Source organism: Mercurialis annua, linkage group LG6 (genome assembly GCF_937616625.2).
Source record: "Mercurialis annua linkage group LG6, ddMerAnnu1.2, whole genome shotgun sequence".
NCBI lineage: Eukaryota > Viridiplantae > Streptophyta > Magnoliopsida > Malpighiales > Euphorbiaceae > Mercurialis > Mercurialis annua.
Genome location: NC_065575.1, coordinates 6,436,308 through 6,507,776, shown reverse-complemented (window position 1 = coordinate 6,507,776; position 71,469 = coordinate 6,436,308). Strand labels below are relative to the sequence as shown.

At 32.3% G+C, this 71,469-nt stretch overlaps 9 protein-coding genes across 9 annotated transcripts; 2 read left to right on the top strand and 7 right to left on the bottom strand.

Annotated features, from left to right (window-relative positions):
- Positions 1–1,115: 1,115 nt before the first annotated feature.
- LOC126686759 (subtilisin-like protease SBT5.4) lies at positions 1,116–5,167 on the bottom strand. Its single transcript, XM_050380986.2, has 11 exons — positions 5,013–5,167; positions 4,688–4,809; positions 4,466–4,560; positions 4,215–4,379; positions 3,959–4,061; positions 3,353–3,875; positions 3,161–3,258; positions 2,552–2,797; positions 2,332–2,446; positions 2,030–2,243; positions 1,116–1,908 (listed from the first exon to the last, which is right to left on the bottom strand). The coding sequence occupies exons 1-11, from the start codon at positions 5,121–5,123 to the stop codon at positions 1,373–1,375; spliced, it is 2,328 nt and encodes a 775-aa protein (XP_050236943.1). The 5' UTR covers positions 5,124–5,167; the 3' UTR covers positions 1,116–1,372.
- Positions 5,168–10,316: 5,149 nt separating this feature from the next.
- On the bottom strand, positions 10,317–17,279 carry LOC126687489 (subtilisin-like protease SBT5.3). The gene is made up of 12 exons (XM_056106316.1): positions 17,196–17,279; positions 16,235–16,347; positions 15,991–16,088; positions 15,649–15,798; positions 15,114–15,224; positions 14,619–14,721; positions 13,414–13,963; positions 12,804–12,901; positions 12,379–12,624; positions 11,885–12,002; positions 11,348–11,561; positions 10,317–10,956 (listed from the first exon to the last, which is right to left on the bottom strand). The coding sequence occupies exons 1-12, from the start codon at positions 17,277–17,279 to the stop codon at positions 10,412–10,414; spliced, it is 2,430 nt and encodes an 809-aa protein (XP_055962291.1). The 3' UTR covers positions 10,317–10,411.
- Positions 17,280–18,871: 1,592 nt separating this feature from the next.
- On the bottom strand, positions 18,872–25,453 carry LOC126653773 (subtilisin-like protease SBT5.4). Its single transcript, XM_050347706.2, has 11 exons — positions 25,188–25,453; positions 25,023–25,117; positions 24,857–24,954; positions 24,607–24,771; positions 23,742–23,847; positions 23,077–23,614; positions 22,625–22,722; positions 22,309–22,554; positions 21,556–21,670; positions 21,270–21,483; positions 18,872–19,574 (listed from the first exon to the last, which is right to left on the bottom strand). The coding sequence occupies exons 1-11, from the start codon at positions 25,257–25,259 to the stop codon at positions 19,033–19,035; spliced, it is 2,289 nt and encodes a 762-aa protein (XP_050203663.1). The 5' UTR covers positions 25,260–25,453; the 3' UTR covers positions 18,872–19,032.
- A 3,540-nt stretch (positions 25,454–28,993) lies between these two features.
- Positions 28,994–31,609, bottom strand: LOC126687275 (BTB/POZ domain-containing protein At1g55760). The gene is made up of 4 exons (XM_050381772.2): positions 30,925–31,609; positions 30,347–30,492; positions 29,982–30,100; positions 28,994–29,849 (listed from the first exon to the last, which is right to left on the bottom strand). Exons 1-4 carry the CDS (start codon positions 31,047–31,049, stop codon positions 29,247–29,249), a joined length of 993 nt encoding a protein of 330 aa, XP_050237729.1. The 5' UTR covers positions 31,050–31,609; the 3' UTR covers positions 28,994–29,246.
- A 10,215-nt stretch (positions 31,610–41,824) lies between these two features.
- On the bottom strand, positions 41,825–45,388 carry LOC126686025 (uncharacterized). Its single transcript, XM_050380035.2, has 3 exons — positions 45,150–45,388; positions 44,038–44,236; positions 41,825–43,280 (listed from the first exon to the last, which is right to left on the bottom strand). Exons 1-3 carry the CDS (start codon positions 45,295–45,297, stop codon positions 42,131–42,133), a joined length of 1,497 nt encoding a protein of 498 aa, XP_050235992.1. The 5' UTR covers positions 45,298–45,388; the 3' UTR covers positions 41,825–42,130.
- Positions 45,389–53,200: 7,812 nt separating this feature from the next.
- Positions 53,201–55,779, top strand: LOC126653622 (uncharacterized). Its single transcript, XM_050347557.2, has 2 exons — positions 53,201–53,435; positions 54,150–55,779. The coding sequence occupies exons 1-2, from the start codon at positions 53,305–53,307 to the stop codon at positions 54,619–54,621; spliced, it is 603 nt and encodes a 200-aa protein (XP_050203514.1). The 5' UTR covers positions 53,201–53,304; the 3' UTR covers positions 54,622–55,779.
- Positions 55,780–58,263: 2,484 nt separating this feature from the next.
- LOC126686145 (uncharacterized) lies at positions 58,264–59,331 on the top strand. Its single transcript, XM_050380177.2, has one exon. It carries the CDS (start codon positions 58,456–58,458, stop codon positions 59,191–59,193), a length of 738 nt encoding a protein of 245 aa, XP_050236134.1. The 5' UTR covers positions 58,264–58,455; the 3' UTR covers positions 59,194–59,331.
- A 2,779-nt stretch (positions 59,332–62,110) lies between these two features.
- Positions 62,111–63,506, bottom strand: LOC126653739 (sufE-like protein 1, chloroplastic/mitochondrial). Its single transcript, XM_050347672.2, has one exon. The coding sequence runs from the start codon at positions 63,426–63,428 to the stop codon at positions 62,268–62,270; it is 1,161 nt and encodes a 386-aa protein (XP_050203629.1). The 5' UTR covers positions 63,429–63,506; the 3' UTR covers positions 62,111–62,267.
- Positions 63,507–64,102: 596 nt separating this feature from the next.
- On the bottom strand, positions 64,103–65,294 carry LOC126687487 (heavy metal-associated isoprenylated plant protein 41-like; the record flags this gene model as incomplete). The annotated part of the gene is made up of 2 exons (XM_050382049.1): positions 64,103–64,370; positions 65,122–65,294. Coding segments are annotated over 2 exons (441 nt in total), but the record flags the coding sequence as incomplete, so codon positions are not given.
- Between the last annotated feature and the right edge of the window lie 6,175 nt (positions 65,295–71,469).

Below are 71,469 nucleotides of genomic sequence, written 5' to 3'. Positions count from 1 at the left end.
CATTCAATGAATCTACACGATTCATTAACAAATGAATGGTGTAAATAATAATAAAAAAATCAGTTTTAGTTAAATGAATCTGCACCATCTATTTCATTACAGTGTAGATATAGGACATATTACCCTCAAGTAAAAGTGAACTTGAGAGAATTCTAATCCTTAAAGGGTACATCGCTGATGAAGACACTAGTTTGCTTATAAACTATAGCGTGGAAGAGGAAGTTAAAAGAACAAGAGACCTTTTTTTTGCGGAAAGATTAAAATCGTCATTTATAATTCGACTATAAAAATCTCAAATCTAATCACATCAATTGTGCTAGATATTACACCAACATTTTAAGGTCTTTTCAGCTACTAAGAGCCACCTAACAAACTCAATAGACAATAAATCTAATAATAAATTTAGTCAAATGAGTATAAAATTAAAACTCTAAATGATTACAACAATCAAAGTCATATATATAAAAGTTTAAAAAACTAAAATTAATTGCAAATATTTGAATCTATCAATATAATCTTCCGAATGGCCGGAATATATCAAAAATATTGTGGAGGACGCCAATAGGTTACAGACTAGAGATAAACTGATGAAGTGGGGAGTGATTCAAAATGGTGACTGTTGCTTCTGTAATTCTCACACAGAAACAGTAGATCGTCTTTTCTTTGCTTGCAGCTTTTCAAAAGCTATTTGGAAAGAAATTCTGAGGATAATAGGTTTCACCAGAGATGTTCTAGAATGGAGAAGAGAGATCAGTTTTATGACCAGGAGAACTAAAGGCAAGTCTGAAAGATGCAGAAGCAGGAAAGTAGCTTTCAATGCTACTGTTTATCAAATTTGGATAGCTAGAAATGATTTGATCTTTAATAAGACAGAGTCATGTGGGATGTTGTAGTGCAGAGAATCAGGTTGTAGTGCAGAGAATCAGGTCTGATATCCATTATAGGAGTATGTAGTTCTCCTGATGGTGCTGTTGAAGCCTTTTGGCTTAGTTGTTAGCTTGTTCTGTTTTTCCTGGTTTATCAGGTTTCTGGCAAATCAATAAAATTTGCTGCTTTGGTTGATTGACCAAAAAAAAAAATTACAGAAACTTATAAAACAATTTGATATACAACTGTAGAAATAAAAAATAAATTAATATTAGCTCAAGAATTACATCAACCCAAAAAAATCTTATATAGATTTATTGCAAAAATCAACCAATCTATAAACATAAAAAAATCCATAAAAAAATGTGTCTAAAGAGGCTTCTAATATTCGCTTCCCATGGATTTGAACAATGACCATGTATAATACATGAAAATTATTTAACTTGAATTAGCTAATTATTTTGCAAAATTAGATATAAATATATATCCACAGGGTACCCTAACCCTAAGCATGCTTCATTACAAGAGGACTCTGTACAGTATGTTTGCCATCTGACCATTTAAGCTGCCCAAACACATAGTCCTTAGGAGCACCAGTGCCTGTTGGCTTGAATGTAACCTTAAACGCCAGCTCTTGTCCAATTTTAGTAAAGGTCAGTTTCGTCGGCTCGACAACGACAGAAACCTCTGCTGGCGCAACGACAGTCGCGGTGTAGGTTCCAGGAGTTCCGACATTCTTAAGTTTACGAGTGGCAACGACTGGGCCAGCTAGATCTGGGACTGCGAATGAAGGGTAGTTAAAGTCGTTGAGAGTGTAATTCGGTGGACATACATAAGGAAAACCTGCGAATCCTTTGATAATTGAGGCGTTGTAGCCGATTGCACATAGAGAGTTCAAGTAATCACTTGGTGTTAAGTCGTAAACAAGTCCGGGATCTGTTGCGATGTTGGGTTGTACGTGTCCAGCACCGTATGAAAATGGCGTTGCGAATTTACCGTCTGCATCGAGAATTTCTTTGCCATCGCTGGCTTGTGTTTTAGCTGCAATATTAGAAATAATTTCATTGTATAAATGCTGTTAAATTGCAGCTAGAGAATGTCTGATTGTAAAAATTGTGAAAATCTATATTAGAACTAATCTTAGACAAGAAAATAGACTTACAGGTAGTCATAATGGCGGATTTGATAGCCGCAGGACTCCAATCTGGGTGGATTGATTTGATAAGACCAACAATACCAGCAACATGAGGGCAAGACATGGAAGTTCCAGACAACACATTGTAAGGAATTCTACGTTTGTCGATGTCCAATTCGCTCGGAGATGCTGCTCCGGAGAAAGCAGCAAGTATGTTAACTCCTGGGGCAGTAATATCAGGCTGGCAGCAATAAATAAAACAAAATATGATCAGATAATAACCAAATAATTATAGAAAGATAAACCAAATGAACTATTTCTGAAAAAACCTTAAGAAGTCCTGGAAAAAGTGGATTAGGCCCTCTTGATGAGAAAGCTGCCATTTGTGGAGATGGTTTAACTCCTAATGCTGATGTTACTGGAAAAAGTGATGCGGTAGGATTTCTGCCAGTGAATATGCACCGAAAACGACATGATTTAGCTAGTTTTTCACAGTTTTGAATTCTGAAATGATCAATTTATGAGCCAAACAAGAAAATTATTAATTACTTGGTAGCCTTGATGTACTCGTAAATGGCTTGACCATCGGCGTAAGTGACATGAATAGCTGGAAGGAAATGAGGATCTGAAAAAAGGTCACTTCCACTTATTGGGTCGTTGGCTAGAACCATACCAGCTGCTCCTAAACCTGCAACCACCATTCCCTTCTCTAATCTTCCTGAATCTCCTCTAAGACATACAATAAGCTTCCCTGCTACCTTTGCTTTGTCTAGAGATCCATTTTTGCATAATATACTGCATAACACACCACGAAAATACTCGTATATCACTAAATTTTCAATTTATTAGATACGTAATAAATAACAATTTCATTCTTTTTTCTCTTTTGATCATCTAGAGAGGGGGGAGCGACTTTCGCGATTTGTGGGAGAAATTACTCTCAAGACCACGGCCTTATCAGAATGTTGCTTAGCGCACACACCGTTTGAACTATAGCTCACAAGTACAATTTCATTAAATATAAGATTTTCTAATCTACTTTTGTTCCATGTGTTAATTTGAGTTGGGATATTCAGAATATTTTTACCCCGAGCAATTTGAAAGATCATTATCGATTTTAAAATCAAATAAATCCAATCATTTCTTCTTAGTACTTACGCGTCTTGGACGACTGCATTTGCAGATTTTGCATCGGCTGCATTGATCAAAGGATAAACCTTTCCAGCCGGCAAACCTGAGGATGAAAGGCTGGATCCCTGAAATTCAAAAAATAGGATCAGTAATCATCAACTAAGGATCCAAATTACTAGCTGAATAAATCATATAAAAGAACTTCAAAAACATTATTACATTTATATGCTTCTGATCGCCAAGAACAAGAAAATTCGAGAAGCTACGGTCCATTGTACTAGCTCCAGTTGTAAAAAGCCATGGACATACATTATTTATAGTCTCTGGCCCCGGTCCTTCATTACCAGCTGAGGCAACTACTGGAATTCCTTTTTTCATTGCATTAAACGATCCGATCGAAGTAGCGTCTTGGAAAAGATCGCTAACGCCGCTTCCAATGGACATGGATAGAACATCAACACCATCTTTGATTGCAGCATCCAATGCAGCCAAAATATCAGCTCCGTAGCAACCACCAGACCAGCAAATTTTATAAGAAGCGACGCGAGCTTTTGGCGCTCCTCCCTTTGCGGTTCCATTGCCATAACCGAATATGTTAGCCCCGGGAACAAAACTACCGCCGGCTGTTGATAATGTGTGCGAGCCATGGCCTTGGTAGTCGCGTGCGCTGTGTATCGCCTTGTTGATTACGAGTCCAGCTGCTTCGGCCCCTTTGGAGAACACTTTTGCTCCTATAAGCTTTCTGAACAGCAATAGCCAGCAACATTCAAATTTTAGCGTTCATTTTATGTGTTCAATTCTTTAACAAAAAGATGTGTAACGCACTTGTTGCAGCGTATTCCACTCTCCGCCGAACAACCCCCTCGCCATCTTGCCGGAACAGGCCCCATTCCGTCGTCTTTAAAACTTGCTGATTCTGGCCAAACACCTGACATTGAATTGAATTTATTGATTACATCTTACGTTACATGTATTCATATTTAATGGAACTAACGAGCACGATAGCACATGCATTTCATTCGATCAACGTTTGTTTTTAATATGAGAAACTGATAACGGACGATCACTATGCGAAACTAACCGGTGTCGAGATTAGCAATAATAATATCTTGGCCGTACTTAGCCGTGTTCCAAAGGGAGGCAGGAGCAGCAACGCCACCGTCTGCTAATTGAAGATAATCCCATGAATGTGTTGTGTGTAATTCATATCTTTTGTTTGGGAATACTGCTCTTACATTAGGTTGATCTGCATTTATTCAAAACATAAACAATTAACAGTAAATAAACCCACTAATTTATTGCTAAATACAATTTAATTATAGAGTTTCTTACTCTTAAGCATTTGTACTTGAGAATCATCAAGAACTGCAGCAAATCCATCCATGGATTTTGTGTATGAGTAAAGTATTTTACCCTCTGGTTTTGCACTGCATGCATTAAATTAATTATTTTGATTAAAATACATAGTAACATATACTACTATATAGTAATATTTTTAGGTTAAATAAAATGAATTTGGAAAATGTAAATTAAACATTCAAGAGAAATTTAAACCTGTCAGTTTGAATGAGTGATGACACCATGTCAAAGTGTGATTGGCTCACTTTTTCATCACTGAAAACGTCTCTGGCTTCACCAGTGGGTGGGGATTGGTCTCCCAGGTACACAATATAAGACTGCAATATCAAACACAAGAAAATTAGATTAAATAAATTTAAGTTGAAATAAAATAATTTAAAACTTAAATCTATTTGATTTTAATAGATAAAATTGAACTTAATTAAACCCGCCATATAAATTTAAGGACTATAACGACCTTTTACTCACAACAAAACTAATTATTATATATTTTTATAGATATTATGATCAATGAACTTGCCTGCGGTGCCTGTGGTGCAGCATAATTAGAAGGAATAGACAAGAAGAAAGAAAGAAGAGTAGAAAAAACCAAAGGTGAAATTATTGCGAGTCTTATTTGTTTATTCAACATTTTTTTTTTGTTTTTTTGTTTTTTTGTTTATCTTTGTGACATGAAAATTTAAAAGAACTATTGAATTGTTTTTATATGTTATATTTTGCTAATTTTAGTTTAAATTATATTCGGATTTTGTGGTGTTGTTGTGTCATGTAAAAAAATTAAAAATTGATGGAGTAGCGTAATTTTAGTTATTGAACTTCAAAATGCATGGATAATTTTGTATTTAATTATTTGCTGGATGTTTTGAAGTATGAATTAGTCAATTATTTGAAATATTTCTCTAATTATTGAATTTGGTGTTTGCTTTTTGAGGTCCGGTTCACTTTATCTATTTTTTTAGTTGACATAATAGATAAAAATAATAATTTAGAAACTTTTTTTGGATTGATGTAGTTATTTTATTTATCTAAACTCCTTTCTATAAACCTTATTCTTAATTTAAACTTTTATACTATTTACTCTATTTGTTTACAAATTTAAAATTTTCATCAATAGTATTCAGATATAAACAAACAAATTATTAGATTTTTCTGAATGAATTGCTATATTTAATATAAAGATCCCCTAAAACAGGAAATAGTATAAAATTTATGCGTGCACCAAAATTTTACAATTGCCAATCTAGTACACATATAATATTATAAATTGGGTGGTGGGTGTAGTCTTCACTAAAATTTATTAATTTAAATAATTCATCTACAATATATAAATATAAACAATTAAGAGTTAAATTTCAGTAAGGATGTATGAAATATTATACAAATACCAAAGGAATTATATTTTTATAAAATGAATTAACTAAAAGCTCAAACAACATAGTCTTTATCAAGATTTATTTATTTAAATATTTTATAAATATCAAAAAAAAATTGAAAGTGTAAGAAATTAAATTTTGACAAGGAAGTATTAATTAATTAAGATTTTAATTTTAACAAAAATATAAAATATTACTCCATCCCTTCTAATATCTATATATATTTTTTTTGTTTTATTTTTACCTTTGTCGCAAATACTTGCCTATTTTTAGTCGATTACAATTTTTAAAATTCATTTTTATATTATCTTTATTTATAATTCACTATCCATTGTAATGAATCCAAAAAAGTAAATTAACCATAGTATTTAATAAGAATATAATAGATGATGAATATAATTTTATAAAAATTACAATTAATTACATTTTTTTTGTCAATCACTAAAAAGAGAAATTATATTGCTTTGAGAGAAGGATTACAAGCCAAACAGGCCAAGCAAAGCTAATACACAGCTAACTGCCAACCAAAACACAGAAATAACTATAAGGATATTAAACTCCCTAAGTCACTGAGTTATTCCAATATTACAAAAAAGGTACTAAGTTTCAAATCGTTAAAAAATGGTCACTAAGTTATCAAATTATTTCACGGGATGTCACTCGAAGTAAAACGCACCACACTTTTTGCGTTTTATCCTACTTAGCATGCCATAATTATAAAAAAAATGTATCATTCAGTATTATTTTTTAACAAATTAGTATAATTCAGTACCTGTTTTGTAATTTGCGATAAATTTAATGACATTTTTTAAGACGGTGACTTCCATGAGAAATAATTCGATAACTTAGTGACCAGTTTTTAACGATTTAAAATTTAGTACCCTTTTTGTAATATTAAAATAACTCAGTGACCTAAAAAATTTAATATCCCAACTATAACCAACTAAACTAACACCAACAGCCTAAACAAGGAAGCTCATAACGCATAGTGCACAGCAAGTCTTATATTCTTGTATACTTGATACTCAGTGATCTGGTTCTGATTGAAAATCATTTCTTGCTTTCCAGATGTGATAAATGGCAGCACAGAAGATGGATTTCCTGAAAGTTGCTAACACCATCTCTATTAATATTCATGTCTACAAGAAGTCTTCTCCAGATATCTTTTGAGTAATCACAATCAAAAAAACAAATGACTAATTGACTTAGTAGCTGTATTGCAGAAACAACGTCTATCTTTTATATGTATAAAATACGTGTTTGGTTCAAATGAACTTTCATAATTTAAATTTGTATTTACATTAGAAATACAATATTGAATTTATTTTATTTTATTTATAATTAAATTCATATTTAAAATTCGTAAAACCGAACACAAAATTTCATTTTCAAATTATTTTTAAGTAAAATTCATTTACAAATGAAATGAAATAAAGTGAATTCTATATTAAAATTGATCCAAACAGATCCTTAAAGTTTTCTGATAATCCGGTTACACATGAATTGTTGCATTATGGTTCTTATAGGAGGTATAACTTAAAAAAAGTCCATGTGACAAATGGTAGACAGGTGGTTGAGAAGTTCCAATCCGATTAGGGTTTGTAGATGATGAAGATGATAATGAAGTGGAGAATTTTAATGAAAGGATAGTAAAAAATCTGACAAACTGGCCGGTTGGATTATTGTACTTTAATTTATATTAAAATTTAACTAAAAGAATTACATCAAAACAAACTGAATGTAATATAAATTTTTATAGAAAATTGAACCAAAATGAATTTTTAAAATGGGGGGGAAACACGGAATGACGATGAAATTAAAACTCTAAAAGATCAAAAGAAAGGAAAAGAAGAAGAACAAGACGAAGAACAAGAAGAACAGAAGAAATAAAATGAAAACTGAAAAACTACCAAGAAATTAAATTAGAGAAAAGGTAAAATACCTCGCAAGCAAATACGCAGGATCAAAAGAAAGATAAGGAGCAACTTGAAAACGAGGAATCTTGACAGCAGAAGAAGAAAACCCACAGAAAGCTTGAAGAAATCGAAAGTTTAAGCAGTTGCAGAGAAAGCAAAGGTTAAAGAAGAAAGAAAATTGAAGAAAATGAACAATTATATAGCCTAAACCAAAGAAACCGAAAAGACGAGATCCCATAATTACAAATAAGGACCAACTAATAGCGCACGAAGACACTTGTCCTTCATCCAGTCATAACCCTCTACTGATGGACAACACGTGGCAACGCAGAATCTTACTAAAGATGAAACGTCGCCCACAAACATATGAAACGACTCGCCCGGAATACAAAACGACTCGCCCGTATAAAAGAACTCAGCTCCAAAAGAGCTAAAATCCACTAAGGCATAAATGCCAAACTACTTCAGCTCACTTGCGGGGGGGCTAATGATGGATACCGAATCCTACTGAAAGTATAATGGAGCCGAGTTACAGGAGATCCACTCTCCGGCGACACCGGACTCCCCCTGAAGACCGAAAGATATGAAGGAGATGCCGAATCTCTAAGATTCGGTAACACACTAATAAAGACCGAATCCCACATGATCCGCCGAGAGCGCGTCAGGTCCGGGATTCGGGTAAACGACTAAGTATGGAAATATTGTCCTATTAGGACACAAACACTACATATGGAAGGATAAGCTCTACTTTAGGAAGATAAGACTATTTAGGAAGACGTTCCTAAATAGGACTCTTATCAGATTAAGGTAGATCCCGACAAATCAGGAGAATCTCTACGATACGGCCGAATCCCTACAAAGTAGGATTCACCTGCCTAATACAACTCTACTAGGTATATTCGACTACTATGAAAGGAGCACGAGGTATGCCTAGAATCACAATTACATTCATATACTAAAAACGCTGCTCAAAGCTCTAGACTGACTTTAGCATCGGAGAGTTAATCGGACAACCACCGTCCGGTTAGCTTTTACCCTGTTTTGCAGGTTCACTCACCGGTTCAGAAGGCAGACTCCATCAGTAAATGATACTTGGGATAGTAAAATCTGGGGTCACCCACCTTTATCTAAGTTGTAAAATGATTATTGAATTATTATTTTTTCCAAAATGGTTAGCGAAGTTATTGTTTCTTAAACTCCGACGGTCCCTAAATGAATTCTGACGATTTCGTCCTACATGACTTGTCGGATGCTGAGTCACGCCTTCCCTTCGCCGTGCCATTGTCCACGTCGCTCCTAAGACTCCACGTCATCGTCTTCTTCCCTAATTTTTTTAATTTTTTCCATTAAACATCAAAAATGATAAAAATTCTATTAAATATCATTTTATTTACGAAATCAATTTTTACGAAATCAATTTTTATGGAACCAATTTTTATAGAATTAATGTTTTTCATAATTTTTTGCAATGAATACCAAATTAAAATAGTAAAAACAACATTAAAAATCAAAAAATTCAAAATTTGTTTTCTTAACTCTTCGAACCTAGATGAAAAACTCGCTTGAGTCTTTCGTGTGGGTTTGAACCTATATGAAGAACTTGTTTGGGTATGAACCCTAGCGAAGGATCTCTTTGTCTTTTTAGTTTGGGTTCAGACCTAGACGGAGATCGTCTGGGTATGAACCCAAACAGAGATCTCGTCTGGGTATGAGCCCAGACAAAGATCTCTTCGTGTGGGTTTATACTCGGACACCAAAACGATGGTTAATAAAATTTTCTCTAAAAATTGAGGTTTGATGGATTTTTTTAGATTTGATGTTTAGTGAAAAATGTTAAAAGAAGTTAAGGAAGAAGATGATGACATGGATGATAATGTGAAGTCTAATTTGTAAGATGACATGGCGAAGAGGGAAGGCGTGACTCAGCATCTGCAGCCACGTAGGAAAATGTCGTCGCAATTCATTTAGAAATCACCGGAAGTTCACTTTTGTGTAGTAAAATAACCATTTTATAACGTTTTAAAATTGGATAACCATTTTGCAACATAGGAAAAGTTGAGTGATCCCCATATTATTTTTTTTATGAATAAAATATATATAAAAGCCACAAGATGTGGCAAATTAATTCTGCTATTTTAAACTTACGTACAAAAAGTGACGCACATTAAGTGGCACATTAGAGGTTTTGGCAAAATACACGAACAAAAAAAAATCAAATGTTCGGATATAAAATACTGCAAGAATTCCTATAAAAATCCCCATAATCTATTACCCTTATATTATATTCTAAAGTTCAATAACAATTTCATGTTACGATTACTAAATTGTAAAAATTTAACGAAATGTCATCACTTGAAATAATAATTAAACTTTTAGTATCATTTTAATATATATTAAAGTTTTAGTACCAAATTTAAAATAAAACAAAAATGTGATACCACTCACTTAAAACTCCAACAAAATACAATTAGTCAATATATTTTAAAAGAATTAGGGATGCAAATAATGCTCGTCATTAAAAATTAGCCCCCCGATGGGATTCGAATCGAGATCTCTCATACACGGAGACATTGATATTCAAAAAATAAAAATAAATGAAATATTTATTTTTAAGCCGTACAAAATTATATCTAAGCATGTTTGACAACAAGCGGACTAGAAACATTATGTGTACCATCAGACCATGTCAACCGTCCAAACACAAAATCTTTAGGCAATCCTCTAACAATAGGCTTGAAAGAAACGGTAAATGTTTGCTCTTCGCCAATCCCAGAAAATATAAGAGTTTCAGGTTCAACCGTAACTGCAATTCCGGGCGGTGCCTCGACTCGAGCAGTATAAGTGGCCGGAGTTCCGACATTCTTAACTTTGCGAGTAACCGTACTTACTACATTAACATTAGGAACTGAGATCGAAGGGTAATTGAAGTTTGCGACACTAAATGAATGCATTCCGCATGGTGGCAATGGAATTTTACTTGACGTTGTTCTTGTTATAAGTGGATACGAGCCGCGATTACAGAAAAAATCTTGGTAATCTAAAGGAGTCAGATCGTAAACTAGGCCGGGATCTACTGCAAGATCCGCTCGGACATGTCCGGAGCCATATGCAAATGGTGTTGCTGGTAAGCCTGTTGAATCAAGTATTGGCATGTTGTTGTTCCCTTGTGTTGTTGCTGTAAAAAATAAATATTATTGCTTTAGTACTTCACACATTATACCTATAGAATTTGTGTTTATATTGATCAAAATTCCAAGAATCAACTCGTTATTGCACTTAAAAGTTGAGTGATACTAAATTCGTATAAAAATGATATAAAAGAATCATATTTAAAACGGAAATATATGTTATTTTTTATATGATATTATAATATGATGAAGCATATTCTTGAAATATGATGTTATTGGTTGCCATATGACGTTGCAGCTTAAATAATTATATTTTTAGAGAAGATGTCATAATTTGTCACATCAATCTGTTTTGATATGAAATTTTTTAAATATTTTATCTTTGAAATAAAAGTAATAATCATATTATTATTTTAAAACAAATTAAATTTTTCGTACCAGTAGTCATGATTGCAGATTTTATGGCAGCGGGGCTCCAATTAGGGTGGACTGCTTTGATGAGGGCAGCAATTGCAGTAATATGAGGACATGACATTGAAGTTCCAGACATGACATTGAAATCAAACCGACGAGGATCCGATTCCAATTCAGACGGGGATAACGACTTAGGGTAAGCAGCAATTATATCGACTCCCGGTGCAGTGATGTCCGGCTGTAAAATACAATGTTCAAATTTAATCAATTTACGCTATGAGTCAATTCACTATTATTGATACGACGATGAAAGAAAATTTATTTTTTTAATATCATGTCACGTTGGCCACCATCTAACCGTGGCACTTTATATAGCAACATATAGTTAAATTTGCTGTCATCAACTGTTAAATGAATTGATTTTTATATAAAGAATTTAAAATATATGTTTCAACTTGTCATAGAAATTATAATTTTAATTCTACTAAATTCGAGTTAAAATTTTGTTACTAAATTTAAATATAAGATGAAAATTTGGTATCACGGAAACTTTAAACTAACCTTAAGAATTGCTAGTTCAAATGGATTAGGTCCTCTGGATGTGAAGCTCGCCATTTGTGGAGCTGGGTCTGTTCCATATTCTATCTTTAAAGGATTAATATATGCAATAGCATTATATCTGAAACAATTAAAGAATAGAAACATAAGAATATACTAAATAAAAAAAGCAAAAAAAAAAAAGGAATAATTGTAAAAACAAACTCCATCTTTTATTTTTATAGTGAATTAAGCACACCTTTTAAACGTGACACGAAAATGCTGATTTCATTTTTGGCAACTCTGGTCAGAAAAACATTATGTTTTCACCAAAAGACGTTTTTGACCATTTTAGTGAATGAGGCCAGAAGTGCCAAAAATATTTAAAGTTGGGCTTTTTTTGTGTTACATTTTCAAAAGTGTAGTTAAATCGTTATAAAAATGAAAAATGAGTTTTTCTTTTACAAGTAACGCTACTAAAGGTTCAATGAAATTTTTTAAAAAAAGGAAATTATTACTTAGCGGAATCGATATAGGCATAAACAAGTTGACCGCTAGCGAATCCAATGTGGGAGGCCGGAAGAAGATGAGATTCAGCCAAAGTTTGATTGCCATTTTGTTCATCGTTGATCAATATCATCCCGACAGCACCGGCTGCTGCAGCTTCATATCCTTTCCTCACTCTTTCCGTTTGCCCTCGAAGGCAAACTAAAATCTTTCCGTTCACTTTCTTCGGATCAAGTGCACCGCCCTTGCATAGGTCACTGCAGAAATTTATTTATTTTATTTTCTGTCACAGTTCCGTCACAAATTTTTAAAAATCCGTTATAAATTCTTTATAATTTCGTCCTAAATTTGGCAGTCATAAAGTGACCATTTTTTAATAGTGACAAACGGTTATTCAACTATGAAATTATTGTTAGTTAATTAGTTAGTTAGTTACCCATCAATAGCTGTTGCGGCATCAGTTTTTGCATCTGCGCCTCTAATCAGTGGATAATATTGTCCAGCCGGTAAGACTTTATCTGAAAGACTTTTTCCCTGAAAATATAAATAATTAGTGTAATTTGAAATGAGAAATGAGAAAAATAGAAATTAATCAATGTTTCATCCAGAGTTGTAAAATATTTCAAAAAAAAATTATTTTGGAAATGAAATGTTGATACTAATTTAAATTTATTGTAGGGTATTGATCTTGCAACTTTAGATCCAATTCTGGTATTTGTACTATTCAGATTTGTTACACAAACAGAACTAAAATCGAATTACATCAGTTGGTTAGATTCGACCCAATTCTATAAATTTAGTTCACTTCTGCTAAAAAGATTAGTTTAATTTGGTTCAGTTTGAACCAAATGCACATTCTTAATTTCGTGCTGGAATGCTACCACATATGCATATTACTTACCACAACAATAATTTATCGACAAATTTTGACTATCGCGTAATCATAATTTAATAAAAAAATTGTAAAATTGTAAGCACAAATAAAAATGAAGTTACCAAGTATAAATAATAAAAATATAGTACTCCATATAATAATGTATACATACCTTTATAGTCATGTTGTTGCCAAGGTTAACATAAGTTGAGAAATCACGGTCAGTTGTACTAGCACCAACCGTTATCATCCAGGGCGCCACATTTTTCACACTATTCGGTTGTCCGTCGTTACCGGCGGAACTAACAACAACAATGCCTCGATTCGCAGCATGATACGATCCTAACGCAGTGGCGTCCATATACATTTCAGTACCCGACCCGCCAAGCGAGATAGAAATTACATCAACTCCTTCATATATAGCAGCATCGAAAGCCGCCAAGATATCCGCATCAAAGCAACCGCCCGTATCATTTTGCGATGGCCAACATACCTTATAAACCGCGATGCGAGCTTTTGGTGCTCCGCCTTTTGCAGTTCCATTGCCGATACCGAATACATTAACGTTCGGAACGTAGCTACCGGCGGCTATGGATGAAGTGTGGGTTCCGTGGCCTTGGTTGTCACGGGCAGTGATTAATGATACATTCATATGCCCTACTTCAGCTTCATAGCCTTGGAAGAAGGACTTTGCTCCTATAAGCTTTCTGAAAATGCCCAATCCAAAAAATTAGATATACATATAATTGTTCATGTTATGATTATATTAACATTTTTAGAATTGTTCATGTTATCTGAAAATATTCCAAAATATATAATGGTCGATTTTAAGATTACTTAATAATTTTTTTTTTATATAAATAAGATTACTTAATAATAACCACTATTAATTAGTATATAAGTAGGATAAATAAGTAATTGTTTACCTCATTCATTAACTTGTTTATTTATTGAAATTTAACTTTTTTTTCCCAAATAGAATGTACAATGAGAGAGTATATCTTAAATACATTACATCCATTTGGAAATAATACAATAGCACTGAAAAAACGGGAGTGAAATTCTGTGTCATCATATTTATCTTATCAATTTTTCTGTTTAATATAATACCAAGTGAAGCATATTTTTAGAATATTTTTTCACATTCTGAATTACTATGTCCATTGTTATGTCAATTGCGTAGAGGTTTCGCCTTATTTACTACCATATATTTTAACTATATAATCAGCAATTTGGAAATATTTTAATTTAAAATAAAAAAAAATTGATACAAAATTTAATTTGTAATATAACATTAAAACATAAAATAAACATTTAATACCACTGTAAGAAAGTATATCAAATTAAGCAAGGAGCAACAATAAATTGAGAGAGAACCTGTTGCAAACCATATTGCCTGACTTCTCACAAGTACCGGTCCACTTAGTAGGTATAGGCCCAAGCCCATCGTCATTGAAACTAGGCGCTTCTGGCCAAATACCTGGGATAATTATGATTCGAGGATAATTAACATTTAAAATGTTAATTGACGTACCAACAAATAAGTGAATAAATTTAAATAAAATATAAAATATATGCCTTTGGAAAGAAATTTGGCAAATAAAAAACAGTCATGTCATGTGGTACGATAAGATGGATTAAAATAAGTGGATTAAATATCATTTTTTAAATAATAAATTGGTCAAATTGAATCATAATTAAAAACATTTGATCAAATTTGATAAAAGAATAAAATATTTAAATTTTAAATATAATTTAGCCTACAAATATTTACATATCAAACAGATGAATATGTAACATTCAATATATAAATAAAAATTGTCTTGATTTAAAACTTACCACTATCTTTTTTTTTTTTAACGAAAAACTTACCACTATCAATAACTCCAATAATGAGATCGTCACCATAATTGGTCTTAACCCAAAGTGAGTCGTCAGAAGTTTGTTGTCCAAAATTTGGTAAACCCCAATTTCCAAATTTACCTATACATAGAGACAGTTGAACTTATTTATCACTTAATCTTAAACAATTTCTATTTGTTTCAAAATGTTCAATAAAATATAACCGTAAATAATTTCAATTTTTTAAATTGTTCAAGAAAATTTTACAAGCGAGCCAGCTTGGCAAATCACATACCAACTATTTATAAACGTAAATAAGACGAACCACTATAATTAATTTGATGTAATGGCCATTCTTTCCGTTGTTGTGAAATTTTATCACTTGATCGTCATAAGCATATTAACAATTAGTTTAGCGTTTACATTTTTTATCACTAAAAGTAAACTTTATGACCGAAATACGAGTTAGACGCAGATATATCTCTGCGACTGTAAATTCTTTATTAGGTTATAAGGATCCTTTTACGGCGGAATCTATTTCGACGGGAGTAGGATGGAATTTTACCTTTGATATGTTTATTTGCAAAGTCAAGTTGTTTTAGGGGAAGAAGACTATCAGCATCTTCCTTGGTCTCTAGTCCAAGAAAATCCCATGAATGTGTTGTCTCCATTTCTCTCCGAGTGTTCTTTAAGACCGATACAACACTAGTATGATCTACGTTTAATTAATACAGAAAATTAATAAAGAAAAATATTAATGAGTTTTTTGGTTTTATATAAATTCAGTGTAAAAAAGAAAAGTAGCCACATATTGCAGGCGGAAGATTTAATAATTAGATAGGGAAAGCGCCTGTATTGAGCAAAGAAAAAATTTTAAATGTACAAAATGAAAAATTGAATTTCTTACTTGCAAGGAACTCAGCTTGTTCGTCGTCCAGCATGGCAACGAAACCATTGATGACATTATGGTAAGAATAAACCAATAGATCTTTGATCTCTTCAACACTGTATATTAAAAATGCGAATAATTAAATTTCCTTTTTTTTTTCATTTCTGTAACCGTTTCGGATTTTAATTAATATAATTCAAGAAATACAAGAATATAATTTTATTATCAACTTATTTAAGCTAAAGACAATATAAATTCTTACTGTGGAAATATTGATGCAAGAAAATTTAAGTGTAAGTTAAAAACCGATCCGATGACACCCAATATAGAGTCTGCTGCCGTGGATTCATGTTCTCCCATATAAACTATGTAGGACTGCAAGCAAAATCGTTCCAACCCATTGACCAAAATTAAATTAAATCAAATCAAATAATTTTACTGTTAAATAATTTTTTAATTAGATAAAAATGAGTTTATCCATCCATAATCATGATCAAATCGATAGAAAATAATTTTGACAGTTTGATCTGTTTTTAAAAGATAAATAAAAAAATAGTAAATAGTCTAATAAATAAAAATAAAATACAAATCATTATCTTAAATTATTTTTATGATACATTAGTTAAAATTATAAATTTTGTATAGTAACAAAATTATTTTAACAATAGCATACAGAATTTTTATAGAATTAGATGATATGTTTTTAATTATGGATTAATTTACCATAAGAATAAATTAAGTAAGTAGATTATTTTCATTTTTATCTATTTTATTTATTTATTTGCATATCATTTTCAAGACTCCGTAAAGTAACATACTAAAAATATTTTTCAAAAATATTTTAATTAAATCGGTCATAATTAAAGTCATGACCTGAGTTAAAAAATATTGAAAGTTACTTAACTTTGACCTAATTTTAAAACGATTACTAGAGATTGATTTATAATTTTGAGGTTATTGAATTTTAATTTATTGATCATTGGTTGATATTTAGATGAAATTTGAAATCAAAAAAGCTAGTGTGTAACCGGAACATGGACCACATCACCTCTTAATAAACAAAACATATACGTTACACTTTTTGGTCAGATTTCATCAAAATACCAATCGATCAATAAATTGGAGATTAGTAGCCTTAAAAAATTAATCGATTCGGACTAAAATTAGTGAAAATTTTGTGAGTCGTAATGTTTTTTCATACCCCGGTTTCAATTATGACTTACTTGTTTATCCCCTGCAGAATGCGTTTGATAGTTGGACAAAAGTAGAAAAAAGACAACAAAATGAGCAAGAATTGAAATCTTCATTTTGTTTCTTTTCTCTTTTTTTGTCTTCTAATTATTGAAATCATTTACTTGACCCCTTTATGAAAGAAAAATAATATTTATGCATGAAATTTATGGTTTTACAGTTACTGAAATAGTCTTATTAATGAACTGTAGAATTTTCAGCTTTTAATGGAGATACCTAAATTTAGGTTCAACATTCAAAACTGGTTTGAATATTTTCTTTTTAACAGTTTAATTCAATGATTTTTAGTTACGAGATGGTTATGTACAGTTTCATGATTGGATTGGAAATGATGATTCTTAATTATGGAATTTCTGGTTCGAAGTTTTGAGATTTCTAAAGCTGTTACATGTTTTTTATATTATTTTATGAGAATTGAAAAACAGTTTTTTTGGCCAGAATTGAGTAGTATAGAAATATGTAATGTAAAATATACTAAAATAGTGATAAGTTGACTAACGATTTTTATTTATTTATTTTCATTTACTATAACAGGATTACAGCAGTTCTTATTAACTAATACTTCAGTATATATTAAATGTAGCTCAATTAATTACTAAGCCTATTATTATTATGTCAACTAATTACGTTAATTTGAGATTATTAATCTTTTTTTTTCTCAAAGATTTGAGGTTATTATTCTGATGCTTAAAATTTATTGCAATGTCATTGTTATATCAACTGTATGTGTATTCTAAGAATATATTTTATCTAATTTCCAAGTTAGTTAAATTTGATCGAAAAACGTTAATGCACTTTCACTAAAATAAAAAGTAAAAATATCATATCAAAAAAATATATGTGAAAATTTAGGTATCAATTTGAAACATATCATAAAAATAGGTACCAGCCAGATAATTAAGCCTTACACTTAACTAAAAATGCAACTTTATTGTTTGAAAGTAAAATTAGAATTAGTTGCCCTCTCAACTTTAGAGAGAAAAATAGGAGGTTTTGATAAGAGATTTCTATAGGTGGGGTGATAATTTTTGGCTTTTGGCTAGAAAATCATCGTATTTTTATCCAATTGTTATATGTTTGTTATTTTTAAAATACATTATTCTATTATGGAGATTTGTGCGTTTTTCTGTGTGTTTTGAGATATAATTTTGAGTTTATATATTCTAATATTTAGTTAAATCAAGAGTAAGCGTTTGTCCGAATTTTAAATTCATTTTTCTTGATAAATCGAGGTGTGATTTTCTTAGTTCGCTTAAGATTTTAATTTTATTTAATCTTATAATGTTGAAATTTCTTAAAAAAATAATGTTTTTGGTTTGATCGAGCTCTATTATATAATTCTATTTAAGCTGGTAAGGTGACTTGTGGTCAAGCTATTTATATTTCAATAACAATTTGTAATTTTTTACAATTAGGTAATTGTTTTGTATCTTTAATAATTTAGCATGTTTATAATTTTATATAGCTCGGTAACTATTTTATAGAATAATTGTACTTTGGTAGCTGTAAAACAAAAAAAAAAACCTAGTAACAATTACACACTGGGGAGAAGGTTGTGAAGGTGGCCTCGTTATCCACACCTCTGGTCGGGGAGGACCGACCCGGGTTTTCATGAGTTCATTCACAATTTTATTAGCAATAATAACAATAACAAAAAAGAGCAACTTTATCCTTCATTTAAAAGAATTAAATTGATGATCCAACAAATTATCTATCTGATTTATACATATTAATTGTACTTAATTACTCCAAACAGAAACTTAATTAAAAATGGACCTATAGCTAGCTACTTAATCAAATTAATTAATCCTAAAGATGCTTCACAACCATAGGACTTCTAACATAATGCTTTCCATCAGACCAAATCAATCTTCCAAAAACATAATCTAGAGGTTCAAATTTTTTCTTAGCTTTAAAAGTAACCTTAAATGTCTTCTCTTCACCAATTTTCTCAAACTCCAACATTTTGGGTTCAACCGAAACCGAAACACCGGCCGGTTCTTTGACACGAGCATAATATTTTGCAGGAGGACCAACATTTTTGACTCTTCTTGTGAGTGTTGTTGGCTGGCTATTCAGATTAGGAATTGTAAATGAGGGGTAGTTGAAATCTGTAATAGTGAATGTGTTAGGGCATGAGTGTGGTTTTGGTGAAAAAAGTTTAATTTGAGTTTGATTGTATCCTTGAACACATAAGAAGTTCAAGTAATCTTCTTCGTTTAGATCGTAAATTAAGCCGGGATCCATTGCACGATTCGGGCGGACGTGTCCTGCTCCGTAGTCGAATGGGGTAGCCTTGCGACTTGACGATAAATCCAGCATTGCCTCAAAATTATTATCTCTCGTTCTTGCTGCAAATCACGCGCAAGATTATTCACATTTTAAATAGTATTGTAAAATGAAACTTCAATCCGTATCAAAATTTTACTAAAATGTAAATTTTATTTCAAAAAATGAAACCTCGTCATTTTTCGACCTCATATAGGATGACTTAGTGGGAAATATATTTAGAATATGCTACCACGTTGATGATCATATTATTCGTAATTTGACAGGGTGTCTTAAAAATACCATATTTTAAAAATAAATTTCCGCCACAAATGAACATATAGGACATATTATTAATTTTTTATTTAACTGGCCTCTTTTTAAAGTTTGTTATATGTCCATTCTCTACAATCAACTTTTTATAAGGTTTCCTTTATTTGGACAAAAATTATGAGTGTGTTGTTCAGTTGCCGTTAACTGGCTAAAAACTTTCACGTCAAAAATGACAAAACACTTTTATATTTTATATTTTTTGTTTATCTCATCCTTTTTCTCAAGTATTCTTTTTATTCAATAGACATTTATATTAAAAAAATCATGTATTTATCTCTCTCCAAATTTAATGATGTTTCCCTCTCTAATCTGTCAAGTTAGGTGGACATTTAAATTCGATGTCATGCGTATTTTACGGCAAGTGTCATGCGCTCGTCAAAAAAAATCTAAAAATTCCAAATAAATTGAATATATGGACTGAATAAAAATAAAAATTAAAAAAAAACTAGATAAATAAAATTTTGAAAATACATGAACCTAAATTGGCCTTTATAAAATCACAATAACATGCATATGTATGGCTTACTACTTTTGTTTACTTATGAAAAAAATGGCAACCAGTCTTTAGATCAATTTGTTTTGATTTAAAATTGGCTAAACTCGCATGTATCTTCAAACTTTTATTTATCTGATTTTTTAATAATTTTTTTATTCTTTGTATTTAATTTATTTTAAAATTTTAGGTTTTTTGGATAAAAAAGAGTGTGCATTATACTCGATGTAAGACGCGAGTAAGATCAAAATTAAGTGTCCACTTAAATTGACACCTTGAAAAAATAGGGCACACAACGTCAAAAGAAAATCAGATAAATAAAAAAAAATACATGGTCTATTGAATAAAATAATTCAAAGAAAGGGGCCCTATAAACAAAAATTTGGAAGTATAGGGAACTTTTATCATTTTTGATGTGACTAAATCACTTAACGAAAATTGAATCGCACGCCCACAATTTCCCATCAAAATATATCGTTAAATAAAAAATAAATAGGACCTATTGAATAACAAACTTTTAAAAGAGACCAGATAAATAAAATTGAAAATACATGAGCTTTTTTGTATACGGACTTTTTTCATAAGGATGTGCTTCGGTAGATTTTTGGGTGATTTTGATAGATTGGACAAAGGCCGTATTTTTATAAAAAAAAAAAAAAGTTAAAAAATATGTAAAAATCAGAGCAATTTTTTTAAAAAGATTCAAAATAAAAATAAAAATTAGAGGACCTAATTTCCTATTTAAAATTTTCAAAGTAATTTTGCTCAAGTATAAACGTACTCCATAGTCCAATCCCGATACCATTGTGATCCGGTACGGCCCGATCCTGATACCGAAACATTTGGCTTCATCGACGATTAAACTCCGATCCCAGTAAGACTGAGCCGGAGAACCAAATGCAGTTTCAGTATTGTATAAATAAGATAAAAGAGAGAGATAGAAGTTTGGTACCGGAAGTCATGAGTGCAGATCGAATAGCAGCAGGACTCCAATCGTGGTGGAGAGTTTTAAGGAGACCAGCAAGACCAGAAACATGAGGACACGACATTGAAGTCCCAGATTGGGAGTTAAACAATGTCCTACGCTTGTCAAAATTTTCTTCGGTTGGTGCTGTTGCTAAACTGAATCCAGCAATTATGCTAACTCCTGGAGCTGTCAGATCAGGCTGATACATTCGGAAACAGAAGTTTAGTTACTATGAAAATTAAGAATTATGATCCTTAAAAAACAGACAGACCTTGAGGATCGATGGCTCCATTTGATTCGGTCCTCTCGACGAGAAAGCAGCCATCTGTGGAGCTGGCTTTGTGCCAAGCTCTGTTCTCACGCGAGTTATGCTTGCCGTAGGAACTCTGTCAATCACAAGAACTGCTTTTCTTATAAATTTCTCAGTGGGTTATCTTGAAAAGCAAGTGGCAGAGTCAAAATTCTTCATCAGAAGTGTTAAACTTTTCATTTGAGAGATAGGAATAAAAAAATTGAAAAGGAATGCATCATTCCGCTTATCTTTTTAAATCAAACCATAGCAATGTAGGAGGCAGCTGCGCTACTCCTAATAGGCTTCTCTCCGGTGAACGGGGACAATCAGGGTCGGAACTACTCTTAGGCTCCAACCCGGACTGGCATAGCGTTTTTTTATAAATAGAGCTAGACTTTGTAGTGAATTCAGGGTTAGAGAGAGGTTATATCGAGCTACCAGGTGGTCAAAAGTGAGCTAAAAGTTAAGTCCGGAATGGAAAAAAACTCATAAATTTTCCACTAGAGACGATCGTCCACTCCTGCCCCCTCACTCTGCCCTTGTTTATTTCCCTTTATGAATTTAAGTGTTTAAATAATACTGTTAGTATAGAATATAATGAAAATAATTTTACTTATCTTATATTTTTATTTTATCCATTATTATAAAATTATATAAAAAAAGATTATAAATTTATTTACATTTGTGTCTAATTATTAAAAATTTATGAATTCGTTGTTGTTAGAGTGTTACCTGCTAGAGTTAATATAGGCAAAAACAGCTAGACCATCAGTAAAATTGACATGTGCAGCAGGAAGAACATGAGGATCAGCTATAAGTTCGTTGCCAGAATTTTCATCATTAGCCAAAATCATTCCGACTGCACCGGCCAGAAGAGCTTGTTCTCCCTTGTCTACTCTCCCATTTTCGCCTCGAAGGCAGACCAATATTTTCCCTTTAACCTTTTTGGGGTCAATTGCTTCAAACATACAAAGCCCACTGCAACATGTAATGTAATTTATATAAAAATAAACAATGTACTAGAGATTGAAAAATGGATGATACCCACGCATCTACGGCTGAGACGTCGTTAAACTTTGCTTCTTCACCGGTGATCAGAGGATAGAACTGGTTCACTGACAGCTCCTTCTGTGAAAGGCTGGTTCCCTATGAAGAAGAATATTTCTCTATGTCAATTTAGTTACTTAGTGAACAGCCTGAAATTTTATTTAAGGAGAATTAGAGCTAACTTTGATATTGGTAAGTTGTATAAGAAAATTTCTAGCATGCCCCTAATGATTTGTGACGATTGTTTTAGAATGTGACGGAATTATGATGAGAAGGTGCTGTCATAAAAATGTGATGGAAGCTTTCATCACAAATTTGGCCGTTAGAAATTGACATGCCAAACAACCTATGCGACTAATGGCTACAGACAACCGCTCATCCAACTCCCTTGGTTCCGCACCTGACTACAAACACGCCCTATACCGAGGAGTAAGATAGAATCATATATAGTACCTTGAGGAGCCTCCTGTTGCCTAGTGCAACATAGGTAGTAAAATCACGGTCTAAGGTGCTAGCGCCCACAGTTATAATCCACGGTGCAACATTCGATACAGTAGATGCTTCTGGTCCTGAATTTCCAGCAGAAGCAACTACAACAATCCCTTTTCGAACAGCATGAAATGCACCAATCGCAATCGGATCTGCAAAATAATCCGTAGCGTCCGAGCCAAGCGAAACAGATAACACATCAACACCATCGCTTATAGCAGCATCAAATCCAGCCAAAATGTCTGCATCAAAGCACTCCCCACTTCCATTAACAGGTGTCCAACAAACCTTATACGCCGCTACACGAGCACTAGGTGATCCACCTTTTGCAGTTCCGTTTCCATAGCCAAAAACGCTTGCTCCCGGAACAAAGTTCCCTGCTGCTGTTGATAATGTATGAGTTCCATGTCCCTCAATGTCCCTTGCAGTTTGGAATGTGGAGTTAAGAGAGCCAACATATGAAGCATAGCCCTTGTTAAAGTACCTTGCTCCTATTAGCTTCCTGAGCGTAATATAAAAATTAATTTCAAATATCATAACGCTAAAATGGTAAATAGCGAAATAATATAAAAATTAATAATATAGGATTCGATAAATTTTCGTACAACATAATACGAGAAATTTAAAACCTGTTGCAACGAAATCGAGTGGTGTCATCCTGACAGATTCCTCGCCAATGGGGTGGGATTGGACCCATTCCATCATCATTAAAGCTCTTTGATTCAGGCCAAACACCTGAAAAATCCCAATAAAAATTTGAAAAGTGATCATAGAAAAAATGGAAAGAAAAAGAAAAAAGCAATAGTAGCACCACAATTTTTCATTTATTATTATACAATTCATAAAGAAAACAAAGTTGATATGCATATTTCAGCTTTATATTTTAATTGACCCTACCACTCTGTCATATTCTTACTGCTCCAACATAAATGTTGTAACTCCACCAAATTTCTAATAATTTCATCAAAGTTTGAATCATTCTTCTTTGTAGTGGATAATCTGATGAATCAGATTCCTAGCCTATGTGTATTTAATATCCATTCAAACCAATAATATCGACACATAATTTTATTGTATAGTGTTTCAAATTAAAATTTATTGATAAGACATTACAATTCGCCTCAATATAATTGAAAAAAAGTGAAAGATTAAAATAATTATTTTTTGTTTTATCTTTACAGAGGGGAGATCTACACTACTTGATCTTACCATTTGAGTAATAACTCGTTGATATAATAAATTTTGTATAAATTCAATTCATCACGTAGGATTATGAATCATTTGATATATGTTTCACATTAGACATTATTAAGTTGAAAAATCAATCACATTTCAATCCTTTTTAAGTTGAGTTAAATTGAATATACAAAAAATAATAAAGAATATATAATTGGATGCTAATTATTGCATCACTAAGTTATCAGTTTGCTGTATTAAAAGAAACTAATGATTGAAATAAATGTACTAAATTTTTTCAAATGCTTAAACACTCACCAGTATCAAGATTGCCAATAATTACATCTTCTCCAAATCTAGCCTTAATCCAAAGAGATTCATGAGGAATTTTTCCATCTCTCTCTAATCCAAGAAAATTCCATGAATGTGTTGTATGCAAATTTCTTGCTTTGTTCAAGAACACTGAAATTACATCTGGATGCCCTGCATTATTATTCATCAAGATTACAAATTCTACACATTATATAAAAAAAGAACACCAAAAACAAAGCATGAAAATTCTGATTACTTGAAAGTTCTTCAGCTTCTCCATCTTCAAGAATTGCAGCAAAACCATTGATACTCTTAGTGTATGAGTAAAATATTTTGTCCTTGGCCTTCTCCTTGCTGTCAAAATATATTTCATAATGAAAAATTTGATTTTGGTTAAGAAAAAACTGCAGAAAATTATGTACCTTGGTGTGGTTAATGAATCAAGCAACTGATAATGAGAATTTTGAATTTTGTTGTGATGAGTATGGGAATGTGATCCCAAGTAAACTACATAAGACTGTTTAAAAGAGAAACCCAAATCAGAATTTGGCATGAAAACAGAGGAAAGTGAGGATGAATATGCTGACCTTTTTAATGGCAAAAGTTGGTGGCTGCAAAAGAGAGAAAAAAAGAAAAGCAGAGATAATTGAAAGCCTCATTGCTTTTACTTTTTTTGAAATTATTTCACACTCTGATACTTATAATCTGTGAGTTAGAGAGAAGTGTAAAGGGTGAGTGCTTTATATATCGATTTTGGGCTGATGGTAGAACAAAAGATCGGTTCCATGTTGTGAAAACGGACGATTAACTTCCTATTTTCAGGGCAGTTCCTAAGATTCATTAGTTTACGTTTGTTAAGGATACGTTTGTTAAGGATACTTAAACTCACCAAAACTTACAAGCAATGGTCAAGTAGCATCATATTTCAATTTTATGATCAATTTAGTCATAATTTTTTTTGAATCAATTTTTCCGATTTTAGAACAACAATTATCATTGGAGGTGAGCAATACGCATTGAATGAGGTGTAAAAATGAGATTAATTGATAAAAAAAAAGTCGGATATGGGATTATATTGATTTTAAAATTAAAATATGTACCAATTGATTTTTGTTTGCTACTTGAGGGGATAAATTGCCACTTAAATAGTTGTTATTAGGGGTGGAACTTTTTTTTTCTTTTTTGAAAGATATTATTATTATTATTATTAATCATAGGAATAATATGAACTTTTAAAATATGTTATTTAGAGCCTAGCATTTCCAATGGTGCTCTTTATTTTAAAAAGCATCTTTACAAAATAAAGAGTGATATTTTTATTTTTACTTTAATGAACTCTCTCAATTTAATTTTAAATTTTTAAATTTTTATAGATAATCATAAAAATATTAATATTAATAAATGTAATAAATTCTCTAACATAAATTTATTTTTATGTTTAAATTATTTATTTATTAGGTTTTTGTATTAAAAACAATTAATATTATCTTTTAGAATAAAACTAACTAACTTAATTTTTGAAATTTAAAATTTTATCTTTTAAAATATAAAATAGAGAGTGAAAATAGTTGTCCACGTGTATCTCTCTTCTCCAAATTTAATAAATGAAAAGTTTATTAGACTTTTAATTTTCAAACTCTCCAAATTAAAAAGTTTGACAATTTTAAAGAATTCTTTGAAAATGTTTACTATTTTATTTTTTTACAAATTGGTATTTTAATTTTTTTTTTTTTTAAATATATCAAGCTAGTATTTTTAGTAGAAATTGAAACAAACAAACGACACAGACTTTGATGCAATAAAATTAAAGTTGATTAGCAAATGAGCTATAGCCTGCATGGCTTAGCTTCATATTGCATCATCAGAGATTTGAGGTTCGATCCCACCTCTGGCAGCAGTGGCTGCATTTAAAAAATGAGTTTCTAATCTAGTACTAACACTATAATTAACTCTCGCTAACCCCGGCTAACCATATCTCGGATAAAAAAAATAAAGTTGATTAATCTTATTATTACAATATTACTATGTACTATAATAAAAGAAAAAAGGTTTGATTAATCTTACTATTATAATATTACTACGTACCTACAATTTAACCAGTTAAATTTCTAGTTCCTCTATCTTTTCATAGCTCACTTAAAAAATTTGTATTTTTACCGTTTATTTGGTGAAATAGAGTCTAGACAGGAAAATTAAACTTTATGTGTGTTTAAGTTTTTGTTTTAAAAAAATTGAGGATATTCCAAATAAAATTACTGTTTTTTTTCGTGATTTATAATTTATTACATATTTTAAAACTTAACATTGTGATTATAAATTACTGAGAACGACAAGCAGCATTCATCCCAGGCAGCACTTGACATTCTTCACCAATTTTAGATGAATTTATATCATTCATAAGTCATTTTAATTTAATCTGATGTACATGTGCATCTTGCAAGTAATGCTTATAAAGTAAAATTAGCAAATTGAAAGTCAAATTTATGAGAAGAAAATGGAACAGAAAACAAAGTATGTTATTATAGAATGAATCCAACCCACGCAGGGGCGAAGCCAGAAATTATTTTTAAAGGGGTCAAATTTTATAATTTACTATAAAATGAAAAATTAAAGTGGTCAATTTACATAAATCATGAGTATAATAATATGATTAGAACTAATTTAGACTGAGTGTTAGTATAATTTTTTCCCCAAAAGGTGGTCAATTGACCACCTAATCTTTCATGTGGCTTCGCCACTGAACCCACGAGTTTAGCATTTTTTTTTACCCTTCACTTATATCACTTGAACTCGTTGGTAGTATTTTTTAGAAAAATATAAACGACTTTATTTGGACACCATATATTATAAATATGAAAAAAAATTGATTAAAAATCCTAACCATGTCAGTGATAAATAAATTAATTAAAAAAATATGCACAGATAATCCTAATATTTAGCTCGCTACTCTTATAAGCATCTCATGTATTTAGAATTTCAAAAGTAACCTTAATATCTTGAAAAAACATCAAAAAAGACACATAAAATCTCAACTTTGTTTATATTCTTGTGGAACACCGTCTAATATTTGTGTGTTTTAATGTTTTTTTAAGACGTTAGAGTCATTTTTGAGATCCAAAATGCAATGGGGCATACAAGAACGTGGACTATACATTAGGGTCATTTTTACACCTTTTTTCAATTAATTATAATGATGACCGGATTGTTTTTTTTTTTATTATTTTGAATGTCTTAAACACATAGCTAAAGATACATCATTTTTGCACCGTCTATTATTCGTGTTTTGTAATGCTTTTTCAATACGTTAGTCATTTTTAAGGTTCAAAATATAATGAGGCGCTTACAAGAAACATTAGCTATACATTAGGGTCATATTTGCACTTTTCCCCCATTAGTATTCGAGTAATATGTTTAATTTTCTGTAAATTTTATAAAATCATAGATTTCAAAAAAAAAAGTCCAAATATTACAAGTTGGTGTCTACACTTATTTTGTTGAACAAGATCAAAATGACCTCGTACAGCCCACAAAAGATTAAAATTCAAGAAAAAGACAGAAGATGCTGATGCTGATGCTCATAATATTCCCACCGCAAGATATGCTTGCTTATTCCTACCAATATCATCCTGCTCTTCCTTGTTCTTCTTGTAAGTCTTGAATTTAAATTTCTATAGATTTCTCCATAGGACATATATTTTCTTTATCAAGATCAAGAGATCAGAGGTTTAGTAAGTACCCTTTTAAACTCTGTTGCTGTCATCTTGAAGCTTTGGCTATGGGGTTGCTGAAAACTTGTCAGGAATGAAATTCCAAAATCCTGAAGAAAAATCCTTTGCCTTGGTATGTGTTCTTGTTTGATGCTTCTTCTCTGTGATTTTGATATGTAGTTGGGATAGCATCTTGCAGTTATGCAATTTGCTGTCTACCTACATTTTTTTCCTCTGAAAGAACTCACAATTCTCCTGATACTGGAATTGATCGACCAGTCAATTGATTAATACGTAATTTATCGAACATTGCTTGAAATGGAAAATGGTTCACTTCTGAAATACGTTCCAGAAAATCCTGCAAAACGAACAAACTCATGGTGATTATACTACGAGTTGTATGGAAATTAACCGGGTTCTATGTTTCGTCTTCGTTTCTGAAAATCCTTTTAAAACTCTTTAACTTTACTTTTATAAAAAAAAAAACAATGTTTCATTTTTTCATTTCAGCATTCCGTTTCCGAGCAAGTTATTGCTGGCTTTACGATGATTTCATTATAATATTTCCAGAAAAACCTGAGATCAATTTTCACTCTGTTATTCTTATCTTATGCATTCAAAGATCATGTAGCTAGAAGCATAAATCTATACCAAGATTTTTCAGTTATTTTATCCTCAACAATATATAGACAGAAGTTGCAGTCATAATTTTAATTTGAATGAGAAATTATTTACATTTCATCCGATAAAACAGCCAGCAATACATCACCATCTTGCACTAGCATACTATGTCTGTCATGAAATCCAATATTATATGTACATGAATAAAAAAAAACCAACAAATTCCTTTAAATCAAAGAATCGATTTGACAACAGATTATGCACAATAATCTTTTCTAGGCACCGATAAACCTTACTTTCTATATGATTTGCAGAGTTTTAGAATCCTTTCCAGGCAATGAGAATTTCATGGAATATTTCGGCAATCAGATCCCTGTCTGCACATTGCATGAAAGCATCGAAATCTTCACGAATATCAAATATCCGACTGAACTTCACGAGGTATGTCATGCAGCTCATCTTCAGTTTTGGTAATTGATACAGCGATGCACTTTGTAGTCTTTCCAGAACATTCTTTGTGTCGATATCCTCTAAAAGACTTTCATGGCATGCCTCTTTTAAGTCATTGATATCATATTTATCAGCTGCTCGAATAAGTGCCAGACGGTGATCGAGAAATTCTTCGTGTTGGATGCTACCATAAATGTAATTGAGAAAAGCTTGGCAAGCTTCAAGTGACATGTCAGATATATTAATAGTAGATAATTCTTTCTCTTTCAGGTCATGAGCAAACATGCTGCTGAAAACAGGTGATCTTGAAGAAAGAACAGCACGATGAGCTCCGATGCTTCCATCAGAAGCATTAATTGTAATGTCGGTATGAATGCTTTCTTTTAGCATTCGACCAAGGCATGCGAGTGCTGTTGCATTTGATTGTTTTTTTGCAATTCCTTCGGCCCAGATGGAACTAGGTTCTCCACCCTGCATTTTTCGAAGCAAATCACATTTATTAAAACAGAGGTCAGGCTGCACCCTACATCTTGCTAAGCGAATCATATATACTCTTAAATCAGCCTAAATCTACAGCGTAGAGATAAAAATGTAGGAGCATACGTCTGGAGATGATGTCTTCAAATCAAGAAATTCTACGTCTATGATGAACTTTCCGGTTAATGGAACTTCAACTTGCCAAACAAAATCATCATTAGTCTTTAGCTTCTTATCTGTTATCCCTGCGAAAATGTTAAAAGAAGTGTTAGCTTCACATAAAGCAGAAACGATGCCTCATTCCTCGTGTCAATAAACAACAAACACACATGGAAATCCGATTAAGAAAAGAATCATGCGACGATTTAGGAAATAATTTTTTTTTTTCGAAAGTAAAAGGTAGCATCTTTTATCTTTTCATTAACAAATTATTGAACAGCAGATCAGGTTTTGCCTGGAATTCGAGTAGCGATTCAATTTTAACTAATTACCTGGATGAGTCAAAGCCTTACGATCTCCAGCAGAACAAATAACTCGAATACTAAACGACGCTATCGGAGGATTTTCTCTTGTAAGGTTAGATATTTCCGGATACAATTTAACAAACAGCACCCTGTTCTTCTCCACTGATAGATGCCTTCAATCCAACAACAAAACACAAAATCAAACTTACATCAAATTACACACACAGGAAGAACACAAAATTTATCACCAAGCAAAATATCAAAAGAATCAAACTCTCAATCATAATCTAAAGAACCCATTTCACAGATACCTAGGTAGCACAGACGCTTCCCATTTCCGAAACGTGTCGGACTCGGACACGAAACCTCATTTTTAATATAGAAAAACTTAAAATAACACCGTTTCGCCGTGTCCATATCCAAGTGTCTCATTTCTCGTGTCCGTGTCCATGCTACCTAGACAGACACACATTTCTAATAACCCAGTAAGAATCACACCAAATCTTGGCCATATGAATCAAAAGAACCACTATTTACTGCAGATATGATTTAAAAAAAATCAAAAAGCTCAAGAAAACATCAAAATGAGAAAATAAAGAACAAACCAATTCCATTTGCCGATCTTGAAAGGATCAGATTTACGATAAGTACAAGAAGAAAGATTATCAATCTTCCATTGAGCAAGACGAGAAGTAGTTTCAACTTTATAAGCAGAAGAAGGATCGTTCATTCTCGCAAAAGCAAAAGCAGCTGATGTAATCTCATTGATACAGTCGAATATTCTCCCGTCCAACAAATACGCACTCGCCTTTCCCAGATTGCCTATTATTATTACTCATACAAATCATATAATCAATACCCACTAACCAAAAATCAACACCCAGTTCCTAAATTCTTCTCTACTCACAGTATATCACTATTTTAGCACTACCCAGATGAAAAAAATTCGATCTTGTATTGATTGTATCGATGATAATTGTAATTTATGAGTACCCTTTTGATTACTTGTTAGTTTTATTTGCTTTGCTTTGCTTTACTCCATTGGTGTTGTGTTTGTTGGGAATGGCTTGAACTGTACTTTTTAATGGAGAAGAAGAGTGGTGACGAATTGGGAGTAAAGTGACTAAATTAAATGATTTTGGTTTGTTTGTAATACATTAATAAGAGATTGTGTGCGTGTTTGAGAGGTGATGGCTTGTAAGAAAGAAAAAGGATTTGTGTTTTCTTTTCTTTTGGTTAATTTTTTGTGCTTTGACGCAAAGTATCTTGTTCTTGGTGTACCAAAAGAGGAAGATGGGGAAGATTATATTTTGCATAAGGGTTTCCTTAATGGTTTGATTAATTTGGAATTTGAAAAAAAAATCCATTGTTTATGGATTATGATATGTAAAATTCTAATTAATTTTTTTTATAGTAAAATGAATTGTATCTTAAAATATTTTAAAAGAGACACTATGATGTAAGCGAGTCGATTTCGCTCAAAAGCTATTCAAAATTCGACTCGATAAATTAATTCGAATTTGAAATTTTGAAGCTCATTTAATAACTGGTTTAATTTTGATTTTAGTGATACTTGACTTGATAATTCTATTTAATAAAATCATTGAATCTGGATATTAAATGAGTAATCCTAATATATTAAACTAAATTTTAATAGTTTTATTAACTGATATTATTATAAATTATTACTTTTATTATAATATTAGACTATTTAAAATCTATCATTTAAAAAAATGAATTGTCTTTTATTTTTAAAATATACATTATTAAATTATTTTATGAACTCTAATTTTATTTCTTTTTATTAAGATTATACACTATAATTTTATACTCTCTCCAGTTTTTTAATAGTCCATTTAGTTAAATATTCATTTAAAAATTTAAAATGATTTTAGCTAGTATATTTTAAATATTTTTTTATAATAAATAATTTTATGATTCAATTTAAAAATTAACTAATTTAATAGTCATTTATTATAAATAAAGGAAGCAAATTTATTTGTTGTGCAATTTACACATATTTTTTTTATCAAGTGTCTCTTTCGAAGTACTTTATTTAATATTGAATTTTTTAATAATAAAAATTATTAGACTTCAATTTATTGAAACCCTTAAATTTGTGGAGCTATTATTGATTTTTTTTCCCGGAAAGATATAATATCTTCATTGATAATCGACTATTACAGTCTCGAATCTAGCCACGTTAATTGGGCTAGAGAATTATTACAAAAATGCGGTTCTCTAAGGGCTTTTTGGGCTATCGAATGAGCCACCCCATTACAATGTCTAGATACAAAATTAAAACAACTAAAGCCATGACTTCTACTAATAGCTTTGCAATCATCCAAAATAACTTCACAATCCATGTTAATGGGAGCATCGGAGCGCATAGCATCAATGATATTCTTTGCATCACCTTCGAAAATTGGGTTTCTTACTTGGAGACGAACCGCCAGTTGAATTGCCTCTCGGAGGGCTAAGGCTTCAATCATAGCCGGTGAAGTAATGTGATTAAACAGCTGTGTGCATGAAGAGATAGGTTTCCCTTGACTATTTCGTACAACACAACCTCCAACCCCTTGATTTGTTAATACCCGATATGCACCATCGAAGTTAAATTTCAGCAAAGAAGTTGGAGGAGGAAACCAAGAAGGAACCTGAGTTGTTTGCGAGCTAGCAGGAGGTCGACGATACCGAGAGGCTCGAGAGAGGGCTGCCAAGTCGAATTCTTGCTTTAATTTTGAAGCTTCCGTAAGGACCAAGACGGGATTGCTATCCTCCTGTTGGAAGATTAAGGCATTTCATGCCCTCCAAATTGCCCATAAGGTCCAAACAAATATTGACAATTTCTCCAAACCATCAACAGATGTAGTCAGTGTAACACACAATAGTGACCAAAGCTCAGTAAAAGACTGTTTCGGCAGGTTGGCTAACGCGTGTTGTAACTCAGAACCCAGCCATATGGTTTCAGCAAAAGGGCATAGAAAAAATAAGTGTTCGAGAGACTCTGAATGATTGCATCTCGGACATAGGTAGGATCTCTCTGGAAGTCGTTTATAGATGTTTGCATTACAAGCCAGTCCATTGCGAAGGCCTTTCCAAAGAAAGCATTTAATATTTGGGGGGAGCTTCAATTTCCAGATGTACTTCCAGGAGGCATTCGTTTGAGGATTAACATCATATCTAGGAGAAGCTTGAAAAGAGGAATGATATGCCGACTTAACTGTAAAAAGACCTGTTTTCGAATGGTGCCACACTAATCTGTCGCCTTGTCCCGTTATACTGATAGGGATATTCAGAATGTCATTGGCCTCAGATGGATCGAAGATGGATGTGATCAAGCAAGTGTCCCATTGTGTTTTATCGGGCAGCATTAAGTCCGAGACTCGGCGAATGTTAGGTGGGAGGATTGTAGATGGGGCCACTGTGAAAGAATTGTTTGTTGGGATCCATGGGTCTCTTAGGATGTCTATCGAGGTCCCGGAACGAACTTGCCATCTTATACCTGTTTGAAGCACCTTTCTACCTTGTAAAAGACTTCGCCACGCCCAAGAACTGTTATAGTGAGGCCGACCTTCCATAAAGGAACCGTTAGGGAAATATTTTCCTTTGAGGACGCGTGCAATTAAGGATTCTGGTTGCGTCAAGATGCGCCACCCTTGTTTAGCGAGTAAGGCTAAGTTAAAATGCTCCAAATCTCTGAAACCCAATCCCCCGGCTTCCTTAGGGAGGCACATTTTGCGCCAAGAGATCCAGTGGATTTTTCTTTCTTCATTTCGTCTTCCCCACCAAAAATTGGATATGGTACTGTTGATTGCTCTATGAACGGTCTTTGGAAGCAAAAAACATGACATTGAATAAACCGGAACCGCCGTGGCAATACTCTTTATAAGCACCTCCCATCCTCCATATGATAGCAAACACCCTTTCCAACTTGCCACTTTCTGTTTTACCCGCAAGTTAACTTCTCTAAAGGTCTCGACCTTGGATTTGTTAATAAGGGCCGGAATGCCAAGATATTTATCCTGACCGCCAATGCTCGTAACACTTAGAATTGTTGCCAGATTTGTTCTCACCGCAGGAGGAGTATTTCGGCTGAATAGAATGGATGATTTTGTTAAATTTACTTCCTGACCTGATGCCCTTGAGTAAAGTCTAATAATATCTGCCACCTTGTGCGCTTCTCTCTCGGTTGCTTGGAAGAATAGCAATGAATCATCGGCGAAAAGTAGATGAGAGATGCTTGGACTTCTGAGAGAAATTTTCACGCCAGCAATATCGTTTTGTCGTTCAGCCTGAAGCAGCAAGGAGGAGAAGCAATCTGCACAGAAAAGAAATAAAAAGGGTGACAGAGGGTCGCCTTGGCGAAGGCCTCTTTTTGGCTTGATGAATCCATACGAGGACCCATTGAAAATAAGGGAGTATGTAACCGACGATATACAACTCATCGTCCAACGAATGAGTGGTGGAAACCCAATTTGCGAAGTACTCTTTTGATAAAACACCATTCGACTCTCTCTCGTATGCCTTGCTCATATCGAGTTTGAGAGCCAATTCAAATTTCGATGTTCCTCTTCTTGTGTTCAAGTGATGGGTTACTTCGTGAGCTAGCAAAATGTTATCCGAGATGTTTCTCCCTTTTACAAAAGCGCTTTGTTGCTCGCCGATGATATGTGGCATAAGTGGCTGTAACCGATTGGTGAGGATTTTAGAAATGATTTTGTAAAAGACCGGACAAAGACTGATTGGCCTTAGATCAGCCATAGTAGAGGGTGAGAGGACTTTTGGTATTAAAGTAATTGTTGTATGGTTCAAGCTGCGGGGTAGGATACCGCCTGAAAAGAATTCTCGAACTGAGGCACAAATGTCAGTCTTGATGGTCTCCCAATAGGTCTGAAAAAACAGCCCCGTCAATCCATCTTGCCCCGGAGCCTTGGTCGGATTAATGTCAAAAACAGCCTTTTTGATCTCTCTTTCTGTAACTGGTCTTGTTAGATTGGCATTCATTGCTGGAGTTACCTTTCTTTCCATACCTGACAAGGCTATGTTGATATCCGAGGGGTTGGACGATGAGTAGATATTTCGAAAATAGTCAGTTGCGATGTCAACAACCTGATTTTCTGATGTGCATAATGAGCCATTACTGTTGTGCAATTGTGTAATATTGTTGCGCTTCCTCCTTTGTACAACTGTTGAGTGGAAATACGCTGTGTTGCGATCTCCAGAGTTCAACCAATTTATCCTCGCCTTTTGGGACCAGAAAATCTCTTCTCTACGACATTCATCAGCTAAATGGAGTTCTAAACTTTTTATTTCACTTGAATGTTGCTCAAAACCCTGTTGATGTAGGTTGGTAATCTGAGTATTAAGAGTCTTGATATTTCGGCTAGCATTGAATCTCCTCGATCTTGCCCAATGGTTAAGGTTTTGTTTGCAACCTTTAAGTTTCTGCGAAACTCTTGCAAGGTGGTTTGTTTCTGAGGTATCTCCCGTTGCCCATGACTGAAAGACTATGTTTTGAGCTTCCTCATTTCCTTTCCATCTTTGATCAAAATAAAATCGACGCTTTGCTCGTTTGTCCTTAGGAGCCGAATCGAGAAGCAAGGGCCTGTGATCCGATCCTAGCTCTTCTAGGTGTAGAACAGTTCCTTTGGGGTATCTTGAAAGCCAGTCGAAACAAGCTAAAAATCTGTCTAGCCGAAGCATAATATTAGCTGCTCTCTCCCTCCTATTATTCCATGTGAACGGAAAGCCCTTAAACCCCAAATCAACTAAGTTGGAGTCTAAAATGAAAGAATGAAAGGTTTCAGCTGTTCTGGAGTTGAAAGGTCCTCCTCCTTTTTTCTCTTCATTGCTGCAAATGCAATTAAAATCACCTCCTAGCAGAATAGGGCCATTCAGATTTAGACAATAATTTTGCAGGAAAACAAGTTGTTGTGTACGCTCAGAGTAAGAAACAGCCAAATAGATTCCAATGAAGTTCCAGATACAATTGTCATCACTATTCAGGAGAGTACAATGAAAATAAAAACTACTAGAGCTAATAAGGATAACATTACAACTAGTCTTCCATCCCACAGCCAAACCACCGGCAGTTCCAATAGGATCTTGCATCAACATGTCTCTGAAACCTGCTTTGCGAAGAAACTTTTTAACTACTGATTCTTTATTCTTGGTCTCGGATAGAAAGACTACGTCGGGAGAATGGGTCTTGGTGATCCCTTTGAGGTTGTGGAATGTCAGGGGATTCCCCACACCCTGACAATTCCAGCTCAGAATCTTCATATATCCTTGGGGGGACCACTATGGCTGGTACCCTCCACCAAATTGGATTTTGGAGCAACACATTGTTTCTTAGCATTACCAAGATCATCATCTTCCCTACCCCGTTTAGAGAAGTTGTCAAAAGATACTTCATCCAGGGCTCGCAAAGCAACTGAATTGGGGATAAGCTCACCTTCATAGTGAGGTATAGTGGGTCTTTGTTGACGGGCAGCAGCTTTTTTACGAGTCCTCAACGACGGAGGAGTAGGTGCAGGTTGGCGGGAATAATCTCCCACCGGATGCTGAGGGACAGAAGGGTTAGCGTGGAGAGCATGAAAGGGTGGAGGTGGAGGGATAGATGTTATCTGGTCAGAGGTTTTGGTAGGGGCAGGTGGTGGTGGTGGTGGAATGGTGAGGGACTGTTGAGAGTTGGTATTAGGGAAGTTGGTGACTGGGATGTGGTTGCTTGGTGGAAGGCGAGCATTGTTGAAGCCAGAAGGAATGGATCCCCGTTGAGCAGTTGGTTTGATGATCGTTGTTTGAGTAGTAAGTGAAGGAGTTGGGTTTTGTTTGTCTTTATGGCGAATGAACATGTGTAGAAGGCCAAGTTCCTCCAGAATACGGGAGTTGCATAGGACACCACTTGAAGGACCAGTAGATAGATCTGGATGAGAGGAGAAAACCCTAGGGTCAAGTTGAATTTTCTGATATGTGGATGGGCTAGTGATGACCGTTGGTTGGTTTTTGGAGGCTTCTAAGGCTTTGCATACTTTTACAACATCATAGTGTTTAGGGACTGCAGCTTTCTGAGGATGTACTGTGGTGTCAGGTAAAGGAGGTAAGCTTTTAGTTTGACTAGCCGGTTTTTTTGCAACTATCATGGGAATGGACTGGTTAGGGTTGGGGCTGGTAGGTGTAGTGTTGTTGTTTGCTAAATGTAGATCCCAACTTGCAGGTGCCTCGTATCTTTCAAAGTGAAAAAGATCACTTACCGGATTTTTTGTAATTTTCTGCTTGCCACGATCTATCCACTGGTTAAAGGCTTGTGTTTGACTTGGTCCTTCTGCAGCTGGTTTGATCATTAGGGCTGGGTTACCCCTACTTCCTTGCCGAGTGAGGTTTGCTTGGCCATGCAACGTAGCAGCTCGTCCATGCAGTATGGTTGTATCGTATCTCAGGTGGAACCCCACTCTCATTGCTAGACTGTAGTCTGGAACTCCAATCTGGGTATTTTCCCTTCTCCTGAGCTTACATTCTTCTGGATAATGGCCCATAATACCGCATCTAAAACAGAAATCGGGCATTCTCTCGTACATAAAACGAACCCAAGTCTGGTCACCATTGATATCAGTCGTAAAGAAACCCTTGTTAAAAGGTTTGGTTATATTCACCAAGACTCTTAGCCGCATGGTTCCACAGAGAGCTCCTTCAAAATTATCCTTAGTATCTACCTCAATAAGTTCGTCAAAAAGCTTGCCAATCCTCGCAGCATTGCGTTTGGAAATTTGGTTTGCAGGGAGACCCGCAGCATGAATCCAAAAAGGAGAGTGACAGAAATCGATATTTTCCAGGGCTATATTTGGAGCCCATCGTTGTAGAACCAGCAAATTGTTGCTTAGGCACCATGGTCGTCTGATCCATGCACGCTCCATGTCTTCTCGTCGCTTGAAATAAAAAGTGAACACGTTCGAAACGTCCTTTTTCACAGTTAGCCCATGAAAGGCTTTCCATGATTTGATGAGCGTATCCTTGACAATCTTAGGGTGGAAGGATTTGGTTCCCCAAAATTTGCCCACGAGGGCTAGCTGGTCCCCCATATCCTCATTAACCAGCTGAAGGGTAGGTTCCGACACATGGAGTTTAGAGGCGTGGAGTGAGAGTTCATTAATTATGGCTTGTTCTTGAGACATGATGTGTGAAGAGGAAAAATGATTAGAAATAAATATGGTGGTTTGTTAGAGTCTGCAGACAATAGTTATGATGAAGTGTTTGAGGAAGTAATAAAGACTTGATAGGTGAAGCTTGTCTGGAATAAGAAGAGTAGGGTTAAGGGAGAAGAATATGGGTTTGTGGTTGATGCTGTTGAAGGTTGTGATCCTTTTATAGAGCGGACTAGGTATGAGAAGATATATCAAGAGGAGCATATGAAAAACTTCTGGTCTATCCACTGTGTTTAAGCTTGAGAAGATCCTTTGGTTAAGAGAAGGGATGGATGGGATGGATGGGACACCAGGGTTTAGAATGTTGAAAAGGTTGACAGGTTTTAAGGTAGGCAGATGGTTGAGTGTGGGAAACATATTGAACACAGGGAATAGTTATCATTTCAAGGTTGCGAAGGATAGCAAGGATAACTGTCTTTGACTAGGGAAAAGGTTTTAGGAGATCAGGTATGTCAGGAGGGAGATAGAAGGGAAGAAAACAAGAAGGGAAATGTAGCATATGACCGGAGTTAGGCCGGAGAAGAAGAAGGAAGGGATGAGACCCTAGAGCCAAAATTGATTTTTGGAGCTATTATTGATTGTTTTTGTAATAAAAGTAGGATATAATTATGTTTTTTTAGAGAGTAGGATATAGTTATGTTAGTAGTCAGTGTTCGGTTTTTAAATTAGAATACTTTACTTGGTATGTATGTGAGGCTATTAGAGCTGGCCATGGTTCAAAACCCACCTGTTTCGGTTTGAAACTGGTAGGTTCCGGTTCAAAAAAATAGAATCGGCTCGGGCCCATTTAAGGGACGGTTCTGGGCCAGTTCGGACCCGACCGGTTCTGGTTCTGGATTCCGAGCGGTTTGAAAAAAAAAAATAAATAAAATTAAAATTTAATTACTAAAAGTTAAAAAGTGTAATTCAAATATAAAATAACATTCAGAAATAATATTATATAAAATAATAAAATAAAACAAATTTCTTAATATTATATTAACCAAAAAACTAACTAAGAATTTGTTTAATTATATTACACTAAAAGAATATATATATTATTTATATTAACTTTATATAACAGTAAAAAAATAGAGAGTTTAAAAATAAAAAAGTATAATTTGATTGAAAATTTAACTTAATATTATATATAATAAATAATATAATATAATATATATAAATATAAGTATAAAATATAATATGATATATATATAAATATATTAAAATTAAATAATTTTTATCGACGGTGTTCGACTTTTAAACCGTTGGTTTCGATCCAGAACCGCTGGTTTACAATTCAAAAAATTTAGAACCGGTCCAAATTCGGTCTTTCGACGATTCCGAGCCAGTTTTAGTCTGGTTTCAAATTTAACCGATTTCAGATCGGATTTCACCGGGCCGGTTCACGAACTGACCCGGCCTATGACCAGCTCTAGAGGCTATTGCCTCTTTCATACAAACATTCAATTATTTAATTGCAAAATTATTTGATATCTGATATTGGATTTCCTCCCTTTCAATTAAGTATAAACAACCCACTTATAAAAGTCATTATTTATCAAAATCAAATAAAGATAAAGAGTAAATTCAGCTCTTAAATTTGTGTTTCGAAATCAAATTAATATATTTTAATTTTTTGGATTAATTAAATTTTTAAATTTGTATTTTACGATCAAATAAATTATTTTAGTCAATTAAATTTTTAAGTTTATATTTTAATATCAAATAAGCCTGTGTTTGGGGTCACACTAATATTCAATCATTCAATAGCAATATTTATTTGACATATAATGTTGGATTTCCTTTCTTTCAACTAAATCCCACCTATAAAAGTGATTAGTCTTCAAAATCAAATAAAAAATGAAATTCTTGTGGATGTTCTTGTAGCATTCTAACTTTAGACTAAAAAAGTTATTCTCTTTCTTTTCTTCATATTTTCTATATCCATTAATTGGTCAACACTAAACTATTTGGTTACCTATCAAAAATTATAAAACAATTACAAAGATAGTCATATTTTATTACTAATGAAATATGAAAATAAAAACCTTATGAAAAACCTAGGAGATAAGTAAATCTAATAAAATAAAACTTTATCCATGAAAAATAATTATAAAAATGTTATCCAAAAGTTATGAAATCGTTATATTTTTTTTTAAAATTTGATATAAAAAATTATGAAAATGTTATAAAAAAATTTATGGATATAGAAAATAAGGAGGAAAGAAATTTGATATGTGGAGTAATAGTAATAATAGGCATAGAGAAGAGTTCATTAATCAAAGCACATTGCTGAATATTAAAGGGTTAAAGGTACGGTTTTATAGTTAAAATCCATTCAGGACACTTGATGATAAATAAAAAGAATTATTATCCAATACAAACTAATTGATACTAATATTTTGACAAGATTAGCATATAACTAGAAAGGGATTGAATTAGAATCTTGACTTTTATTTTAGCCAAAGTGTAAATAGTATTTGATTGCCCTATTGATTGGAGAATGTATATTGGACAAGAGAAGTATCTGTTAGTGGGGCATGGCTCATAGAATCCCAAATTGCAAGTAATCCATATAATGACACCAAAAATGATCCCAACCCTACACGAACGTATGCACTAATTAAAGAATGACCCATTCATTCTAATATTTTACTATCAAGTTGGTACGATATTTCTATTATTTCATGAAATGGCATGGCGTGACCTACACATAGATATTGATTTAAATCATTATTTTTATACACTTTTGCTTAGTATTAATCGAATGTGGGAACTGATATAATTGCTGCATTATATCAATAATTCAAAATTGACTATTTTTCAGAGAGTTTTTTTTTTATAGCTAAATAGTTTGGTAAACTGAAATTTGCAATTAGCTCAGAGCTTGAGAAAGAAAATATTAATGGTGTCCTTGGTTTATATAAATTTCGTAAAATTTTATAAAATTCATTTATAAGGAAATATGATTGTGTTTGGTTTACTTAAACTGCACAAATCAGTATTTTAAAAATCAAATAGATGGCCGAACCTGTAAGGCTACCGGTGTTCAGTTCAACTACCGGTTCAACTGGTTCAACAAATTTTACATTGAAAATAGGCTTTGCATGTTCTTGATGGTCTAATCATTTGAACTGTCAATTCAACCATCGGATAATTCTTTCAATCTGATCCAATCCAATCGGACCGTATTTCCAACTTTTGTGTAAGTTGGACCAGGCAGCTGTCATGTCCAGTTCTGTTCAACCAGTTCAACCGGCCGGTCCAATATGATCTTTTAATCACTGAAACAAACCCTAAATATATGATCCACAGAAAGATATTAGGGTAAACGGAAAAGTAAATGAATAACATGACAAAGTCACATTTGCAGGTTCTATACTTTGGTGCTATTGATTCTTTCAAATTTCAAACTCTCTGGAGGAATATTTGGTTTTTAGCCTACCAAATATATACATCTTTCATTCACACAAAACGAAAGAAGCTTAACTTAGCTTAGAACAAAAAGACAATCAGACCTTCAAATTACTCATTGAGCTGCCCATAAACCAACTCTCTCTTATGCTGCAATGCTGACGAGATCTCTGCGTTGCGCAACATACTCAGTGCCCAAGTCATGCATCCTTGTTCAGTTTACATGCTGACTGTAAACAAATCTGCTCTGACTCCATGTGTCTCCTACGGGAGGATTTAAGAACCCCTGTGAGGTGTATACTCTTTCGTTGTACGGAGTTCGCCCAGCTACTTCTGCCATGAACCTTTCACGTTCACATCCAGATGCCCGAACAGGAAAATAGTCTACATCCCTGCTTGGGGCGTTAAGATTTTTCGTTCTGTAACCTGGATGTTCATTCATAATTGTGTTGAACCCTTTCTGATAGTTCATAGGACTTGACAAAGCTTGATTGTGATGCATTCTGAAGACATTATCCTTGAAGTACCGAGATCTTTCAGATGCTTTTGTGTAGTCACATCCCTGCAACTGATCAGCAAAAAATTCCACCTTCCTATGCAAGGCATTACTATTTTCATTTCCGACATTTATTCTTACAGTTTCCCCCATATACCCTGAGAATCCATTCATATTTCTGTCCAGTTCTGTTTGACGGCTTAAATGACTGAACGGCGCTTGTTGAGGCCACCTTATACTGGAGGAACTGCATTGGAAGTGCTGAAATCCACCACGTGCTTCCGCCATGTACCTTTCATAGTCACATCCCTGAGCTCGATTAGCAAAATAGTTTGTATCACTAATGATAGGTCTCTGATGTACTTCGGATGCATGATTGATGTGCTCATTAGTACTTCTGGCATTGAATACTAAAGGTGACAGCCTATGCCTTATTACGTCATTCATATCTCTGCAGCGAATTTCTTGAGGATGACCGAAGTGGAATGAAGTTAGCTGATTACAGTGCGTCTGAATTGGAATATCCTGATAAAGTTCAGATCTTCCGAGAGCAAATCCAGAATGGCTCGTTAAATTTGACATTTTGTTTAAAGCAGCGGAAAATCTGAACTTGAAGATACTGCACTCTCCTAAAGGGAAGGGCTCATCACATCTAGTACCATCTCCTCTCTTATTATTATAACCCGGATAGTCTTCTATCTTGAACTTAACACACTCAACTACTACTAAACAGTTTCTCTGACCAAGTTCCTCGATGTTCCAGTGGCAAAATGGAGCTGAAGTTTTATGGGTTACGTGTACCTCCCCAAAGGCTCGTAGAATCCCACTTGCATTCCTGAAGAAGCCTAGCACAAGTTTCTTGTGCATCCTACAAAATATATCCAGAGGAAAGGTAACAATAACAAAATTTGTTATATTTTTCTAAGACAAAATGAATCAAACAGCTTCAAGCGCCATTTACATAAACTCTTCTGAAAGATAATACAAAGCATGTGTCCAGTAAGTTCAACTAGTTCAATGCCATTTCTTTTCAACTCTACAAGTCCCATGTCCCTAAACCAGTTATAAGACTCAGAATCCAGATCCTAGCGAGGTTATACGGAAAATGAAATTGGGTAGCCAAGTTACATTCTCTTACGTATTTTTTAAATAACACATTAAAATATGCTTTAGAATACTAACAAGATAACATCACAATAAACAAAGAAAGACAACAATAATACAAGGCAAATAACATGCCAAGCTTTCGATGCTTTACATAAATTGATAATCATAAGTCCTGAATATTCTTATCTTTTATTTAATTTCAAAATCTCTTAAAAGTTTTGCCAGCATAAACAGTAACAGAATCCTGGATGAGCAAATAATCTTATACTTAAAATTAGATTCGAACAATATCACTAAGTTGATATTTCATTCCTTTTGTACTAATTACAATCTGACACACAGCAAGGTTCACGTCTGAAGATAGTATCATAGTACTTAATCTGTAAAAACTTTAAGAACTAGTACAACAGAATTATGTAGTTGCGATCAAACTTAAAGCTCAAGTTAGTACTTGCAAATTTTTGAATATAGGTTTGTGTCAGCTTGAAGAATAGCATGAACACAATAAAACAACTTACTCAATAAGCCGGACATTGTCCTCTTTTCCATGGAAACCTGCATGAGGAAAGTTGAAGATAATTCGATCGAACTTCTGCATCTTCAAATCTGAGTGAAGTTTCATTTTGGTTGTATCAACTCCATGAAATATTGATGCTCCTAATTTTGATAAATTTTCCAAATTTGATTTTGCTTTCTTGTATTTCTTGACCACAGCATCTACTTGGCCATAAGTATTCATGACAATATCAGCAAAACAATAGAAGAAATCACAAAGGAAAGAACAAAAGCAGATGTTATACTAAAATGACTATAACTTTTCAAACATCAAAGGATTTACAGTTACAATTACAAAACTCTTGCCCGGTTGTGTAGTTTTGTAGAAATATATACATTAGCTGACCTTGTATTGTTGTTCACATTACTCATTGGCTATGCAACTATCTCAAACTAAATCTACTCTCTAGATATGAGATTATGGTAGTATTCAACCAATAACTTGCTTAGGACTCAAGTTAGTGGCTCCAAAGTTTTGGAAAATGAAAATATGTTATGTTTTGACTTGCTAAATTTGTTTTCAGCTTCCTAAGCTTCCAATCATTCAGTTCTGCAGCTCTAACCTGATCACAAGTGTTCCACATGGTCTCAAAAATACATAAACAAAATGTCACTCTTTTAGTTGGTTCTTTTACCTCCCAAAGCATTCAATTCTCAATTATTACATCATCAAAACCTCCAACATTAAAACCTCTCTCACAAGAACTTCACTGCTTGCTCTTAAATGTGGAGTATTTATTACAACCTGAGGGGTTTTCGCAAACTTGGGTCCCTACTCTGCTGACTATCCAACACTTTGTTTTTCTAAGAAAAGCAGCAAGATTAACAAAACCCTAAACCCCACCAAACCCAAGTTGATAACATTTCACTAAACCCTAACCCCCACAAAACTCAAGTTGATTCCTTCATAACCCATACAAAATAAAACAAAAAAGAATCAAACTTTACTCTTCACTTGTCATGAACAGAACCAACCATCTCTCCAAAACACACAGACAAATGAGTTGATGAAGCTAAACAGATACATAAAAAAATGGGAATGTTAAAGAACAAAACATGCAGATTGGATCATTACCATAAGAATCAAGGGACGTGGCAACGATGTTAGAAGCAGAGCCAAGGGACTGAGCCAAGCTTGAAGAGAAGGAAAAATCTCCTTCTCCGACTAAGAGTATACGGTGAATGCTTGAATAATTATTCACCCACTTCTCTTGATCGGCCATTAGTGGTATAATGTAGAGAAAAAGCAGAGAACTTGTTCGTGGGTTTATATATGGAAGACAAAAAGTTTAGAAATTTGAATTTAGTTTCATTTTGATTCATATTATTACGACATGATTGTATTAGGGACGCATTAATTAGTGATTTCATTACTATAACATGATTTTGATCATTTAGGCAAACATACTAATTTAAGCCTCAAGTTTATGCATTTAAATTCAATTAATACTCAAATAATAGGCCTAATGTCTTAAAAAAACCCCAACCTTTTAGCCCCTTTTCAATCATTGACGTTGAAAATTTGTCAATTTTACCCTATTTTGCATTTTTGTGTTTCAATTGTACCCTGAAAAATTAAATTAACGTCTTTTGCGTTTGAAAATTTGTTTAAAACATTCTCCATGTCTAGCATATATTGATTGTATATTTTTAAAATTTATTTAAATTTAGTTAAATTAATTAAGAATTTAAATTAGTGTTAATTTGATTATGGTTTTTAGTTAGTTTTTAAAAATAAAGGACTTATTTGTACTTTTTTTGAATAAAAAAGAATTTAATTTCATGTTTAGACTTAATTAATTGAATGATTTCATCATTTAAGTAAAAAAATTAATAAAAGTAAAATATTGGGGACAATTGAAAATGAAAAATTTAAAAGTGGGTAAAATTTACAAATTTTCAACGTTAGGGTGGAATTGAAAAAAAGTTTAAAGGTGAGGGGTTTTTGAGTGATTAGGCCCAAATAATACTAGAAATTATTTTTATGAAAAAATGATACTAACAATTTTCTCTATGTGCGTGTGAGGTCGGGAATTCGAACCCGACTTTCCCCAGCCTGTTGTTGGCTGCTTTATATGAATTAAAATTGGTATTAACTAATCTCTGTTAACCCCTATTAACATCTAACCTAGTAATTCTATCTTTTGATAAAAAAACATTATCACTTACTATTGATCAACATTTTTTTAATGATTTTAATTATAGTAGTAATAGTTATGATGACATTGTTTGAAATTGTAAGACAAGTTTCATCTTTTTTGTGGTCACTACTTAAATACAAGGGTTAATTACATATAAAATCACCACATTTACACGAAATTGCAAAAATAACACGACCTTTAAAACGTGGCAATTCAGGGCACCACCTTTCATTTCTTTTCAAAAATAACACGGGCACATTTTTAGTGGCATTTTTGCTGACGTGGCGTGACACGTGGCACTCTCATCAGGTGTCCAAGTCAGCAAACTTTTATCAAAAAACGTGCCCATGTTGTTTTTGAAAAGAAATGAAAGATGATGCCCTGAATTGACACGTTTTAAAGGTCGTGTTATTTTTGAAAATTCGTGTAAAGGTGGTGATTTTATATGTAATTAACTCTAAATACAATGTATCACATGCATTCACTTCTGTGAAGATCTTGAAATTATTATTTTAAATTTTAAAATGTGTTTCCTATTTTAAATTATTTTTCAACCGTTATAATTTATTATGTGTTTGATTTTTGGGTTGTAATTTACTATTTAATCATTAATCAAAGCACATTGTTGTCCATTAAAACCACTAAGATCACAAACACTGTCACTACTGGAAGCACGAAAATTTAAAAATTACCTAAATATCCAACCAAAAAGGAAAATAAAAAATAAAAAAATATTATCTCAAAATTGATAACATTGCTGTTTGAAGTTAATTTTTAAAGTTTCACAACTTGCTAAGCAGAGCTCAAATTGGTCGACTTAATTTACATTTTGAGCCATTATAAACAACAAATACAATGAATAAAAGTTATGCTCGAAGAGCGGCATACTATATTACGACATTTACATCGGTGTTTTTATATCATAAAATTGTTCGGTATTCTGAGTTATATAAAAAAAAGTCATTTATATTTTGAATTATTGTTATAATGTTGATACCGATTATTGAATTTTCGGTACCAATTGTCATGACCGATTCTTGACCGGATTGGTATTCGTAGCGGAATTGAAATCATTCGGTAGGTATTTAATTATGGATTTGATCAACAAATAATATAACTAAATAATAAATAACATAAGAAATTTACGTGGTTCTGCATTAAAGTGTACATCCACGGGCAAAAAAATCGAGTCATCCACTAATCATCAAAAAAGGAGTACAAAATTGGTGGAGAATCACCAAATAAAGAACATCTCTAATAAATATGCCCTGAAATTAAAACCCACAAAGTGTTTAACTCTCTACAAGAAGTAACCCAAAAGGGTTAGAATTAACTTTTATTCCTCACACTACACACACCTCCTTTTTCCCTTTATTCACATCAATGTATACAGTGTGTGTTCGGTTTTTGGTGTCTTCTAAAAGGTGAATAAGATAGTGTATATATAGTGAATAATTTCTTCTTATAGTATAAGGAATATTAATTCTAATCGAATTATATCTTCCTAATTGCCCAATGATAATAAAGTTATCCTTCACCTAAACACTTTATTAATAGAGTTATACAAATAGGAATTATAATTTTAGAGATTCCAACAATTAGTAAAAATAAAAATTCGTATTAAACTTATAAAATATGTTATAATTTTAAATTTATTTCACACTTATTTTTATATCAAATGCTTCAACAAAAAAAATCATATCTATATCTATCATTAACAATAATATTATTATGAGAAAAATAAAAGATGTAGGTTCCAAAATCTATTATTATTTATGTTCACTATATCGTCATTGTTGTTAATATTTCATCATATTTCCATTGTTGTTGTTTTTTTTTTGATAATTGCGGAGGGGTGAGCACTCGAGGGAGAAATTGAATCCACGACTAAACAATTCGCTGCTCAACGCTTATACCATTTGAATTATAGTTTACTGATTCGTGATTGAAACAATAGCAAAGAGAAGAAAAAAGATAAATAATAATAATATGAGAATATAGTTGAAGAGATGAAAAAAAAGTAAAGAAAAGAAAAAAAGTATAAAAGAAATAGTCGTAATTTTTATAAAAATTCAGATCAGCCTTTTTTTTATGTATAATTAAGTCTTATTTGTTTTTAAATAGAACAAATAACCTCTTTCATCCAACACTATTAGAAACACTCGTCAATGGCTGACATACCTCTCCTAATCATATTGGAAAAGAGTTCAAAAATAATTTTAAAGTTTAAGATATTTACCGAAAATTTAAGGGGGGTAAATGTCCCAAAAGTAAATTAAAAGAATTTATTTGTTAGATTTTAAAACAATGAGGGTTTAATTGTTCAAATTTAAAAATATAAAGGCTTAATTATGCTTAAAAAAATAAAAAGACTGATATGTACTATTTAAAAAATTGTGGATTTTTTTATCGTACCTTCTGCCTAAAGAAAAATAAAATAGAAGGAGTCTAAAGGGAGGAAAGCAAAAAAGTAAAATTAAAATATATGAAAACAATTTATGAAGGAAATATTTAGAAATTATTTTATTTATTAAAATTCATTTTAATTATACATCTTTATTTATTTATTTAGTTTGTTTGTACAAAATTTTTATTATTTATTTTGTCTCTTTACTCACATAAATAACTATAAAATATTCATAAGCCGTAGCCGATGATCACTAAAAAACTCCTAGAATATAAACTGTCTGCAAGTTCACATATTTAATAAATCTGGGCTATAATAATTGGTATTTTAGTTCTAACCACAAAAATGGCGTAGTTGGAGTTTGAATTTGCGACTCTAGCGTCCAAATGGCTGAATTTAAACCACTGCACTAAACCCGTTCAGGCTTTTATATCCATTTTTATTAATAAAGAAACCAAATAAACAAAAAATTAAAATAGTGTTGAAGTGGATTAAATAAAAAAAACAAAAGATATCATGATTTGAGGATGGATTATTCATTCTTTTAATAAAGTAAATATATTTGATATAATTATAAATTGGATGAATAAGTTTAATTTCATAATTAAATTGATAAAAATATTACTCTATTAAAAACAAACTAAAATAACCAATATAAAAAAAAAGGGTAATCTACACAAATCCCCTAAAAATGATATAGTGTTATGTTTTTACCTCAGCATTTTAATTTTAGCAGAAATCTCCCAAAAGAAAAGAAAAATTTTCACAAATCCCCTATAACCCAAAATAAACTAATTTTATATTAAAATAGGACACTTTTAACCTTTGCTTGGATCTGTTAATCTCCAATCCAAAATTATCCCAGGTCTTCGCAATTGGTTTCGTAGCAGCTTCGTGGAAGTCCAGCGGCGTCCGGCGGCGAGAAAGTGGCCAAAGCAGCGGAGGCGGCGGGCAGCAGACTTCATGTAATTTGCAATTGCAATTGAAAAGGTAACCAAAGAAGCAATCCAACTTAGGAAACAATGGATGAATGGTTTGACGCAAGGATGAAATCTCACCTCCATCTCGCATCAACTCATCGGAGAAGAAAACCATGAACTCGGACTGTTCATTTTACACAAATCCGGTTGGGTTCGTCTTCAACTGGGTTCATTTGCATATGAACAAACATTTGTTTGTATGTGACGAACTCAGCTGGGGAACCCACCTCCGGCGAGGCGATGACGAGTCTCTTTGTATTTCTCTACTACCATTTTTATCACGCGATGCAAAACGTGGAACTAAAGGTTATTATTGCTTCTGTAATAAAAAAAATGATCTCCACAACTTTCATTTGAAGTAGATTTTCTGTTGAATTAAATTCGTAATTAAGAATTTCTAGTGGTGGTAGGCACTGTTTGTTCTCTTGAATTACTCTAATTACAGAATATAATTCTAATTGTGCTATTTGTTTTATAATGTTTTATGTATCTTCAATTTAGAGCTAGATTTATTTTTAATTATGAATTGATATGATTTCAAGTGTCTGTAATAAGGAAGGAAGACAGAAAAATTGAACCTTTATAATCTGTTATTAATTGATGAGTTGGTACCATTGATTTATATTTCTTCTGTTTGTGTAGTATTTCAATTTGGTAGTTTCTCTAATGAATTTCTATTATAGTGCTTCATTTATTTATAAAGAAATAAATTTGGATTTGTTGCCTCCTTTTTAAGGTGATAGTCACTCTGTATGATCATATTGTTACTCAAGTCTTTGTACCAAATTATTATTATTTATATTGTTGAGATTAGCTCCGTTATCAATTAAGATTTTTTTTCATTCTTTTGGCGGATTGTAGAGACATTGTGATTCTTAAATATTTAAAATATTATAATTATTAAAAAAAAGAATTAGGTCTGTTTGAAAAACTACAAGTTATAACAAGTGCAGAAGATGTCATGTTTATGAACACAATGTGAAGACTTGCAGGAGTATGCCTAAGAAAAATTAGTTCACTATGTGTGGTATTATTTCAAGTTCACATACGGTTCACATCAGGTTGCTTTTCAGTCTTATATATTAATTGTCAATTATATTTTACTTAAAAACAGTTATTTAATATTTATAATAGACTATATATATCTCAAAATTCTCTTTATATAAAATAACAGTTAAGATTGTAAAGAGCGGAAAGACAAATTTTATTAAAAATTAGATTAAGATAGTTCAGTTGATATATGTTCTCGTCAGGTTGATTTTCGGTTTTATAGATCGTCAAATACATTTCACTAAAAAGGATATTCAATTTATATATTATACTAAATCTCAAAATTCTCTTTATGTAAAATGTCATTTAAAACTGTAAAGACCAGCAAGGCAAATTTTATTAAAAATTGAATTAAGATAATTAAGTTGATATAGGTTCACATCGGGTTCATATCAGGTTGATTTTTGGTTTTATAGACTGTCAAATATATTTCACTTAAAATAGATACTCAATTTGTATATTAGACTAAATCTCAAAATTCTCTTTATGTAAAATGTCATTTAAGATTGTAAAGAGCAGCAAGACATATTTTATTAAAAATTGAATTAAGGTAATTTAGTTGATATAGGTTCACATAAAGTTGATTTTTAGTTTTATATACTGTCAAATATATTTTAATTGAAAGAGTTATTCAATTATTATAATAGACTATATTTGAAAATTTATATATATAAATATTAGTTAAAATGTAAAAAACTGAAATACGAATGACAAAATAGAAAATTGGCTTGAATCCAAAAATATATGATAAAAATTTGTTTGATAGGATAAGAAAAAGTAAGGCGTAAGCACATATATAATATATGTTATTGATTTGTGCTTGGGATTCTGATATTATTTCAAGTTCACATACGGTTCACATCAGGTTTCTTTTCAGTCTTATAGATTGTTAATTACATTTTAAATTCAATTTTTATAATAGAATGTATCTCAAAATTCTCTATATATAAAATATTAGTTAAGATTGTAAAGAATATAAAGACAAATTTTATTAAAAATTAGATTAATGTAGTTCAGTTGATATAGGTTCACATCAGGTTGATTTTCGGTTTTATAGACTGTCAAATACATTTCACTTAAAAGAGATATTCAATTTGTATATTACACTAAATTTCAAAATTCTCTCTATATAAAATGTCATTTAACATTGTAAAGACCAGTAAGACAAATTTTATTAAAAATTGAATTACAATAGTTCAGTTGATATAGGTTGACATCGGGTTCATATCAGGTAGATTTTTGATTTTATAAACTGTCAAATACATTTCACTTAAAAGAGATATTAACTTTTTGATATTAATAAGTTTTCTATTTTCGACATGCAAAACCTGCACTATGAGTAAAAAATTGCATTTAATGCATGTTGTCTCAAATATCTATAAATATACACTTCAGGCATTAGATGTCCCTCAAAACCAACTTAAGCCAAGCCTTATTACTTGTTGCATCCAACACAAGTCAATATTAATTCTGAATATGAAAGCTGAGAGCTGCAATTCGGTAATCAATTTGCTCAAGTAACTCATTTCCATCACATTCTGGTTTCAACATCTGTTGTGCATATCTCAGTGCAGAAAAGAACAGTCTTTGGATTTCAAAATCCAATCTGATATCCATATCTCTCCTTGTTCAAATTCATATCTAAACTAAAATTCACAAAACAAAATCAATAACAAGCAACCACATGATTTCTTAAACCAATTAAGATTAAGGAGAGTCTACTTCTACACCATTTCAACATCTTCTTGGACACTTCAATTCTATTGAGAATTTTAGTACCACTCTTGTTTTTAATCTTCAATTCATGAAATTTGAATTTGAAACTGAAAGACCAAAGGCTGTATATTGCTGGTGATTGAGCTGTTAATTGGTGACAACAATCTTGACCAAGCACTTATGTAACAGCTCATTACACCAAAAACTTTAATCACAGGGGAAAAAGACACCAACATGAAATTTGAATTAAAAATTTACTGATTTGGCGATCCGGATCCAACGAGAGGGAGAGCAACACCGGAGATCCGACGATCGGAAGCAACAATAAGAAGCAGCAAGGAAGAGAGCAGCACCAGAAATTTGACAGCCGATAGCAACAGTAGAAAGCAGAGATGGACGGAGCAGCACCGACAGTCCAGCAACCGACCACCAAAGGTCCAATATTTCCGCTACGACGTCAAAAGTCCGGCCACCGGCCGTCGGACAATAACAAACCGGTCATAAATAAACTGACCAAATATATTTATTCTAAATCTAATGGTAGCAGCTATGGGTTTGGTTGTTGGAGAAAACAAAGAAAGGGTAAAATAGGACTAGAACTATAATGAGGTACAGATGCAAACTGATTTTTAAAAAAGAGAAATGTTTGCAAAAACAATATTTCTTGAGTCACTAATATAAACTTTTCAAATTTTGGGGTATATGATGACATTTTCTCAAAATAAAATAACATTTGGATATTAACATTTGGACATGGCCGTAGGCCCAGTTTCATGAAACCTTATTTTTCTGTTTGGCTTCGAGAAGAAGGTGGCAAACGGTGGGCATCATCAAAAAAATTCTATCGGCTGCTTAAAAGAATCAATTAATTTTCTTGAGTGAGACAAAATCTTCCCCTTTATTAATCAAAATCAAAATCAAAGAAATAGAAAAGAAATGGTGCTGTGGGAGATCACATTAGGAACCGCCTATTTCCTAGGCCTCAAACGCACTTACAAACTCGCTCTCAGGATTCAACGCCGCCTTGTTTCTCCTCGGCACCCTAAGATCCGCGATTTTCTTCAGAGGTATCTACCTCTCTTTAATTGCTTATTATAATCTTTGATTTGAGTTGCAATGCTTCATATTTCAATTCTTCTGGGTTTTAACCTATAGTTTTAAGGCTTCCATGGAAATTTTAATTTTTTAAATCAATGCAGCAGCTTATGCATTAGTTTTACTTTCTATGTTTGCATTAGTCATATAACCTATGTTAACATAACCTATTATTAAATCGTATTGCTTCTGCAATTGGATTCCATTGTGATAAGAATCCACCGTTTGATGGGTGTGTTGCCCATCCCTCTACTCCCTATATCTAGACCGGATATGTTACGGGATCAGCTGATTCCCAGTGTTTTTCGGGCAGCAGTTGTTAGCAAAGTATGCATATGCTGAATATTAATAGTATGTGATCCTTGGTATCATCCTCCCTTGGTGGCCTTTCTCCTGGATTAGGCGGTCCAAATTTGTTCGACTCAGCACCATCACCTCAGCATTTAATATTGGAGACCGTGATTGCCATCTATTCTTTTAGGCAGAGACTTAACAAAGGGAGGTGATCATCGGTAGTAATGGGTGGATGGGCGATAGAGTACTATGCTTTAGATAAATCTTGGAGATTGAATATTTATAAAGTAGGCTTATATTTGCTTGTTTGGTTAGGGCTTGTTTGTTCTATTAGATGCTTGTTTTGCTGCAGTCAGCTTAACTACTACTACTACTTCTTTCTTATATTGCAGACGAACACGTGCTATTTTTGATGCTGCACTCACGGTTCACCAAAATGTACAACAGAGAGACATAGAAGTCGGTAGGAATCTCGGTAACTGGATTTTGCGTTGGCTGGACCGGATGAAACCTTCTGCTCAGATCCGTGGTACCTTACCACATCCGAGCTCAGATATGAAAATAACAAAGCAGACAAGCAGCTCTTCCCACCTTAAAACTCCTGGGAACATCCAGAAATCCAGAAACCAGGATTCAGGTAGGCATCTTTTCACTGCATCAAGAATTATGTGGTCTAAGCCTCTTCCTACAATTGCAATGTTTATGCGGCCAACGAGACCTGTTGGAAACGGGAGTGCTACCCAGTACAGATATTTGTCCATCAGAGGTCCTGAAATGGCAAGTAGAAACTATAGTGATGTAAATGCAATGCGTTTTGACGGAGTTATTAGGAAGGACATAATGCAGTACCTGCTGCACTACTGATATCAGAAGATACTTCTTTTTTGGGCTCGGTTTGGATTTTTGTTATCAGCCGTGTCCTTCAATGTTGTTTTGTTTTGTGTTATCTATCCTTAGTAAAGGTTTATTAGGATTGAAATAAAAGGTCCCATGATACAGGAGCTGATTCACTTTAACTACTCTCCCATTTCTAGTTCTGCACCGAGCCGGTGGAGAGGCCAATAATCCTGGAATCCTTGAGGTACTGAATTCTTTAGTCCATGTTACTTACTGTCAATATCTGGGTGTTGAACTATTAAAAAATCTGCATATGTAGAAGGGTTCTAAAACTTGTTGTTGAGTATTTAACCTTAGTGGTAATGTGGATGCCAAATCCCTTAATCATATCAACTTTGCATTTCGAGTTATAGAGGCAACTCATTTTTAGGCCAAACCTCTCCATCTCTCAGGTCTAGTCACTCTCAATTTTCTCTCCTTAGTTGATACGATTTCTTTAGCAGTTATTAAGATTGTATTATAACTCTACTCCATTTTTGGTCAAATCATAGTAGTGTGTATGCTCTATGTCATGTACTCGCCAAAGAACTAATTCATCGGAACAGTCCCTCCTATAAAACAAGTTTTTTCGATGTGTATAACAATCAGCTTGAAGGCCAGTGTCTGCTATTTCTTTCGGTACATCTTCTTGTAACTTCGTGCAAGAATTGTATGGCAATTTCTTACAAGAATACAGAGTTTGAGCCATTTGCTAGCCCTGCTCATCTTCGGCGCCCTGGCCGATCAGTGGATTGATCAAAGAGTTTTGCACGGAGTTTAGTTGCTTCTCGTTTACTTAAGCAGTTCGATTCTTATATGTTTAGTTCATAAAAGCAGCCTAAGCAGGGAGGGGAAAGGCAGGCTGATCGGGTAGTCGCTGGCGGTGGAAATGTTGGCGGAAATTAAGGGATCGGAGGGAATTCTGGGAGTAGCAACAACAGAACATGAGGTGGATTTTCATTGGAAATAGAGGGGATTGGTTACATTAGTGGCTTAAAAAATCTGTTCACGGGCATTAGCAGAGACAATAGCTGGCTGGAGTCTGAACAAATATATAAAGATGCAAGAAATTGGAATACTTTGTACTATTAGATTTTATAAACTAATTTTTGCAATCATCCTTTATTAATAACCGTTTCTTGTTTATGCACCCATTTCAGCATCAACTAAGATCCAAAAAAAAAAAACTGAGTTAATCTCAACTTTTTTATATTTTCTAATCAGGTTTATGCTTGTAAAATGCACATTATTAAATGCAGGTTTAGACATAATTTTCTTTTAAATGCATATATAATTTTATAGAGGCCAATTTATAACTAAAATTATTATATATTTTTCAATGTCTAATAAAAAAAATTTAAATAAATTATATTTGATGTAAAGGAGTCTAGCTGAATTAAGCCAAATTCGAGATTGAATTTGAATGGGTTTTATAGACTTGAATTCAAATGGGCTTAAATTATCAAGTTCTAGCTCAAACTCGAGCAATATCCGAGCTCGAGTAGCGTGACCTCGAACTCGACTTAACTCTCAATAAAGAACAAAATAATTAATAAAAATTTATCATATTGATATTTAGTCTTCTTTTTTCAATATAATATATGAATATAGTTAATTAAGTCATACATCTAAATTTTAAAGATATAAAAAATTAACATAGTAAAATAAAAAAGTTATTACTTTATGTGTGTAATAGACTCGTTTAAAACCTCATGAATATGTAAAATGTAAATCCAAATTTGGCTCGAAATGAAACACGAGCTCGAGATTCATTCTATTCTTTTTTAACTCAATTTCAAATAACTTGCGAGTAGTCCAATTCGTTTATATTCTTTAACAAAAATAGAAAAGAGTCCAAAATTTAAACCAAAAATTAAGAATATTAATTTTTTTTGGCTAATCACCTCAAAAACTACCGACCTTTCATTTTGTTTTCAATAACACCCTGACTTTACAATTTCGTCAATTGCACCCTATTTCGTATTTTTACGTTTCAATAGCATCCTAATTTAGAAAAAATAGATGATTTTACTATTATAAGAATTAAATTTTATAAAACCATCAAATATAAGGGTCATTTTATACCTTTTTCTACTTGAAAAAATTCTAATAAGTTTCTTAACTTAAAAAACTTTCAAACAAATCATAAATAAAAAAAGTAATTAAATACATACATAATTAATTATTTAATTCAAAATTAAATAAATAGATAAAACATAATCAACCATCCCCGCCACCCGCCGCTCTCCGGTTTCTACCGGAGACGAGCTGCTGGTCTTTCATGGAAGACGAACAGCTCGTCTTCCATGGAAGACCAGCTGATCCAAGGAAGACCAGATTGTGTAGACCAAAATGTGCTTCATTTTTTCTTTTTTGGCGAAGTAAAGTCCTTCAAAATGAGCTCAAGAAGTCTCAGATCGTCTTCCCCAAGGAAGACCAGCTGGGGAGACGAGATCTGCTCGTATTCCCCATGAAAGACCAGCAGCAAATTCGCTGGTCTTCCCCATGGATCAGCTAATCTGGTCTTCCATGGAAGACACGCAGCTCGTCTTCCATGGAAGATCGGTGACGGAGAGTGGCGTTCAAACGAAGGTGACGACAGAGAGCGGCGACGGATTCGAAGGAGGCGGTGACTTGTTATTATTTATTTATTTTTTTGTTATAGAGAACAAGGTTTGTACGTATAATGTAAAACATCATATGACATTTAGAGTTTTTCAAAAATATGAAGGATTTATTTTGAACTTTATTCAAATGAAAAAAGTTCAATTTAATACTTTAGGGTGCTATTAAAACGTAAAAATACGAAATAGGGTGCAATTGACGAAATTAAAAGATCGGGGTGTTATCGAAAAAAAATGAAAGGTCGGTAGTTTTTGAGGTGATTAGCCATTTTTTTAGTATTCTAGCGAAAAACTCACATGAGTTTAGTTCACCATATAAAAATATAAACCATCCACTTATCGTATGATACGTGACAATAATCAATTAATGAATATCACCATTAATTGATAATATGTAAACTAAAACTGGGTATGATATCTGTTAATTTATCAAAAATTTCCTAGATAAACTTAGTATACCATATTATTCATACACTAAATCAATCACTTTAGAATACTAAATGTGTAGATAATTTAACAAATACAATTACATCAATGTCATCATTTTGGTGATGTGTTTAAAAGTGATTGGCTTATAGATAATGGTGAATTGAATCTATCTATAATTTAACGTATTTATTATTGTTATGTGAAACACGTTAAATGAATAATTTACAATCCTATACGACGAACCATGTTCATGTACACATCATATGCCATTTAAGGAGATTGTGGCATTAAGGGAAAAAAAATCCACTTTTTACGGTTAAAATCAAACTTAGAACAAAATTAACACAATCAAACAATTACTTTTATTAACTAATATAATAAATGTTCACATAATTTTGTCGATTATAATGCACCTTCCCTTTGGAGTAAGTTAAAATGTCCAATTATTCAAGCTTGAGCCCTTTAACTTACTTAGCAAGGCTTCTTCTCAAGCCATTTCTTAACCTAAGAATGCATATTCAAAAGCAATAAAGCAATTCAAAAAACACCTCTATGCTTTTCCAACTTCAAATCCACTTACCTAATTTTTCCCCTCTCAAAAACATCAATGGCCCCACTAACTCCTTCAATCAAAACCCTATTTCTTTTGCTTTTTCATTTTAACCTTTTCCATATCCCAACTATTTAAACAAAATTACACTCTTTAATCTTTATCTTCTTCCTTAATATATTTTAGCTTTAGAGGTTTTCTTTCTAAGTTGCCAAAAAAATGCTACCACCACCACCACCACCACCTCCTCCACTACCACCTCCTCCAGTCCCTGCCAACCAACTTGCCATATCAAAGCAACCAAGAATCCACCAAAGTTTAACAATAGACATACCAACTTACGAAAATAGATCAAGAAAACACACAATTCTCCACCATCCTCGGCGCCACCGGACGAATCCTATCGTCTGGTTTGGTGCTATTATATGTCTAATATTCAGCCTTACGCTTATCTTCTTCGGTATTGCAACTCTCGTCATCTACCTAGCCATTAAACCGAGGACTCCTATGTTCGACACTCCCAATGCAAACCTAAAGAGTGTCTACTTCGACTCGCCAGAGTATTTCAACGGAGACTTCACTTTCCTAGCAAATTTTTCCAACCCCAACCAGAAGATCGATGTAAGATTCGAATATGTCGACATCGAGCTTTACTTCTACGACAGACTCATAGGAATTCAAGCTCTTCAACCTTTTACTCAAAGACAACACGAAACGAGGTTGGAAACAGTTCATATCATATCGAGTTTAGTTTATTTACCACATAATCTTGCTATAGAACTTCAAAAGCAGGTGCAGAGTAACAAAGTCATCTACAACATAAGAGGAACATTTAAAGTGAGAGCTAGTCTGGGTTTGCTTCATTATTCTTACTGGTTACATGGCAGGTGTGAAGTAATGATGACTGGTCCACCTGCTGGTGTTTTAGTAGCTAGAAGTTGCAAAACAAAGAGATGAACGAGATTATATACATTTATTTGTTTGTTCTTATTTAATTTTTTTCCTTTTTTTACGTTGTTTGGAATGAAATCTAAATAGACGTTTTGATGTCCAAATGCCTGAAATTTTTAATCACATAACAGAATTAATTGTCAATTCTAACGCTATGTAGCACGGAAACGCTCAAACGGAAAACACGAAAATGAGAAACAATATTATATTATCAGAATATGTTGTAAATATAGATTTCGGAGTTTCATAAGTGTTTAATGGAAACAGAAATGGAACACCGAAATATAAAATTCAAGAAGTTTTTGAGCAACATAGCCAAAACCCTAGCCTTACCCCAGTCCTATGGATGTTAATCTGAAACATACACCACAACATAATACATTTTCAGTCATGGTTTTTCTGATTATTCTAGTTTTTCAGTCATAATTCTTTGAAAATGTGAGCCTAAGGTATTTCCAGCTGGGTGATGGGAACTCAAGGTACCTAAAGATGGAAGAAAAAGAAGCAGCAACTGGTAAAAAAAGACATGTCGATCTTGCGGTAAATTTAGTTGAGTTCCTCGGTCTATAATATATAAACCTGAAAATGATTCTAAGCTTAGGATTTAAAACACTTTAGCTAAATTCCAACGGTACTAAGTTGATTCCCCTACATTGCCTTTTCTCTACTTTAGATACTACTGTGACAATCTTCAGGGCTAGTTTTCAAAAAACATCTTCAGGGCTAAGAAAGTATAAAGAAAATTGCTACAAGCATATCTCCAAATTGGCAGCTCATATACTGATTTTTAAATCCAGGCCAAGTACCCAAATTTAAATTAAGTTAAACCAACAACCTGTGAATTGTATATATGTTATTGTATCATAACCATCCATCAAGTGGCATCTATTATTGTTTAAACATATAAACTTTCCAAATTTAACATTAACATCATTTGCCAGTTGATACCATAGCAAACTAAAGCTAAAAAAAAAGCAATCAAACATATGCTTTGGCAACATTTAACAGAAATTTTAGCAGTGAAAAGGAAAGGAAAAGAAAAAGAAAGATAAGTTGACCAAGGCGCCTACAAAAATTAAAGTAATTTGAAGCTGAGAAAGACAATAAAACATCTCAAAACAATACGCGACAACAACGACAGATATTTTCTTTCAAAGAAGCTCTTAATATTTTGAAAAAATTGCCCTTGTCTTCTTATCTGTGCTATTTAGTCTGATTCCTTCTCCTTCGTCCTAAGAGGGGACAGAATAGGATCTACTTAAATCCTACGGTAATGATATCACTTACAGGGGTTCTTTCTCTAGCTATAAATACCATCCTAGCAGACTTCTAACAATAAACAAAGGCTTATGTAACAAAACTATTCTACAAGAGTAGCGATTAAATCACAAAAATTCCATTTCTACAGGAAAAACCCGAACTTCCTAAACCAGTCTTCTTAAAAGAGCCAAATATTTGACAGGAATTATGGTTAACAGTCACACTATTTATATAAAAGACGAAGCTGGATTCTTTGCTATCATATCATGGCATCACATTCAGTTTACAGTCCATAGTTATTTAGAAGATAAATGTTCATTTAAATGGGAACCACATAGTTCACATAATAACACAGAAAAACAGTATGAACTCTAGAAAATGTTCTTACATCAGTTGCCTAATATGTAGTCATACTTACAGTTGTATTAAAGAGTTACTATTCTGATTTACTGCATTCATTTGGTATTGCTTTCTATACATCTGCAGCGTAATAGAACTCTAGGGTGTATGTCTACTATTAATATTTGATTGTCATATGATAATACTAATGCGAGTTAATGAGGTGTGATGTGCTTAAGGCGTTTTGAAAAGTTAATTTTCATAATGAAGATGGGAATATTTCAGAGGAAAATATAGCATGCACATTATTTTATCATAGCATCGCAGAGTTCCTAGACATCACAGAATGGCGTAATCTTGCAAGTTTAGGAGACTGACCATTGCCTCCAAGATTATTAGTATTGTAAGAGCAGATGAGCATGACATTATATATTTTTTCAAATCGGATGGACGGGCATGATGAGTAGCTCTACCTATCAAGATGGAAAATGAAGCATAAATCTACCTAACAGGACGGCTGTAAAGTGCAAATCTACCTCTTAGTAGGGACACCAAACAGAAAATCTCATCCCAGTCCCCCTTCTTTGTCTTCTTCCACCATTTTATTCTCAAAATAAAACCAAAGAGGGGGATGGATGTGCTACAGAACCAGGGAATTTGATGAACAACAAGTACAAAACTGCCGAAGCAGGCCCAACTGCACAAAAATAACCAACACAGCTAGCTTACAAAGAATCTACAGGGTCACTTATGTTTGCATCTGCAGTGTGATTGACCGTGCAAATCTCCTAAGAAATCACTTGCAATCCAACAAGCAAAGCCCAAATGGCATCTTGAGGTAATAAAGATTCACTCACAATGACACATCAAAATTACATATTTTATGTAAACATAACACATCGGAAGAACCTAGTTGAAATATCAATGAAATCCTAACTCGTGATATTTAATTGGCCAAGCCAGCCGTCATTTAATTGAACTTACTAGAATCTTTCACAAGCTCATATTTAAAATTGCTTCAAATCAAACAGTCTATCCAAATGCTTTAAACATATAAAATAGTAAGCCAAGAGAATTAAAACTCAAACTTAGCAAAAAGAACGACAAAGACCAGCAACTGATTGCCTGATGCTTGATGAATGGATCTCTTAGAACTAAATGCACGTTAAAATTCCTTATAGATTCATATGTTATGTACAATGTGCAACTAATAGGATTCTAGCAGTGGCATGAAAGGAAAAAGTCACCGGTACTTAACTTAAGATCATACAGCAACAGCGATCAAGAGATAATTGAAAACATTTTCCGAGAATATGTACATAAATTTCACAAAATAAATTCCACATGTATTGCAAAATTTCATTCATAAGTAATTAATCCAAGCACCGCAAAAGATTCATAATGAGCATAAATGTAAAATGCGTTTATAAGAACAAAACTTAATCACACCAAGACAGTAAGTCACAAGTCAATGTCACACCTCATCTCGCATCAACTTCAGTTGGCGTCTTCGCCACAATTGACAGCGCATGTAATCCACTCTGCAATTCATCTTGCAATAAACCATATATCAACCTATGCCTCTTCACCAAGCTCTTGCCTTCAAATTCTTTCGAAACAACTTTCAAATTGAAATGCGTCTCCCCATCAGTTCTTCCTCTAACACCAGCATGCCCTGCATGCTGATAAGATACATCATCGACATTTAATTCAGTAGGACTCAACTCCCTCTCCAATATCTCCTTAATTCGTTTCCCTCTACTACCTAAATCATCCAAATCATCACTATCCCCAGAACCACCATCATCACCACCACTCTTTGATTCTGAATTTACGTCATTAGAACCCACCTCAACAGTTGAATTCTCAACACTACCACCACCAAGATTCAAACTTTTTCCTTCATTTTCAGCACCATCTGAACTAAAACCTAAACCCTTTTCGGGGTTCAAAGACAATTCAAGAGCTTTCTTCTGCATCAACTTCAACATATTCAAAAACCCATTATTCCTAGAAGGAGTCAAACTCTGTTGCAAGCCAAGAAGCACAGCAAAATCAGGAGAAACCCTCAAAATCTCACTCAAACCCGAACCCGAAAGACCTTGAACAAGCAAAGCAGCAAGCCCTTTGGTCAAAACAGAGTCAGAATCAGCTTCAAACACAACATTCTTCTCATCATCAAAGAAAGCCCTGACCCAAACTTGAGACACACAGCCCTCTACTTTATTCTCCCTAGTCTTGAACTGGGTATCTAAAGGCTTCAAATTCTTACCATAAAACAGAAGCTGTTCGTATTTGGCTTTGGGCTCCTGAACTGACTGGAAAAGCTTCACTATTTCTTGAAGCTTTGGTGGGAGTTCTTCAATGGGCTGCAGAGACATGGCAGCTGATGAAGATAATGATGAAATAGGTGGTAAAGATTGTTTTTTTGTGGGGATTTTTTGGAAGGAGATGGGTTTGTAGAGAATGAAGGGGAGATTTGAATTGGGGTTTGATTTAGAAGGAGTGAATTTGGAAGTAAATAAGGCAAGAGAAGTTGTGGGTGTTGGTGTTGTTGTAGTTGAGATTGAAGAAGCGTTCATGGCGGTGAAGCCAAGTTTGGATCTTGATGATGATCTAATCGAAGACAGCATAAGCATCATATGCTAATGATACTGTCTTGTGAACCAGAGCAGCAGCCACAGCTAATTGCTATAATATGCGCCGCCATCCAAACGTGTGTATCAATTACCATCGGAACTTTTTTGTTTTTATTTTTCTATTTTACCCCAATTTTAAAAATTAATTCTATTATACCCAATTTTAAAAATTAATTATATTATGTCCCAATTTTAAATAATTATATTAGTTACTCCCTTTGTCCCACAAAGATATGCCGTTTGGACAAACACAGGAATTAAAAAATAAAATAGTTAGATTAGTTAAAATTAGTTTATTTATGTATTTTTCCATTTTTAACTTTTAATAATGTTTTAAATAAATAAATAATATATTGATAACTAATTTTTGTATTAGTGTACTTTGAATTGATATTAAAATCGACATTTATTCCATATTAGATGCAAATGTATATAGAGTTCTATGTTTCGGCTGATCTTATATTTTGAAAACGCTTTTAAATTCTAAAATTTTATAATTTTAATATACTTTCTAAAAAATTTCTTACTTTACGATTTAATACTTTTTGCTTCCGCCACGGATAATACATGAACGTCTTCAATCCTACATATATCTGAACTTTGAAAGCTCGATCACTTGAAAATGAAAAACAAAAAGTAAATAAATCTAATCGGTCTAGAATTGATATTTGAACTGTCTAAAAAAATTTGAAGATGCTGCAGGGTCCCAAACGGAAAGACCGATCACATTTAGTACCATCTCCTCTCTTGTTATGATAACCTGGATACTCTTCTTTCTTGAAATCAACACACTCAACTAAAAATAAACTGCATTCCAAACCAAGTTGCACAATGTTCCAACGGCTATATGGAGCTGATGTCTTATGGGTTACGTGTACTTCCCCAAAGGCTCGTAGCATTTCACTTGCATTCCTGAAGAACCCTAGCACAAGTTGCTGGTGCATCCTACAAAATATAACCAGACAAGTATAGTGCTAATAGTCAAATTTAGAATTGGGTTCGTGTTTGAAGATATATATGTAGTTGTTAGTCAAACTTAAAGTTCACGTTAATATAAACTAGCAACTTTTAAGAATTTAGATTGGGGTTTGCTTCAAAATATAACATGAATCAGCTAGGTATACTACGGGCTGTGTCCGAAATGTCAAGTTTTTAACACATTCCACAAACGAGGCAAAATTGATTGAATAAAGTATTCGTGCTACATACCTAATGAATTAGATGGGTGTATTATTCGGATATAACTGAATCAACCTATCGAACCGAAGTAAAATTTTAATTTAGTTTGATTTTCAGTTAACTTGGTTCATTTATTGTTAAGAATGTTAAAATTTCAATTAATTTGGTTTTGGATTTTAAATTTTCTAACTGACCGAGCCGACCAAATTAATTAAATTATGTATATATATCAAAGTATTCTTTTAGTTTGTATAGGGCATAAATCAACCCGCCCCCTAAATTTATACGGAATGAGACATTAGTATCTAAAATTAAATAATAAATGTTTAAGAAATTCAGTTATTCGGTGAACTAAAATAACCTACCAAATTATTTTGGTTTGGCTATATAATTCAGTTTGCATATATTTCAGTTACGATTCGGTTAAAAAAATGATTTTAGCTATTTGGGTTCGGTAGGGTGAATGAACCAACCGGTGCACACTCTTAGCATATATCAACACAATAAAACAGCTTACTCAATTAGGACGGCATTATCCTCTTTTCCATGAAAACCTGCATGAGGAAAGTTGAAGATAATTCGATCGAACTTGAGCATCTGTAAGTCTGAGTGAAGTTTCATATTTGTTGCATCGACTCCATGAAATACTGAAGCTCCTAATTTCAATAACTTTTCCAAATTTGAACCAGATCACCTACCATAAGCATACATGATGACAATGTCAGCTAAACGATAGAAGAAATTACAAGTGAAAGAAGAACTAAAACTGAAGTTATCAAAACTTATCAAACATCAAAGGATTTATGGTGACGAGAAATATATATTATTTCCATTTATATACCTTGCTTAGGACTCAAGTTAGTGGTATTAATGTTTTAGAAATAAAAAAAACTGTTTAAGTTTGGAGTTGCTAAATTTGTTTTCAGGCACCTAATTAAGCTGCCATTTTTCCAATCATTTAGTTCTGTAGCTCTAGCCTGATTATAATATTTCCACATGCATGGTCTCGGTGATAAATAAGACGAACAAAATGGGACTCTTTTAGTTGTTTTTTCTTTCTTGTACACTCAATTATTATGATACGTACTGAAAATATCATCAATCAACCCAAAGCCTTTATTAATTATAGGAAATTGTTTCCTAGACTGGATCTTTCATAATAACTCTCACAAGAACTTCACTGCTCTTAAATGTGGAGCTTACTCATGTTATGTAGTAGGGGTGATTAAAATGTCCGACCGAATAAATTTTGGTCAGTTTGGTGGATTCGGTCGATTTGGTTTTATGATTTTAAAATTAAGGTTTTCGGTTGTTTGAGATTTAGATTATCTAAATTAACTGAACCGACCGAATTGTAGACTTATTTGGTTCAACTTTGATATCTTTTAATTTTATCAGCCGGTTCGGGTAATGTTTAATATTGTTCGGTCAATTTCAATTTTGAGCATGTGATCTATTAATTCTGTTTTTGGTTCGGTTTTAACCAAACTGACCGACTGTTCATTGTTATGAACCAGGTTTAAATAAAAATGTTTTCATTTGCTTATATTAAAACCAATACTTACTTGGCTCCCTCCTCCTCTATTGACTATCCAAACCTCATTTGCATGATTTTCTAAGAAAAGCAGTAGCATTTACTAAACAGTAAACCCTAAACCCCACATGAACCTCAAGTTGATTTGTTTTTCAAGAATAGCCATAGCATTTTCCTATGGCTATGGCTATTCCAAATTGGGAAATTATGTTTGGCCCGAATATTTTGGTCAGAAAATGGCCCGAAAGGGCTTAATACAATTGAAAATATAACAAAGGACATCCCTGCAAAAAAAAAAAGCAAAACCATTCTCCTATTCTCCTTTAAACATTTAATGCTACGGTGGAATTTCATTTATGCAAACAAATAATAACTCTAGTTTTTTTTACCATTTAAAGCTACTATTTAGAAATACTGTGTTGTCACTCTTCAATTTGTTTACCATGATTTTACAATTCATATCAATTTTTATTTGAATGTCATATTTATATAAATTTGTCTAAATATTTTATATTATCCAACACTCAACTCTTTTTTAATATATCATTCCATATATCCATATTAGGTGTGTCAAAATAGATTGACGGGTAGTGTTTGTATTGTGCCGACCCACTCTATTAATACGATTAGGGTCCACACAACACGATCCATTTAACTACAGTCGACCCTCTAATAGTTAATATTCTATAAATTAATTAATAATTCTAATAATTAATAGAAAATTGAGAGAACCAACTTCGTTCCACGTCGGATAATTAATAATTCTATTATTTAATAATTAATAAAATTTAAAATATATTTTACATGAATATTAATTATTAGAGAGATTTTTTTAAAGAAGTATATAATAATTGATGATTTATTTGAGGCAATATTAACCTTAATTCATAAAGTGGAAGTTAAAATATCATCAAATTATGACTTTCTTATTCTTTTGAGAAATTTTAAAAAAAGTTATTAGATAAATAAATTCAAAAAAATAAAGTATCTCTAATATAAAAAATATTAAAAAATATTTTACTTTATGAATACAATTTCTTAATAATTATTTTTAGTTTGATATCAATTAATATTTCTTAAATTGAATATAAAATTATTATTTTTTAAATTGAGTGATTGTAAAATGTATTAGTTAGTTTTTTATAATATAATATTAATATTAGGTCTATTAATGTAGATGCTTTAAAATATCTTTTTTTTATATAAATTCAATAAATTAATAATTCTAATAATTAATATATTTTTGATCTACCATGTGTATTAATTATCAGAGGGTCGACTGTAGTCGTGTCAAAATTTTCAATCTCATACACGACACAAATTTTAAACGAGTGATACAACATGATACGATTAACACGTTAAATAAACGGATAACACGATTAACAGAATTACACAACTAACACAACACGATTAACACAACCCACTTAACATTTTAGAATATTTAAACCATATATATATAATTTTAGCCTCAAGTTTATCAATTGATAATCAAATTATATAATTTTAATATAATTAATTTTATTTATGTATTAATATAATTATAGCCATTTTATTTTTATATTATTATAAATAATAGTATACTTTATAAACGGGTTAGATGGATTAGATGGCTTCGCGAGTCAACTCGTGACATGACCCATTTATTTCGTGTTATAAACGGATTTGATTTAATTTAATTTATACAATGCGTGTTCATCAAAGTGAACCGACCAAGAAAAATAAACCAAATTAAAAACAGTCGGTTTAAATAATTCTTAATCAACTGATTAAAGCGTTCGCATTGTAGAAATGCGGAACGCCATGTGTTCCACATTCCTACAATGCGGAACGCGTGGGCCCATGCACTCTTTTGGAATTAAATTCCAAAGAGGTACTAAATAGGAATTCTCCCCTCTTACCAGACACCAAAATATCAAAAATCCTTTTTTAATTGTTCATTTAGCTAAAATTAAGTGTGGTTTTTGTCTTAAATTATAGGAGTGAATATTAATATAACGCTATTAATTAATAGAGGCTTTGTAAATTGAGTCATAAAGTCATTTATTAGGAAGAGATAAATTTTAAAGATAATAAGCTAAATTCATCTTAAAATCGTAAATGTACAAATAATTATAGATAAATTTATTTGATTAAATGGAAAATTAAAAAAACAGAGGGAGCATTTATATACAACTAATTATATTACTTTTAATAAATATGTTTATCTATATTTGTTTTTTTATGTTATTGTGTATATATTGATGTAGTAAAAGTCACTAATTTAATTTATGAATATTTTAATAATCTATGAGTATTTTAATAAAAATTATAGCGACCAAGGAACACACAAATATTTCGTTAAAAATATAACATGGATAATTTTATGGACTCAAATAAAAGTTATTTAAAAATAAATATTTATATTTATACAAATCCATATTAATAATATTTAGGTGGTAAACAAAGCATAGAATTTTATCAAGAGTTTGTATGTATATATAATTATATACTAAAATTGTAAAATTATAAATAAATTTTATATGACGATATTGGATTCTTTTAACATATATTTAATATTTTTTAAACAAAACGTATACTATGTTAAAATCAATAAAAAATGTAATTTTTATTATATAAAATATTAAAAAAATCATTTGGTCCAATAATTTAGGAGTTGATATTTATCAAAAAAAATATTGAAGTTGACCGCTGCATCTTAGCTAATCTATCTATATCTATATATTATATAATTGAGAGGACGAACGGAGCTCTCTAATTGATTCTCACCAAATAGAGCAATTCTATGAGTTCCCATTTTATATAAACAACTTATTTTAATTTTATTTTTTTAATGAGTTGGATAAAAACTAAATGCTATATAAAACTAAATGCTATATAAATAGAAAGTGTAAATAGTAAAAAAATAAATACAGCAAGTCTATGAGTTTCACTCTATCTAAATTAAATAACTTATTTTTTTTAATGAGTTTGATAAAAAGTTAAAAACTAAATGCTATTTGGATAGAAAGTGTAAATAGTAAAAAAATTGTAAATTACTTACAAAGTAAATAGTCAAGTTAACGGCAATGGAGATTATACGTTAGAAGAAACATATAATTTTTTTATATTCATAACAGATAATTTTATCAAAATCAAAAGTATTGAAAAAATTGAATACATCATAAAAGGTAAAACTTCTTTACTTCATAAGTTTGAAAAATATGGTGAGTTTATATTTGATAGACTTGCTGTAAAAATTATCATGACATAAGAAAATTAAAAAAATTTACTAATAACTTTTATAAAACTACCAGTAAAATATTTATCATCAATTTTATATAGAGATTTCAACTTTTTTCACTAATATTTTATAAACTCTATACTCACCAAATAGAATTTTCTCATTAATTCTCAACAAATAGATTATTCTCATTAGTTCCCACTTTTGTTAAAATATTTAATTTAAGATTAAAAAAAGTTAAAATTATTTAATTAACATCAATTTCCTAAGAATTTCTCTCCATATAGATTACCTATTTGAATCAACGTGTATAACTACAATTGAGAGATTTCAACTTCGTACTTATCATATTAATGTATTTCAAACAAAACCATCCATATACTTAGTATTATACTATTACTGAATTTGAATCATGCTTACTGTAATTATCTTTGAAATGCTTCAAAAATATTGATCAGATTGTTGAAATTTATTTTTTTATTATTTAAACATCTTACTGAAAAGCTCTTTGTATTAATGGTTGCTAATCTTTTATAACTTTTTCATTTGCAGAAAAGCCTAGGAGCTGGATGCCACGTTCATGGTGTTTCATCATCTTCAAAACTCTTACTAATACTGTTTTAACTCTTTTTTATTAAACCGGATAATACTTTAGATATTAGCCACAAATTTAAAATTTATTGCTATTTACGTTTCATTGTGTGAGTTTATATTAATTATCTATAATTTAAATTTGAATTTATTGTGATAGAAAAGGCTCAAGGAAATTCCTCCATCAACAATAACAAATTCTGAAAATCAGTTTTATCAAGATGTTTATAATCTTTGATTTAACTTTCAGGGGCTGGTGTTGAACAGTAATCATTCCCTCGCTGTAGTTAGTTCTGATATGTTTGTTTGCTGAGGATAGTTTATCTACATCTAATTATTCGCCACAATTGTTAATGCTTTTGTTGTCATTTGTAAACCTATCAATACTTCATTTTTTATCATTAGAGATGGATCAACTCTTTATATTGTTATTATTATTATTTTTTTATCGGTGGTATACATGTAACTTTTTGCTTTCTTCACTTATTAGAAAATATATGTTTGTTTGATTTTGGATTTTGAGATCTAATATTTTTTTATATAATTTTATTGTAGTAATATGTCCGTTGCGTTACTAATAATCTTTGATTTAACTTTCAAAATCCAAAATCAAAGATATTAGATCTCAAAATCCAAAATCAAACACATTTTTGAGATCTAATATCGTTGATTTTTTGTTGTAATTTTATTGTAGCATATGATAAATTAAAATCTTTGAGTTTGTATAACGGAACTCTTTCATTAATTCTTACAAAATAGACTTTTTTTTATTAATTTTCATTAAATAATTTTCATAATTTCCCACTTTTTTAAATTTTTCTGAGTTTTTATTGCTGAAAGCAGTAGTATAACCATACAAATCTAATAAATAGACTATGGAATCAGTAAAAAAAGTACAAAGCTTTATATTAGTTGATATTTAAATTTGAAAATAAGTTTTAAAAGATGTTAATATCTATTATGTTGATTTTTTTTAATATAACAACTCATTTAAGAATTTTATTAAAGCCTATCATTTTTTAAATCTAAATATTTACATTTTATATTAATGGGTTAATTACATATAAAATTATGACCTTTGCACCAAGTTTCAAAAATAACATGACCTTAAAAACGTGTCAGTCACATATATCACATTTTTTTTTCAACATTGGCAATTTTTAGTGACATTTTTGCTGACGTGGCAGGCCTATCGGGTGTCCAAGTCAGTAAAATTTCACCGAAAAATATGCTCATCTTTTAATTTTTACGATTATTTCTTATACGAAACCATTTTTGTTTTTTACAATTGTAACCAAAACTTTGAGTTTCATTTTTCAAAATCAAACATATACATATTTTATCTATTACGACCAAATATTAAAAAATTGTCTAACTTCTAAAAAACAATTCTATAAACTTTTGATCACAATTGATAAAAAAATTTGAAAGTTTGGATATAAAAATAAAATTAAAAAATTTTAAATTGGATAAAAATTAAAAGGTTATTGAAATATATTTTGATTTTAAAAAATAGTTAC

Coding starts and splice junctions, on each gene's coding strand:
- LOC126686145 (XM_050380177.2), top strand. CDS start 58,456: ATGCTACCACCACCACCACCACCACCTCCTCCACTACCACCTCCTCCA.
- LOC126653773 (XM_050347706.2), bottom strand. CDS start 25,259: ATGAGGCTTTCAATTATCTCTGCTTTTCTTTTTTTCTCTCTTTTGCAG. Junction 24,772..24,856: donor AGAAGCTGAAGAACTTTCAA/GTAATCAGAATT, acceptor ATAATAATGCAG/GGCATCCAGATGTAATTTCA. Junction 21,671..22,308: donor GCCTATATTAACTCTAGCAG/GTAACACTCTAA, acceptor TGTGATTGACAG/AGTTCCTACGGCAAGCATAA.
- LOC126686759 (XM_050380986.2), bottom strand. CDS start 5,123: ATGTTGAATAAACAAATAAGACTCGCAATAATTTCACCTTTGGTTTTT. Junction 4,810..5,012: donor CTGCACCACAGGCACCGCAG/GCAAGTTCATTG, acceptor TTGATATTGCAG/TCTTATATTGTGTACCTGGG. Junction 3,259..3,352: donor GCGATCAGAAGCATATAAAT/GTAATAATGTTT, acceptor TTTGAATTTCAG/GGATCCAGCCTTTCATCCTC.
- LOC126653622 (XM_050347557.2), top strand. CDS start 53,305: ATGGTGCTGTGGGAGATCACATTAGGAACCGCCTATTTCCTAGGCCTC. Junction 53,436..54,149: donor ATCCGCGATTTTCTTCAGAG/GTATCTACCTCT, acceptor CTTATATTGCAG/ACGAACACGTGCTATTTTTG.
- LOC126653739 (XM_050347672.2), bottom strand. CDS start 63,428: ATGATGCTTATGCTGTCTTCGATTAGATCATCATCAAGATCCAAACTT.
- LOC126686025 (XM_050380035.2), bottom strand. CDS start 45,297: ATGGCCGATCAAGAGAAGTGGGTGAATAATTATTCAAGCATTCACCGT. Junction 44,237..45,149: donor CACGTCCCTTGATTCTTATG/GTAATGATCCAA, acceptor ATGGCCAAGTAG/ATGCTGTGGTCAAGAAATAC. Junction 43,281..44,037: donor GACAATGTCCGGCTTATTGA/GTAAGTTGTTTT, acceptor TATATTTTGTAG/GATGCACAAGAAACTTGTGC.
- LOC126687275 (XM_050381772.2), bottom strand. CDS start 31,049: ATGAACGATCCTTCTTCTGCTTATAAAGTTGAAACTACTTCTCGTCTT. Junction 30,493..30,924: donor AAGATCGGCAAATGGAATTG/GTTTGTTCTTTA, acceptor GTTGGATTGAAG/GCATCTATCAGTGGAGAAGA. Junction 29,850..29,981: donor TGAAGACATCATCTCCAGAC/GTATGCTCCTAC, acceptor CGAAAAATGCAG/GGTGGAGAACCTAGTTCCAT.
- LOC126687489 (XM_056106316.1), bottom strand. CDS start 17,279: ATGAAGATTTCAATTCTTGCTCATTTTGTTGTCTTTTTTCTACTTTTG. Junction 12,625..12,803: donor GCCGCAACAGCTATTGATGG/GTAACTAACTAA, acceptor AAATTTCTGCAG/TGACCTATGCAAGGGCGGTG. Junction 12,003..12,378: donor GCCTATATCGATTCCGCTAA/GTAATAATTTCC, acceptor TAATTGTTTCAG/ATATAATGCTATTGCATATA.